Source organism: Acipenser ruthenus, chromosome 30 (genome assembly GCF_902713425.1).
Source record: "Acipenser ruthenus chromosome 30, fAciRut3.2 maternal haplotype, whole genome shotgun sequence".
NCBI lineage: Eukaryota > Metazoa > Chordata > Actinopteri > Acipenseriformes > Acipenseridae > Acipenser > Acipenser ruthenus.
In genome coordinates, this window is record NC_081218.1 from 1088432 (window position 1) to 1147549 (window position 59118).

Genomic DNA, 59118 nt, shown 5'->3' on the forward strand with positions numbered 1-59118 from the left:
ATCAAATATGAGTGATTCGTTTCTTTTGATGCTCACTATAGATCAGAGCTTCCCAAACCCAGTCCTCAGGCGATCAGTGTTTTCTGATTTTCATTCCAACTGAGCTCTCAATTACTTAACTAAACCCTCAACTGAACTAATAATTTGCTTACTTTAATTGTTCCCCACTCCTAAATAGTTGCAGATTTCAAGTTACTTATAAAATGTTACCGTTAGCTTGAAATCGCCAAGAGCTGAAAATAAATTTTAAAAAGTTTAATTACGCAAATTATTAGTTCAACTAAGGGCTCAGTTAAGTAATTCAAAGCTCAGTTGGAACGGAAACCAGAAGGACACTGGGGTCCCCAGGATCGGGTTCCTGAAGCCCCTCCTATAGATTCAATTCACTAGCGTTCTGCTGTAAAGTATCTGTACAGATACAGGCATATATCATTTTAAACAATTGTTTAGCTTATAATAAAAAATAAATAATACATAGGAAATAGCCACCTTTGCCCTACCCCAATTTTTTTTTTCTTTTCCAGGGATCAAAAAACAAACAAACAAACAAAAAAAAACACCACCACAGGAAAAAAAGGAACAGCCACTTTATGCATTGCCATTTTTGAAGATTTTTTCTTTCTTTTATTTATCATCTGCATGCAGCGGTAAGGTATATAAATAATTCTTATCGAAAGGAAAAAAAAAGTACAGAGCTCTGCACCTGTAGCCAGTACAAAACAACACAAAGCTGCATTTACACAGAAAAGAGGGTTCAGATTCCCCTTGTACACACTCTCACCTTGCCCACCCACTAGTGCTGTAAAGCAGGAGTACCTTTGCATTTGTCAAACCTTTGGAAAGCTGAAATAAAACCTGACCTGTCAAATGATGAAACTATGAAATAATGAATAAATAAAAGACGTTTCTTTAAAAATGAAAACAAAATAGGCAAACTTAACAACCATTTAAAAACAAAAGTCTACCATTTAAGCCTTTCAGTCCTCAATTATTTTTGTCAAGCCAAAGAACAGGACTTTTTTTTTTTTTTTTGAATAACATATATATATATACACACACAACCTCAGACTGGGACTTAGGAGTCTCGTGAGGTTCCAATGTGATCCCAACAGGATGGAAAGGGTTAAGGTACTTGCAAGACTCAATCCATATTCTTAAGTCTTAATTCTTAATTTTTACCAGCTATTTGTAAGTCTCACTCAAGCACACTATTAATATAACTTTAAAGATTGTTTTAAGGAATATCTTTTTTAAAGGATTGTTATTTTTTTAAAAGCCCATTTTGATTAAACAAATCAAACATGCAGTTCAGAACCTTAGAGAGGGTTTCACATTTTCAAAGCACTATTTAAGAAAGCCTCTTAAAAATATTCCTTAAAAACAATTGCTTTTCTAGCTGTTTGCATTTAATACAAGCTGAACACATACCTCGACTGCTAAGGAAAGGATATTTAGACAATTGTTACCTGCTTGTACCATTTTATAACAAAGCCATTTTAATGGTAGGATGCCACCCCAAATTAAAAAGGTACATTATTTGTATATTTGTAAATGCAGTTCCATAACGTCAGGTGTGCTTAAGTGTTTGACACAACAGATGCTCCATTGAGTTTGGTTTTAAGTTTTGTATTGTGTGTTTTCTCAAATCAAACTTAATCCCCAAATGAAGAACGCATTTCATTTTCACCTTTTACTCAGGTAAACTGCAGGTATTTGACTCAAATATTTTTTTTTTTACCCAAAAAAGATAAAGCCAATTTGTTTGACTTTTGAGTGTGATTAGTTTCATCCCACAATGAATAAATGCTATCTAGAATTCAGGTCAGCAGAACGTCAAAGGGTACAAAGCTTAGGAAACCAACAAACGGTTTCACAGACCTCGACTCATACTGACCTTGGGGTACCCAATTGTTACCTTAGTGCTAATTGGGGTCTGTGAAACGTATTGTCTGCGTGATTGAGTGGAAACACAAGTGCTAATTAAATAGCCATAGCGTAGTTTAAAAGCGATCGAACATGGGATGCCTTCACACAGAACTTTTGGCTGATTGTAAGAATTTAGTGGTGCAAAATTAAATAACAGGGAAACTATACTGCAAAAGAGAGAAAAAAAAAGTTTCGATCACTCCTGAAAATCAAGCACAGAGCAAGAGCTTAAAATTAAATGTTCTTCACTTTGCTTTCTTTATCTTTTTTATGGCGTCTAAGTTTATTCTGAGTAGTAGAAGTGCAATTTCTCAGATGCTGGTTGAGTTAGAGAGTGGCCAAAGTAGAGGGGTTCTGAAAAATCTAGCGTTCCACGTCCCCACATGTTGCTAAAACTGTTAAAATAACGCGCCTGTACATTTTCTTTTCATTAACATCCTGACCATTTTTTACACTTCTAACTTTAAAGTCTGTTTCAAAGCTCTTTTCAAAAATGTCCACTCTAGTGCACTGTTAGTGTCAGGGTTATCGCCCACATTGTCAAAGAGGTAACACAGTAATCATTTTGTCAGGATGTTAACAATAAAAAGAGAAATGACAGGTAGCTTATTTAAACAATTGTAGCAACACGCGGGGGCGTGTAACGCTATATTAATCAGAACCCCTCTACTTACTCCAAGTCTATGTTAAGGTGCTTTCAACTAAAATGAGGAGCTGTTAGTTGCCTAGATACATGTAACTTAGGCTAGGTCATCCAGCGTTTCTCTGAAAGACAGATTGACCTAGTCTATACTACTGATATCTATGGCAAGCAACTAGAACTGAAGAGCATCTCCTGAACTCAGTCAAAGCCCCTTAACATATTGAGACTATATATATATAATTAGTTATTGCAATAAAATCCATAAAATTATTGCAAACATTGTAAAACATCAAGGGGACTTTGTTTAGGATAAATAGTACAGCTTTTAAAAAGAATAAGAGTACTGTTCCTTTCCAGATTGGATTGTACAACAGCATACACCTTTCCATCTTGTTTGAACCAACTTAAGACTCTAGCATTTATTTTCAGTTGTCCATTTCAACGAATTCCAAAGGTTTTAAAAAAATAAAATAAAAAAGGAGATATCATTAGCAGACAAATACATTTACAGGAGAACTGATTTTTAATTCCCAAATACAAAGTCAAGCTCTCGTCTATAGGTACAAGATGCGTTAGTGTCAATGTAAAGGCAGCGAAAGGTTTCTCTCTCTCTCCCCATAGGTACAAACAACAACAAAATAAAATTACAAAATAAGCACAGCTTGTTTTTTAGTTTTTTTTTGCTTACTTGCCTTTACAAAGCAAAGCAATAATAAACCAAGCAACTATATAATATTTTTTCATAGTGTACTCATGGTTACCAGCCATAGCAAATAACACAAGTTATTCATAATAAAACGTATCTAAAATAACATCTGTTTTGTATGACTGCAGTCAAACAAGTTTGGTATACTTACAGCAACATACGGAGGAATCAAATCAGCTTGACCAAATATTTCTTTCCCTATCTTTTAATCTGAAATACTGGTGCAGGAAAAACTATTGAGAGTTCTATAAAACAATCTATTACTTTTCAAACTATTTAAAACTATCAAAGTCATCAACCAGAACCCAAATGAACAGCAAACGTTTTGTGAAGTGCCATTAATAACCTTTCTTCATTAGTTTTATTATTTTAAATGCAGTCTGAGTTTCATTTTAAGTGAAGTGCTGTATACCTGCTAGGTAACTGGCTAATGCAAAGCCTTGTGTATTATCTTAGTAGTAGAACATGTGCTGAAAATTTGATAGCTCACTTACACAAAGCGTTTCTCCACAGCAAGTTAGTACAATTAAAAAAAAAAGAAAAAAAAAAAAAGCCATTTAAAAGAAATCACTGTAAGATGCATAATATTTCAAATTTAACAACATTTTGTGGTTTTCCTTACAACATAAATGGTGCAATCTTTGCACTGGGGTTAATTATTACAGAATCACACCCACTAACAGTATGTGCAAAAATCTTACTAGGTGCCCATCCCAAAAGCTTTACAATTGACAAAATCACCAAGACGTCTTCAAATTATAGGATTTTAAGCTTGGGTTCCAGTCACAGCTAAGCTTCTGTAGGGTGCTTAAGTAGCCAGTTTAAAAAGTCACAGGGCAAACTACCAATCATATAGCTGAAAGAGCATCAGACCACAGTACCTGCCCATTGTCCAAGTACCGTTCCATTTACACGATTGGTCACCAGTTCACAATCAAAAAAGAATACAACTGCTACAAGTCAGACAGCATCTTGAGACTGAGAATTCTATAGCTTTAGTTGGACAGTGAATTTTGGTAGTGTTCGTATTTCAGTTTAGTGCTACCCATGGGCAATTAAGCCATAGTCTCTGTCTGGCAACCCATAGGAACTAGCATCTGCGGTTGCCAATTTACTGCACAATTAATTGTGTTGCCATGATTCGGCTTGGCCAAGTGACATGAGTATTTTTCGTAAGCGTGGCTTTGAGTATGGTAAGCATAGTATATTTGAAATGGTATAAAAATGGAGGATTGACAAGACTGGGGAGCAGGCTCTATTATGTGTTTCTACAGTTGGGTGAGGTATGGTTTTGGATACAACCCATTCATGTCCAATAAGGCCAGCAAGACAAAAAAAACCCATCCAAAAACATGCCTATTTATAACTGACTTTGCTTTCCAGGTTTCATGTAATCTACAAAGACCAGGCTTACAGCACGGAGACACATTTTCCAATATTCAAAAAAACACAGCTTGAAAATGAGACAACATAACTGTTTATATTCATTCCTATCGTTCAAAGAAAAAAATCTTATAAATATCAAGCAAACTAATTCATAAACAGGGTCTGGAATAAATCTTTCTGCTAAACAGAAGCGTGTTTCCCGCCTTTGTTTCACAGGGAATTTGATGGGGCTAGCAGGCTTGTTTCATAGGTAATTTGATGGGGCTAGCAGGCTTGTTTCATAGGTAATTTGATGGGGCTAGCAGGCTTGTTTCATAGGTAATTTGATGGGGCTAGCAGGCTTAAGAATTCTTCACTTTAATATGGTAGTAGCGATGTTAGTTTTCAGCTAATTCAAAACGAAAAAATAAAAACATTGACTGAATACGTCCCAGCACAATCAAATCCTGCCCGCCCCAGTATTGTTGCTCATTGGCGAATTGCTACTTGTAAGTGAAGTTTTAGCTGCACACAAAGCCAACGATAACCTACAAAATCCTCTCACTCTTCATTTCCCTCACTTAATACTCCGACAAACTCGATACACCCATTGCCCTAGCCCAGACAGTCAAACATTTAGGATGGCCACGGTACTACAGTACTGAAATATCCCCAACAGACTTTGAATAATAAAGGTTATACATTATATAAGCAACTACGTCATTTACCTTCAAACATGCATAACCAATGTGAATATACCTCCCACTTCTACACCGAGATTCATAGGGATTGCTTTAAATAGAATTTGAATTGCTTTTTTACATTTCACATACTACTTATTGAGAGTGGTCCTGTTGCTCCAATAGTGACTAATCATCATTCTAAAATCAGCCTTTACACCTGTTTTCAGCTTGTCCGGAGAATCCTAAATGCCAGGATGTTATTCCATTCACATGCGACAATGTAACCATCCGGAAAGCCCCACCTACTCTGTCTGTATAAATGAAGAGTAGGTGGGATTGGCAGAGTGAAGTTACCTGCTTTGAATGGAAGGAAGGAAGTCACTTCTTTGAAAAATCGAATGAAAGTAACCTGCCAGTAATCTGACCAGGCGGTGTTGTTGAGGACAAAACAAATCACAAATGAGACCCTTTCTTTGTTGGTGTATTTGGGGAATGGGACGTGGAACATCATTGTATCTTCTCCACTCGCTATTCACTCTCTTCGCTACTAACTAAATCTACTAACAGAAGAGCAGATACCGGTATTGGAATTTGAAAGAAGATCACATTATGAGTTATGTAAAGGGACATTCAATTCTACAAAAAAAAGTCACAACAAGCTACTACTAAAACTACATTCTTAAGAAAATCGAGAATTAACGAATAAGAGATCCACAAACCATTGCCTTTTTTAAAAGTCTGCAGTATGCTGTTTCCTTCACTACAGCAGCGATCAAAAAGCAGATAGAAAAAAGACGAGAATCTCCTTCTGGGGGAAAACTATGAGAAAGTGGCGTCTATTATAATGAGCAACTGCAGAATGCAACAGTGCCACTTCGGTAAATTGGTTAAACATTTGTTAAGAAAAAAAAAATATATAAAGTAGATCCCATACAACCTTTTATGTGGTTTTTATTTAGTGAGGTATTTTTTAATCCATGTTTCATAAAGAATTTAAGGTTTGGGATTTGAAAGACGCAAACCAAACATGGATCCACATTCCCGCATTCTGCCTCCATAGTCCCAGATTAGTATTCGCCTTAGACAACCTTGGTATGGGTTTAAAATATTAAACAAATGTGTTTCTATTCACTTTGTATATAGCTTTGTCTCAAAATAATGCCCTTTTTGTTGATTTTAATCACTTTGCATGTAAATTTCATAGGTTCTCAAATATTCTCCCCACCCATTAACTTCCCATTAGATGTAAGAAACACCACATTGTTCTATGTGGTATTTTATACTAATCTACTTCTTACACCCACTAGGGCTAGTGTTGCTGGCGATTACACTCTGGTGTGCAAGATGAACTTCCATATATGAGGAAGTCACAGGAAGTAACTCAAAACAGCAAGAATAATATAGTTCAGATCATTTATTAGAGCTTACTGAATTGGTGTCGACTCTTACTCTCCAACACTTAAAGACCATTCCCCATAGCTGAAACCTGCTCAACAAGTTAAATATCCTTCGACCCGTTTCCTATCTCCAAACCAAAAAAAAAAAAACACGATCTAGCCTGCCTATTAACAAGCCCTGTTACCATCCACAGTAGAATGTCAGTTTAGCTATTAAATATCTATTTAGAAATCGCACACAAAACGTGTGCTAAGCAAAGAGGTCAATTCTGTATTGTGCACGCAATTACGGTACAGATGTGTCAATAACTATGTTGTGTCGAACGAGTGCGTGTGTGTCGGGATGCTGTGTAAGCAATCTGTGATGTGAACTTGTGTGTCGAGGGACAATGCTAATCATAAGCGTAAAGGTTTTAAGTTATGGTTTACAGACTAACGTGAGATACTGTTGTTTCGGGAGACCTGTCAAGTCAAGCCAAGCAGCGGAGACAAAGGAATCTTAGTTCCTGTTGCTTCAAACCAATCCAAAGCAGTTTAGATGGGGAGAGAGAAGGCAAGGCTAAATAATATTTGGGTCGTTCTCACATTCTGCAATTATGTGCAAGGTCTTTGTTTAGGTGCTGTCTAAACTAGGCAAAAAAAAAATTCCAGAAAGCTTCCCCTGCTTAAAAAAAATAACCAGAAGCTGTTTCAGAAGCTTAGAGGATTGTATCTGAGAAAAGGTCAATATTTAAAAAGCCTGCACCGTGTTACACACTCACACTGTATATATTTCCTCCATACTAAAACTAACTGTTTGAGAGAACCGTTATGGAGGTAGAAAAGAAAGATGTGAACGAGTGGGAATCCAAACGAAGCTGCTGCCCTGGTGAACTTCTCACAATTGGCTCAAGATGTTGACTGCTGTCTGATAAAACACATTGAAAGCCAATTACGAACAAAACAGATGCAGTGCTTCACTACGCATTGATGGCTCATTTTCTGTATTGGATTTGAATCTCTTCATTGCTGGATATATAGGGGAAGTATCCAGATTTAAATTAAAGTAAATCTGACTTTAAATGCAGGGCTATGGTTACCCCTCTTGGATTATTTAAAAAAAAAAAAAAAAAAAAAAAGAAAAAACCACACCACACAAACAACCAAAACACATACTTCATGGCAAACGTGAATATCTTTTTTTTTTTTTTTTTAAATATAGTAATAACATGCACATTCTATAAAACTAGAGGAACCGTTTTTAAGCTTGTCCTGAAACAGGTACCATGTGTTTCTTTCATGACCCACTAGGGTTAGTATACGCAACAGAAGAAAAACTATTAGAACTTCATGGGGGGGGGGGACCAGCCTATTTAAGGGTGGGGGGTCTAAAGAGCTTCTTCAAGCCACAACTTGACCACATTTCAAAGTAAAAACTTTTGTTTTCCAAAATTAATGTAGTTCAGCCCACCCCCCCTTCCCCAACAAAAATCACATGACCAGCACAAACCAGCTACCCCCCCCCCCCATTTCCCTCCCCCTGTGGCAATTTTGCTTTACCTTGTTTCAGACTGGCGGAAGGAGACAGACATTTTGAATAAAGTGGATAACTATTGAATCAAAAGTATTCAAAACTCTTGCGATTACTTTGCCTTGTTTAAATGTTTTTTGTTTTTTTTATAATAATAAACCTTAGTTATGAAGAATAATAAAGTAGAAAAATATCACAACATATGCACACAGTTTTTTTTTTTTTGTAGTGACCATTTTGCTGTACTTTGTCGTTTACGAGTGACGTTTCATCCCACAGCTCCAGTATAAAAAGCCATCCAGGGTAGAACTGTTTTATATAAAGTGAAGTGGAGCCCGTTTTGTTTTTTGCTGTCGTTGTTTTCAGATCGTTGATGTTCTGTCCATGCCATCTGTAAAAAGGGGGGGGGGGGGGAAAAAGCAGACACTTAAAAAAGGGAGGCATCACTGGAGCTTTTGCAAGATGATTTATATCCGTCTGCAACTGCAAATAATATATCTGAACTGTATTGTGGCTATTGTTGCCATTAGTCTTATTTCTCTTCACTTGATTTAAAGTTAATTCCACATGCCAGAGAAAATGTTTTTGAATGTACATTGGACAGGCCCTTTTTTTTAAAATCAGCAGTATTCTGTTGCACATTAGTTAAATTGAAGCCCCTGTTTGTTAGTCAATTAAACTGGCTTCAAATGAAAGTGGCTGAAACACCAATTTCTTTGAAGGAATTGCAAATTGATTTGACTAGACCCTGACCATGCCTGCTAGATGTTTTCCTGTTCAACACTCACCTCCTAAGGCGTGTTCTGTCATACTGAGACACAGTGACTCCAGCGTGGGACTGATCTCCAGGTCAGTCCCAGGTACTTGGCACTCTGAGGGGAAAACATCACCGGTAAGATCCTCAGCTATATGCGTTCTGTTGCTCCAATATTTCTGTCTATATCAATGTACATTAGGTGGGGCTTGCAGAGTTAATTGCCTCAGGGTTTGAAGGGAGAGGCCGTTTACTCCTGGTACTTTTCCAAACAAGCTCAAAGCCAAGTAAAAACAGATTTTAAAAAAGGACAAAATAAACCCATGAATACTGGAGCAACTCAAGCCAGAAGCACTCATTATGATTGCTGCAAACACCAGAAAAAGTGACACGTGCAAAAGCAGTAATATAACAGTTGAGGCTACTAACTCACTAATAAATATATATAAAACCTTTAAAGTAATAGTAAAAGGTGCACAAAGTACTACATAACTACAAAATGCAATGCACACTATGCAGCTGACTATAGCATTTTAGCTGATGAAGGACTGTTATGTCCGAAACATCCTACATACTTTTGTATTTATGTAGTACTTTGTGTACCTTTACATATATAATCTAATATATAATCTCTCTCTCTTTCTATATATATATAGCCCCTTCAGTCACTGTGTGTATAATTGCACTGTTAAAGTTTCTTCTCTATTTTATAATGCATCTGTGTTTGTTTTTTAAGTTTTGGCAGGGCAAAATGTATTTGACATGGACATTTTTTTACAACGACTAAATCCAGATTATCATTATTTGTACACATTTTAACCAATGTACACCATTGGAGCCACCTACAGAGCTGTGTTCTGAGGCAGATCCAGGACCGCCTTGCTGAGACTCACCAGGCTGCTGGAACATGAGCATGGCTTGTGGGGAGGTGTGGACGGGCAGCGAGTGTGTCCTCTGGACTGAGCTGCGGCTCTGACTGGGCATGCTGTTACTGCCCCCGGGGTTAGCAAACCACAGGCTCTGCAGGGGGAAGCAGCAGGGTTAGTGCGCTGTTTCATGTTAAACTAAGGATGCTTCATACAAGGCAAAGTTTAAATTACTATTATTATTGTATTCAATGGTGGGATTCGTGAGCTCCGATCTTCAGTTTTTGGTATGTTGTTCAGGATTATGTGATCAGTATTGAAAGAGGATATGGTTTAAAGAGGGAGCACACGATAAAGAAAAGGGGTGCAAAGTATCAAATTTACCTTACGGCAGATGAAACAATTCAATAAAAATGTCATTTTTGGCCATCACTTGTAGGCATTCCCGTTTCATACACCCTTGTCCTTGAGGTCTGTAAAGGTTTGCTAATGCGACCCCCTTGATGGAATTACACCCTTATGTTGAGCCGGGCTGGACATTATTCCTCGAAATTCATTTCTGGATAACTGAATGCTTCACTGAGCTGCCTGCCCTGGCCCCCTAGTGCCGGGCTGGTGAGGGTGTGTCTAGGGGAGGCCCCGCTAATGCTCGCTGGACTTAGCAACACCATACGGCTGGGGGGCAGCCCTCGAGGGGGCATCTGGAACTGCCTCTGCCCCCGACGGCTAAGCCCGGCGCCCACAGAGCCCGCTGTGGGGAGGGAGTTTGACCCATAGGCCCAGCTGCAAAAAGAGATAGAGAGAGAGAGAGATTTAAAATACACATTGAGAAAGACGGATAGGTGCCTTCACAGATCCTAATAAAATGTTTGTCCTTCCCAATTAGATAAGCGGTCTCCGGTGCTAAAGAAACTTAGTAAAATGACAGAAACATTTATAAATTTATACAGGAAGCCTTCATCAATGTCTTCAAGGCAAAAGATCAGTTTACATATGCAACGGTGTAAAAGTGCCTAAACCAAGTGGCAACTATAGAATATTTATAATAAATAACCTGTTAAACTGCGGGAGAGCCAGAGCCAACGTGACTGTGGAATCCACAATGAAGATTGGCAACTGGGCACAGCCAGGATGCAAACCTGCCTCCCCTGACTGCATGACTCAACCAGCACACCAGACTTTTACCAGGTAAACCAACTCGGGGACCCAAGGAGTTTCAGTTTTTGTTTGGATGTTTCTCTAAATGCAGTTTGACACATTCTGGTTCAGAACCGATAGATGAACTAGTTTGAAATGCAAAGCCCTCCTCACCCTTTCTGTCGGTAGCCTGGCATGTCAAGCATGGTCTTCCTGGGAAACATTCTCAGCAGCTTTAGCACTTGCTGCTTCCAGGATACCAGCCTCTTTTTCTGGGTTTCTGTGAACGCCTGAGGGAGAAAAACAGTCATGAAACGCATTAGATGCAGCAATAACAAGCAAGCCAGCCAGCTGCATTAAACCTCCCAAATCTTGACACAAGACACTGCTTTCAGAAAAAGATCTAGCAGAAAATGCCCACTGTGATTATTTCTTTGGCTGTGGTAACTAGCAAGTTAATACATTAACACACCAACTTATGGCTCATTGTGCTCCACAATGGGTATTTTGATTTAGCACCTGTAAATAATACTGGTAATACCCACCTCATGCGTTAAACACTTTTCAATGAGCTGCAGGTAACAGCTGATGTTTTCTTCATCTGGTCTCGAAACTAGAAGCTGAGTGCAGACTGCAAAAACAATTACAAAAGAATAAAAAATCCCACTCATAACAGGCGGTGAAGAGATATCCGCAGGCAGCCACACAAAACGAGAACCCTTGTTATTTTGATGCCAGTACAATCAACTTCAATTCATTTTCGAGTAATCAAGGTACAGTCGCCAACACCACCACTTTTACTGTGTGTGTGTTCCATATAAAAGTCTCTACTGCTGTTTTTCCTTAGATCACAATTCAGCAAGCTTACTAACTATCCTAGTAAAAACATCCCTTTTCCCTTCTGAAATGAGGTGCTTTTTTAAATAACTGCTAGGGGTGTGCAGCTGTAATTTCTGCCCCCCCCCCCCCCTACAACTGTACGTAGTAAATGGAAAATCTGTTTTTAGTGGGGGCAGAAATCATGGTTGCACACACCTAGTGGTCATTTTTCAAACTACTGCAGAAATACAGCTTCCAGAAGATGTTGAAACACGTACTTGCTCGTAAATGTAAACAAGCAGAAACAACAGAAATGACGGGAGAACACACACAATATCGGATAGTAAACTGTTAAGCTGAAATAAAATGTAGACAATATAAAGCAATCACGCTCACTTGGGCTCTTTCAGTCCATTCCAAACTTTCCCAAACAGGTCCTTAATTACTAACACACAGGTTCCATTAAACACCTAGCTGCAACACAGCTCAGAACTGTGCAACTGAGTAGTGAAGGACTAGGTTGGAACAAGGTCCTGGACTGAATATTTGAGACAACAAGACAATACACCCAGACAATATAGCCCAGTGCTGTTGGTGGAGAATAGTTAACTAAACACAGGTTTGCTCACCTTTCCCCATGACTCTAGTAAACTGACCCGCAATGTCTCCCTCATGGATGGGCGCTGCTGACGGTTCTGCGTCACATGGAGAGGGATTTGGGGATTGGAAGCCCTCTGTGGCCTGGTCCTTGTCCTCCCCCTGCTTGCCTCCCTTGTCTGATGCTTGGGAGGCGGAGTCAGGCTCTCTCTGAGCCGCCTGTGGCGTGCTGTGCACTTTGATGGGCGTGATGATGATCTGCTGAAGCTCCTGCAAAGCGTTTCGCAGGTTCCCTCCCTCCAGAATGTCCTGTAGAGCACAAGGCAGTCAGAACAATCCCGTCGCTCATTGACCAATCACAAACACGCACTGGAAGGGAGTGGCTTCAATTGTACATTACAACAAATTGAAAAACCGGACTTCTTATTAACGTGTTTATAATAGTTATGCTGCCCTGGCATTTTTTAGCCTGCTCGTGACCTATTCTCTAGCTACCGCTTGCAGTATATTAACAATTGCCCATTGAGACGCCAGGAACCAACGAAGTATAAGCTTGATAACATGCAACCTCAAACTGTGCAGCAAAATTGCTCTGCATATTCCTTGCGCATTACATTTAAATATCATGCGCAATTCGTGTTTTTTTAATTCGTAAAACACCCAGTGCATAGCTTACCTGGAGCGCTGGTTAGCACGCTACTATCTTAATGAAGAGACGGGGGTACGAAATTTGTTAGTCATGTTGTTGATGCTGAATCACTTGGATCCTATAAGACCTATTTGACTTGCATAGCTGACAACACTTTTATATCAATCAGCTACCATATATTTGTAAATTACCTTATGTAATAACTTTGCCTGTGTAAAGTATTATCGATAATCATATTATTATTAATAAGTCTCCATCTAAATCAGGAGAGCAATGATATTTTAAAAAGCCAGGAAGGGAATAAACAAAGGGTTAACAATAGAAGGATGCAAAAAAAAATAGCAAAAGGCACTAACAATAGGTGGCTTATTTGGTAAAAGAATGATTAACACTACATACTAAAACACCTGCAGTTAAATCTTTAAGGTGTGTCATTTCAACAAATTTTATTCTCACCCTTTTAAAATGCAGTGTTAACCCATTTTGTGCAAAACCAGTTCAAACAATCATTTAAAAGCGGCAGGGCCAAACGTTTTAAAAATCACCTAGAATTTTAGGACCGAGGCATTATTTAAAACAAATAAATTACTGCATTACATAATTTGGATCTTTTATTTAACATCATGTAAATCAAAGAAACTACAAAATGATATCGCAAAAGGTCTACCGGAAGCCTGAACAGTCGTACAGTAATCCACGTTAGTTTTCGAAAAATCACACATTTTTTATTAAGTACATGGAAACTTATCAAGCGTTATGTAACTCAATATAACAACGTAACATTATTCTGCAGGCTTCATTCGACTACGAAGCAAAATCAGTTCATTCTATAGCGTGATGCAAAACTTTTGGCCATAGCTGTACTATCATTATTTTCAACATGGTTTCATGAAGTTAAGCAACGTTGGTGGAAATCCCTTGAAAAACAAGCTTTTAAAATGACACATGTACAAAATAAGAAGTCGAAGTTACCTTTTTGTTAATTTACACAGCTCTTTGTTTGCATGCACAATCTTAACACCTGTGGTTTATACATCATTACCACAAGTGGAGCACACACTTCCCCAGAGTTCCATTTGAGAATTCCTTCATTCTACCTTCTGTACACTCGGCTTGCTCACAAATTGTACAGCGTCTTCAAAGCAGGTTTATAGTTTAGGCAGCAAATACCGTGTGTTCAAACCTACTTGACACAACATGCTTAAGATTCATACTCCTACTTGCAGCATTTGAAGGTTAAAAGGGTAATCTGTTATAGGCAGAGGCTGTATAAATCTGCGGATAACGGAATTCCTCGGAAATCGTGGAATTTTCAGGCTCCCGCGGAATTCAGTATGCCACAGATCTGCCATAATCTGCAGTTACATCGTCATCATAATTATCATAAACAGCTTGCTAAAGTTCTAGTTTTGTTAAGTACGTAACTCATACATTGTTGGATAGTTAATGGTAGTATTGGTTAATACAAATACTAAACACATATGATGCTCCGCAGAACATTCCGCAGATATCTACTTAAAATTGCATTTTTTCCCACAGATTTGGGCAGCCTCTAATTGCAGCTCAGCTCGCCAGCAAATCCTGGGATTAACTTGTATTTTCATTTGACAATAGGGCAAGGTTTAAAAACTGGCAAACCATCAAGTTCATTTTGTTGTTACAATGTGGAATAATAACAATTTCCACTTTATTTCCAACCTTAAAAACAGTGACTAATTGCTCCAACTCTGCCACGTGTTTTCAACTGCTTGTGAAAAAAATATAGAAACATCTATTCTAACTGTATGGGGACACTACACCATTAAAAAGACCCTACAGCTATCGACTGATCGAATGCCTTACCTTCTCCAAAGACTTCAGGACACTCTGTCTCTCCCTCAGTTTCTGGATACTCAGGGCAATCTTGTGTCGAGCTCCCTTTGTAACATTCTATAAAAACATAAGGGTCAAGCAAATTTATTAACCCCGCTTCGAACAAGCATGTAACATGCATAACCTCTGTGATGCTGCAAATACAAATAGAGCCGTCTGTATCAGAAAGTACCATAACCTATACTCCCTGACCACTGCAATAGGACCTGTTGACCGGATTGGATTTGGCATCGCTCTGGTGTGGGGCATGTTCTCCCCTTGATTGCTCCAGAATGTCATAACTTACTGAAACATCGTTGCAAATCAAGTCCAACCGATACGCTGATAATGATGGCTTCTTTCAAAAGACAACAATCTGCTACAATTGTGTGCAAACGGTTTGGGGAGCATAGCAGAGACTTCAGGCATCTTCTGTAGTCATCATTGGATCTCAATCCAATACAGCATGTTTGGGATGAACGATCTCTCCTCTCTGCACCAGTTGTGTGAACTATTAATGACTGAACAGATCTCTTGAGACACCTTGTGGAGTCTATGCCATGTCAACGCTGTGATGAGTGCAAGCTGTGGCCCAAACCCACATTAAGTAACAAAGTGATCTGGCAGTCTACGTCCACTAAATCCACAACTGAAAACTTAAATAAAAACAAACCCATTACCTTTGACAGAATACTCTGAAACCTGATCAGGTCATTCTGCATGGGCCACTTTCCTCATGTCTCCACCACAAGCAAAACATTGTTACAACAATCATCTTCAGCAGAGGTGAAACCATTCATTGCATACTGGGGAATTCTTAAGCACACAATATTGATTGTGACATAGATAGAAACTACAGAGACACTTCAAAAGCAGTGGCTCTTATTTGCTGAATAAATGTGATTTTAGATGATTACACATCGGTTTTGTAGTTTCCGTTTAATTTCCTAAACTTTAAAACTGCAGTATAAAACACTACAGATCCAATTAACATTTTGGATCATCGCTTTGAATGTGTCGTTGCACCTCTAGACTTCAGATGGGACACAGATATAAGAAATAATCAAAATAAAAAGTAAAAAAGAAAAGATGCTTCCCCAAACCTGTGACTCCAGGTGATGCTCAGTAAGCGTCATCATTTCCTCGTAGGTCAGCTGTGAGAAAAGTGCTGCGTATTTATGTAGACGAAGGCTTTTAAGCCACGTAGGGACATCTGAAAAATAGATTGGTCAGTCATATTTCATAACAGAAAAAGTGCCTGAAACCTGCTTCCCCTTCTGCTAGAATTGTGTGTGAATGGTTTGAGGAGCATAGCAGAGACTTCAAGCATCTTCTGTAGCCATCCTTGGATCTCAGTCCACTACAGCATGTTTGGGATGAACGATCTCTCCTCTCTGCACCAATTGCATGAAATTTTAAATGGAAGCGTTTTAACATGCATCCAAAAAGTGAGTCTCTCCATGTTCAGGAAATGGAGGTTATTATTCTCCTCGATAGGCTTCCTTAACAACTAGGGAAGCAAAACACAAAATTAATTGTTTTAATCCTGTGCAGGTAGGGCACAATCAGTTCAATCAAAGTTAGAATAATCTATCTCAAGAACTAATAAAGGCAAAAACTAAAGCCGTGGCAACACAGAGCCACTTTTTCAGGAACAGTGGCTTGAAACCTGGTTCCAGGAGACCTAGTTTGAGGCAACTTTGCTGTATCAAACCCCAAGCCTCCCCTGGTGTGCCATGCAGTCTCCTGAAACCAAGTACCAAGCCACACAGGGGCGCCATGCTCCCTCAGCTTTCCTGTTCTCAGGAACTCCCTGGACTACCTCTCATCCCGCTGCCCTCCTCCTGGAAGGTGTTCCGTCCCATCCCCTGATCCTCAGTCTGCTCGCTGCCCGAGGACGCCACGCTGCTCTGGGGAGAGAGCGGAGCGTGGTCTGAGGACACGTAGGACCCCCGGATGCCCAGATCCTCCTGGCTGGTCCAATCACTGCCAGACACCTGCAGGCTTGCGGGCACCAGGGACATGGACCTCTTCAGGGGGCTGGGGTGGGTTTGGCTTGACAGAACTGCAAAGCAACCAGGACAAGTAAATGAAAAATATCATGAATATTGATTTTTAAATACGCAACCTTACACTGTACAGTTCCTATTGTACTTACACAAGCCAACGTCTATGTCAAATGCATATTTCTGGTAACCAAAATAAACCCTAAAAGATCAATACTCCGACTAATAAATAGTAAGAAAAGCACATTTGAAGAATTGGTCATCACTCATTTAAATCACATACAGCCCAAACTGAACCTAGAATATACCCATAATGTTAAATGACTACATCTGGGAAGGTAATGCTTTAGTTAGTATTAATGGCATCGGCAAGAGGTAATGACTGCACGGGCAGCTAAGCATACTGGTGCAAACTGGAGTGAAACGAGCAGCCCTACATTAGTTCTGGAGGCATGGGCATTATCAATCAAATTGCCATGCTTGGGGAGTTTAGCCAGAGAAGGCTTATTTTCAAAGACCCTGTCTACCCCTACAGAAGAAACGCGCTATGGCCAAAAAGTGTTGCATCAACCTATAGAATTAACATCAATTTTGCGCTGTTATAAAAAGTCAATGTTCCGCTTTGTGATGCTTCAGTGGATAAAAACATGAACTGTGTGTGGATAAATGAAAAAGATGAACGGTAAGCACTAAAAATGACAGGCAACCAGATTCTAAGATTACTACTAGGGTTCATAAAAGGACAGCTGTTGCCTACAGGTGTTACTGGATTAACTGGTTAATATGAGCACAGTTTGTCTTTTGAAGACTGAGCCTTTCCTCAAGGCAAAGGGCAGAACATAGCATTTTCACACGTGCAACAGCTATTGGATGATGCAATGCACCAGTTATTACAAGTGACTGCCGTGACATGTGTAAAGGCACTTAATGAAAAGACAAGGCCAAATATCCACAGGTAATGACCACTGCAGACGATGTTTTAGGTTTTGCATTACTTATTCATTTTTCATATTCCAATGGCCAGGCAGGAAGCAGTGTGATGCCACAATACGTCATTAAACCGATCATCTTCAGTACATGGTTAATTATGCGTGGGATAAACAGAAAACACAATAGTTCTCTTTTTTTTACGCTACCCAGTTATATATATTTTTCTGGACAAGGTCGTTTAGGCTGATTGAAATGGATGTCACTGTTTAAAACGAGTTTCAAAAGTCCTGTTGGCTATAGGGCGCACTTACGGACTGGAACCTGGCAGAGACGTTCAATAAGAAGTATAATCAATACCATCTTTTTATTTAAAAACTGGCGCTTGTGGTGGCTACCGCTAGACATTACCAGCAACAAGATTCAGCAACAAGAATGGAGAGAAACGCGTTTGCCTTACCTGTGTTGCTCCTGATACTGTTCATGGTGGATGGCACGGAAGTGGACACATGGAAGGGCATGTGCCCGTTCTGCCCAGTGTTGGCTGGTTTGTCCTGCCACACGTGGCCTGGGTCCACGATCTCGGACTGGCTGCCAGTCCACTCGTCAGAGCCCTGCCGGGGGTGGTAGCCAGAAGAGGAAGAGGAGGAGGAAGCCCTGCCCGAGTAGCCACTGGACAGGTGTTCCTCCAGGTGATTGAGCCACATGGCCAGGGAGGTGCGGTCCTCCAGGGTCGTGGCTGGATGGATCAGGGCGTAGGACAGCAGCTGCCGGCTCTCCTCCACAAACAGGTTGCTCTCGATGGTGTAGGTGAGCACTTTCTGAAGCAGCTTCATGTATTCGCACTTGGCCTCAGCATTGCGGGGCTGCAGCAGTGGCAGGTGGGAGAGCAATAGAGAGACCATCTTCTCCTTGGGCTCCTGGTACCACTGGCTGACGATTGCTGGGGGACAGGAGAAGATTGAGGAATCAATCAGGGTGAGGGTGATAACCAACCAATCTATTCTGTAGTTTGTTTTTGTGTGTGTTGATTAACACCTTGAAAAAATAAATATATTGGATTGTATTTGCTGATTGTATGGGCCCCAAGCTAAAGCTGTGACAATATAATAAATGTACTGCATCCGTGTCAAGGTCGGGACATTTCTGCAGTAGCCCAGAGCAAAGCAAGAGAAATGCGTATTTATTTCTTGACCACTGAATATGAAACAACATTTTCTCACCTAAAACCTTGGCTTCTATTTTCCCCACTGTTGTCAAACTGGCCATTTCATATCAAATGTAATGTGGGCAATTTGCCCACAACGGGAAAGAAAAAAAATGGGCCTTTCATCTCAGAAATATGTGCAAGGTGTATTGTTTTAACTGCTTTAGCAAAGGTTAGCGTTACCTTTGTCAACTCCTATAAAGATTTTAAAGACTTAAGTCCACCCCCTAATTCTTTTTTGTTTTAGGCTAACTAAATTTGGTGGTTTCAGTCTATTTCATAGCTCACATCCTCCATTCCCGATGCGTCAACGTGGCTTTTCTCAGTTTTTTTTCCTTGCAGTGAACTGCCCATTTTTTAAATGCATTACCGTAGCTTTAATAAATTCTATGCATAGAAAAAAAAAAGTTGGAAATTGAAACAGCCTTCCGAGTTAATGTATGTATGCATTACAAACACAAGGGTGATTGTACTTCTTGTAGACTTACACTTACAGCACCAGATCAGTCTGGATAGACCGAAGCACAATAATGCTGGTCGCTAGAGGCAGACAAAGCCAGCATACATTACTATCAATAAAGTATGCTTGAGCTAGTGTCTGTCTCTTTTCTAAAGCAGGAATTGTCATTTCTACAGTACAGTCCCACCGAGGTGCCAACTGATCGCAAAATTCACAAGGCACAACAGCCGCCAGATTTACAAATGTGCGTGAATGTAACCTAACTGCGGTAAACTACAGTGCTGTCGATTGCGACAAAATTGCAAACATGCGATGACTGCTGGACACTACGCTCCCCTCTTGATGTAGTCAGGCTGCACAGACTAAAAGAAAATGGATTCTCAAAGTTATAGTCTTTCAGTCTAGTAGGGACACAATTTGTGCTTCACTTCACTTCCAAATACATTTCACCTCATGTTATTAGCGGAAAGCCTGCTGGTTCAAGGGCGAGCAGGAAGTGCAAAACTGCTTAACCCTTTAAGGTACAAGGGACATGTGTGCCACAAAAAATTATGCTAACCTTCTTATTTTTGCAATGAGGAGGTGCACGGAACACTGTTTTAGATTGGATCTGGTTATCCAAATTGTCAGTTTCCTCCTCATGATACTTGAGACGCACCCAAAAGGTTTTTATTTTATTTTTATTTTTTTTACGAAGAAACTATTTGAACAAAGCGCTCCTTGTGTACCTTCAGGGCTTAAAAGCATGGCTTGTCAACAGAGATGTATTTCACCAAATGTAGAACTAGATATAAAATGCAAACATACATTTAAGCTGCACGTCTGAGACCGATATAGTGAATGGAAGTGTATATGAGATGGGATACTTTACGCTGTTGCAGTCTGACTGAGAGGTATTTTCATTCACTATGTTGTTATGAGCGGATTGTCCCTCCAGCAGAATGTTAAACAGTACCTCCCCCTCCCTTCCCTTTTCCTCAGCTGGCTGAGCTGATCTGTTTGGAGGGGAGGTTGCTCTTCAAAACAGTGCTCCTGGCCGTCCTCAACCAGCACACAATATTTCCAAGGAGGCAGTACTTCAACTTCTTTAGAAAATCGCTATGGAAACCAGTTTAAGTCAGAGACGTTTGTAAAGTACTTGCAAACAGAAAACGTGTGACGTGGTTCTCTAAGTTTGCCAGTTGAGGGACTATTACCTAATTTCCATGCACCACTCAACCCAGGTTGAAAACCCTGCTGCCCCTGATACTGCGTTTTCATGTCAATTTAGTTGCCCCCAATTCTTTTCTGATCCTTTCCCAAAGCGGGATGGGTGGAAGTGAATCACAACACTGACCAATCAAGTGATGAGTGGGCGTAAACATTTCATCCACATCCGGAGTGAGCAGTGCTTTCTCATTCTTGTATGTTTTTTTTTTTTTTAGTAACATAAAGCTCCAGAGAATTGTTAGGGTTATCTGAAGCAAAGCAATGCTATATTGGTCTCACAGGTCCAGTTCTGAAAGAAACACGTATTTACATTTTAAAACCGTTCTCAGCCTCCTTTTTTCCCCCCTGCGTTTTACTTCCTAGGTCATTTCACCTCAGTAGTGCTTGTGAGTTAAAGCATGTTACCGTATGCAAAGCATGTCAGTCAATAAGGGAAACAGCTGGTTGATGACAGCTGTTGAAGGGACCAGGTAAAACAATGGAGGAAGTGCTACACAATCTGAAAGTAAGGCTTGCAAACAGAGCCTTCTTTAAAAAAAGGAACAGATATTACATTTTAAACATGTGTTTCTTTAAATGTCAGTCCTACAGCTGACAGAAGTGCTCAGCTTATATTTATATTGTGGCTCTTCAATGTAAGCCTGTGTAAAATTCACAATAACCAAAACTGTATTTTAAAACATAAATAAAACACCTGTATTAGATGCATAGAGTATTAGGTAGCCTCTCTGTACCTGTGCTTTGAAATATTAACGACTAAATGGATTCTATGCCACATTCGATCAAGTCTGTGATCTGGGCAAACCTTGACATTACCTATAGGTGCCAACACAAAAATAAAACATATTGGGATGTTTTTTTCTGTAGCTACTGTACAGGGCCAGGCAGCACATTAATAAAATGTAGGTTAAAAGTATACTTCAACACTTTCAATTATATTTCAGAAATTACCAGCTTATAACAGACAAGTATTTACTAAAATCTCAGCATGACTATTTAAATGGTACCTTTCGTATAATGCATCGGCAGTATGAGCTTCTGTATTTACCTGCTAATACTTGTTTGATGAAACAAGGTGGGGAGGCCTAAATAATGCAGGGTTAAAGAAAGTCTCACAAAGTAAGCTGGCATTTCTGACAGTACAGTAATATAGCCCTGGGCAGCTTTAAACTGCAACCATCTGTATTCTTTTTCCAAGAAAAAGAAAAAAAAAAATAAACAAGTGTGAGCTTCTTTTACCACAAAAACAAAGACGTATCCAGTCTAATAACTTGCTCAGCATCATTTAGTGTGGAGAATAATTTAAAACATGTGAAAAAAAACTAACTCTGTAGTTATTTCAGCTTTAAAGTCACTGGTCATAACCTGCTAGGCTGGCCGCAGCTACAGTTAGGTGTCCTGAGCCAAAAACACACGGTCGAAAATCAATCACCGCTGCAGAGGATATTAATGAGATTATAAACCGAAAACCTGTTTAGGTTATATTTTGGGGATGGAAATAAGACTCCCATTGCATAGCAGTTTGAGCTACTTCTGGTTTTACTGTGAATTTCATAGAACTCATCTGAACTTGTTACCTATACACAGAAGATAACCAAGTTCATAGTAAAACCTGGAATATCTGAAAATGTCCTGCAATAAGAGTCCTGGGACTGGCACTTGACGACCCCCTCCTCTTCACACACATGTACAAATACCAGTAAAAACAAATCCAATATTCCACTGGCTTCTCTGTATGTCACTGCTGTTATTTTTTTTCCCCCATGATAGGGTGATGCAAAACGTTTATCCATAGCTGTACATAGGTTATGATGTGTGCAGTAATTAATAAATAAATAAATAAATAAATAAATAAATAAATAAATCACTGGTGTAGTGCACAAAAGGGTTAAGATCAGTAAGCAGGGAGTCTTCCCTCTACTTCAGGATTCCTCCACTGGCTGTGGAATGTGCGAGACAGAAAAACATAGCAGTAACGTGTGCTCTGAATACTAAGTAAATGAAGGAGCAAGACTAAAGAAGCACGCCTTCAATCCAGAGAACTGAACTGCTGTTTCAGAAGAACAGCGCTGTAGGATTTCAGTTAGGGTGCTGGCAAAGCGCTGGAGAGGAAACTGGGAACAACATTGCTCAGCTTTATACTCCAGCCACTATATACCCCTAAACAAAATCAGTGAGAATAAGCATTTATTTTAAAGCTGGCAATGTATACAAATAACGAAAATATTTCATTATTTTTTTATAATGGGCTCTTTTATGAAGACCTTGATTGTCGTTGCAGCAGGGCCCTGCACTTGACAATTTTTGTGCTTCGTATATTTTTCGTTAGGGCGTTTTTATTATTAGTCGGAAGAGGGATTTGTTTATTTTAAATCCCACGAGTACAGAGGTGTGTCAGTGGGACCACCTTGAACGACAGAGTTGCTTTTTCCAGTGTTCTGTTTTTCTTGTAGATTTTGTTTATTCAACTCACTGGAATATCCTACAGGTAATAAATCAACAACAAATCAACGCTTTCAGAAGGTATTAAAAAGGAAGAAGCGGTTCACATGAGCCTTCAAATCCAACTGCAAACATGCATGTGCGCATTTTTATACACACTAATGCTTGCTCATACAAAAAGGTTCAAAGGGATTCATGTAATAGATTTAGAAGCCTTCATTCTGTAATACCATTCGTTTGCCTTGACACTACCAGTCTGTTAGCATACCGATAAACTGGGCTGGAATATTCTCCCCATTCACTTGCAGCACGCCACACCCAAATCATACGCAGTTGCTTTATCGTAGAAGATAATCTTTCTACTCTAATGCAGATATGTTGTTGAAATCTACAGGGATATTTGAAAGTCTGTTCCTGTCTGTGGGGTGTTTTATCTTGCACAATAGTATACAGTACACTATCCCATCCACAAGCTACTGTTTGCTTTTACAAACCGCATCAAGTTACAGACCAATACATACACCATTGCAAAACCGAAACTGAAAAACAAACAGCACCAAAACAAAGCCTGCCTGTTATCCTGAGATAGTGCATGTTTTCTTTTACACACTCAGCACACAGTACATAATGGGAACAAAATTCTGCAAATATCAGAACTGATCACACTTACCATCGTATGAATAAGTTAAATCTGTAGGTTTACTATTAGGAGTTGTTTATGCAGCTATGAGGGAGTAACATTATTTAACAGGGGTGTTCTGCCTCTTGATCGTTTCAATATTATAATATATATATATATACATATATATATATACACACACACACACACACACACACACACAGTATATATAACAACCATTCAATTCCCAGTGTATCTAAAGGAGTTAATAGGTGGTAGATCTGAAACCCAGGATTGGGTTTCTAACCTCATTTAGTATCATCAAAATATCACACACCTCTCGAAAAAGACAAAACGACTACGTGTTACTTTAGATTTTAAAAAAAAAATCAAATAACAGGAAATGTGGAATCTTACGTACTGTGACAACTTATTTTACTGGCCTACTAAAATAATACCAAAACTATAAAGTGGTTCACTTTCTCCAAACTGGTTTGGATAAACTTTCACCAAAGCTAGTCTTCCTTATGCAACAGGACAAGGTTTTTTTTTTTTTGGGGGGGGGGGGGGGGGGGGGGGGCAACCACCAGAAATGGGTCGGTGGTCACAGAAACATTCAAATGGAACCATGAAGAGTTTTTAGGGTTAAGGGCGAGGTTGAATGGATTGCGAAGAATGCAGAGGAAAGGAAAGGAATGTCACTGTCTGTGAGTGGAAACAGTGTTGCGCTGAGACCAGTGTGCAGATGGAGTTGGGCAGGAAACACCAGAGTGATTATATCATTGTTACCAGTAACTGACCTTCCCTATTGGAAACAGCTGTCAGAATGCAATTGGCACACTTCAAGATTATCTGATCATATCCCATGCCGTTTGGATCAGCTTAATTGCAATTGTTAAGACTGAGACTTAAAAATTAAAATTTTCCATAAGGTAGCTAGTTTGTAATGCAAGCTGTTTTTTAAAAAAAAAAATGAAAGACCAAAGGCTGTCCGTGCAATAGGGTGTGTGCTGGACTAACGTCTTGCTGCTTGGCAAGGAGAATAGTGCAGTGAATAAGATACAAGCCTTGCATTCAGTCATGGGTTATGTAACTTGTTTAGGCAAATGTGCTCTGATCTGATCTATATATCACTGCATGTATAAGTCACACCTGTCTGTAGATATAAAAATAGGAGTTGTTCCTGCTGCTATAATTGAGGAAGACATGTTTTAACATCAAACTCCTGGCTCTTGATCTTTTAAACAGTTTTGGAAACCAGGACTGGGTGCTGGGCAAGTGTGAGTTCCATGCCATGCAGTGGGGTACAGTTATGATTTTAGTATCTCAGATATGAATCTTATAGCCTGGCAGTTGAGTGAATATAGATGCTAATTAACGGCTGTCTTTCTTGTTTTTATTCACACAGAAAGGAAAACAATTTTTCAAGTATGAACTTGACCTAAATAAAAACAAGGCAGCACTCAAAGACACTCATGCCTGACTCTCCCTGCTTAATCTGCCTTGCACACAGGATGCCCTCAGGGCCTTCCCAAGCATTGGTTACACCGAGACTCACTGAATTTCCTATTTACTCAAGACAGTCTAAACTCCTGAACATACACATTCCACCCCCCCCACCACACACATTCCACCCCCCACCCCCCCACACACACATACAATCCCAAAGGAAAGCTCTTCAAACCCATGACTCATGAGTTGTATATGTTTCAGAGTACAGCTGGCCACAGTCACCATAATAAAAGCTATTGTTTGGAGATGCAAACGAGGTGGCAGGGATGTGAATGGATGACACGGGATGTCCCAGGGAGATCTAGGGCCTAAAAGCTGACGCAACCAGAACTTCCGTTTATCGGGACACATTTCATAGCGACTGGTTTCTGTTGCTTTAAAAACGCCAGAATTGGCTCATTGTTTTCTCTAGTATGCTCCTCTTAAGATAAACAATTTTTTAAAATAACTAATAAGACGTCATTAACTGGCAAAGTCAGACTACTGTTTACAAGCCTACCAGAAAAAAATAATTAAATAAAAACAGGCTTCTTAAATTGTATTGGGCTGTAAAAATTATGCTGTTTGCTAGTAAGCTTTATACTATATTCATTTCAATACAGCTTGAATCAAGAGAAAAAAATTACCAAAACAGCTTGCATTAAAAAAAAACATGGTTCAACAAGTCAGTACCTGCAATTTATTTTGAATACTCAAAATATTATAATGCTGTACAAGTAGTTACACCTTCTGTAGCCTACATTTCTGATCCCTTGGCTGGCCTCATAATGAGGTCTCACTGTCTATAAATCTGAATTTTGACAGTTTCCAAAAGGGCCACCCAGGGAAGTATAGCAACATGTTTTTAAATGACCGGATGCTCTGTATCACTTTCACTTCCAGTTCTGTTTGTCTGCTCGAGGGGGCTGCCTTGGAATGTGACACACCTCTGGGTTACATGCATAAAACAGGTTTGACTGTCCTACCAATACCTGATTCTTAAATAAGTGGCAAATTGTTTGAATAAAAAACAAAAAAACAATTTCACTTAAAAGTATATCCCCTTCAGTCATTGTGTGCAGAATTGTACCATGTTAAAGTTTCCTATATGTGTATAATGCACAGATGTTAAAAAGTTATGGCAAGGCAACGTCTTGAACTCCATAGAGTTGACACAAGCCATTTTAACATTTCTAAAAATGGAATTAAATTCATGACCGAAAGAGATATACAACAGTCCCAGGAAATGTTACCAAATGTGTATTGCCATTCACATAAGGTCTTTCCTATATGAAACATGTATGGTAAAGGTGAATATGTAATGGTAATTTATTTGAAACTATTAGTAGGGCAGTATTTCACAGTAAAAAACTACGTATTTCTTTAAAAAAAAAAAAAGGTATGCCTAGATATTTAACAATTAAACATAATATTGTTTAAAGCAGTTTGTTAGCTTGATAAATAATCTGCATGCCCTGTTTGAAATAAATGCTGCAACAACAAAATGATTCTATTCAGGTTTTCTTGAACAGATGGTCAGTTTAGTCCCACATAACAGTATGTGCTTGCATGAAGTTTTGTTATCTATGGGAGGGACAGACTGAATCCTCCACAGTTGGGTGCCGGTCAATAATAGGCGTTTGGAGAACTTTGTCCATTGAGAAGCCCACAGAAATTATAACCCAGCACACTAAACTCTGAGAAAAAGAATATTATTGCAATATCAAAGATGTCCGACGAGTCCACAGTAAATGCATTTTAAATGTACCACTAAGGGTGTCAAGATTGACTTTAGTCAAGGCCCAAAATGTTTTAATCAAAACCACATGTACTGTACGGCAGCCTCTGGGACTGACTGGAAAGCAATTTTAAATTTATAAATTGGCGTGCTGGTCATGAAGGTGGCAAAATGACTGTACCAACAAATTTATCCAGACAAAAATGAGGCAGATTTCGAAGCCAGCATGGGGAACTTTAGAAGGAACATTTTAGTTTTAAACAAAGCACAAGTTGTTCCCTACCCCTACCTCCCCACCCCCACTCCCACCCCCCCAAAAAAAGAAAAAAAAAAACGAAGCTGAATGACTGAGCAAGCTGCATGAACAGATTTTGTTTGAAATAAAATAAAAACAAGAACTTTGTAACCCAGGATTTCCAGGAGGTTTAAATCTGTGTTTTTGTGTTTCAATGGTAACTTCAATGTCGCCTTTTTCCATGTATTAGTACAGTTTTAAAAACTTTAGAACCATAGCAATGAGTATTTCATTACTGTCCTGTATCCTTGTATTGTTTGGCAGATTCGGGCTGTAGATAGCAGGTGTACACACTTATTAAAACCATTGGAAACTCATTTTCAGAGTCACTGACATTTCAGACTTATGAACAACCTCTATTCCCAAGGCGTTCATAACTCTGAGGTTCTGCTGTAGTACATATTACTGGCAGCATGGACTAAGAGTGAATTACCCAAATAAAGTGAATTGTAAAAATATTCAGAGAGTGACATTTCTAGATATGGAGGTTTTGTAATTGAACAGGGCAAGTACACTCACCAGCATTGTTTGCCTCGGCTTCTAGGATGTGGATCTCTGTGCAGTCGGACAGCGAGTGTTCCAGGCAGATCTGGAGAAAGCGAGCCTGAGTCCGAGTCACCCTCTTGAGCAGTGACAAGAGAGCCACCGTCTGCTCACACGCATTCCAGCCTTTGAACCAATCAGTCAGGATCCCCACCTGGTCTCGGAACATCATTGTATCCCTGTGCGTCTCTCTCACACACACACACACACACACAAACGCAACAGCAGTCCCAATTCAGTTACGATGCTCCAATCCCAGCTGACGCAAGCCAAAGGCCCTCACATGGTTTCGGGGGTGTTGGGTTCCCTCCAATATCTTCACCGTGGAAGAAATCCTCAATAGAACATTCTCCACAGGTCAGTCCCCTTTGGAAGATACTTCTTGGATTTCTTTCACCTGGGTTTTCTAGATTTCCTGCGCGTCGGTTATTCGGTTCGCTTTGGGGAGGAAATAAAAAGAAATAATAAGTGTGACATTTTAGGCACAATTTCTTTAGAAGCTGCCTTTCATCTGCGTTTGTCTCTTTGATAGTTCCACAATAATAACCAATTAAGTAACAAATCATTTTTTCTTTGTAAAATAAAAAAAATAAAAATAAAAAATCAGAACACAAGTTGTATTTATGTAGTTTGATACATTACATTGAGATTTTTGTAGTGAACCAAATTAGAGTAAGTTATCATAACAATATAGTTAAAGAGAAACTTAATAACAGATCGATGCCAGTTAAAAATGCTCCACAAAATTACAAAGTAGCCTGTCCTCAAATGAGGACAATGACATTTAATGGGGTAGAGCATAGGTGGCCAACACTGGTCCTGGAGAGCCACAATCCAGCAGGTTTTATAGGTAACCCTGAAATCAATTTCTGAAGAATGTAAGTGGTTGATCAATTTAGCAAAGTTCATTTGTTCAATTACATCAGGAGTGGTCAGCTCTGGTCCAGGAGACCTGCAGGTGATTCAGACTTTTGTTCCAAAAGTGATCTCTAAATTACTTAATTGAACAAATGACTACTTACATTGGGAAAAAATAAAAAAACCTGCTTCACTAGTCAAAATGTAATTTTTCCAAGTCTTTAGTGATGATTAAGGGTTACCTATAAAACCTGCTGGATTGTGGCTCTCCAGGACCAGGGTTAGAAGATGCAGACTTATCAAAGGTGACATTGGAATTGACATATAACATTTTTTTAAAAGAATACTTGAACATATTTTCTAAATAATATCTTACTGATCAATATTATATTTTATGTGTGATTCTGTATTGTAGTTTATTATTTCCCATGCTTGCTACAGCAGTTCAGCAAAAAAGCAGGTGTTTAGTAGTTTAGCCACAAGAAAAACAAAACAAAAAAACACACACACAGTCATAAGATAACAGTGCAGCTTGCATAGATTAAATTTAAAGCTTGTAATATTTTCTAAGCTTTAGTTTATAGTGCTGGGACAAACACTGATTTTCCTGTTTGAATGTTAAACAAATATCCTTTGATTCTGAATTAGCTGGAAAATAAAACTTATATCCTATTATAGTAAAAACAAATGTCTCGGGTGTAAAATAAATTAGATGCCGCATAAAAAAAAGTATCTACAATAAGGACAGAAACACTTCTGTACAGTAGAATGTGTGTTAATTACTTCACACATTATTTATCCAATGAGCCCAACCAGTTTATACACATTTTTAACCTGGAAGAATAAAACATAAAACAATAAACCACAAAATATGAAACATATGAATATTGCAGTTTTACTTTCTACAATCCCAGAGTGATTGAAAAAAAAAAAAAAAGGGGGGGGGGGGGGGTTTGTGTGTTTGTGCGTGCGTTCAGCACAATGTATGAATTAGGCTGCACTGCACCAGTAGGCCGCATCCTTTTATGAGCCTCGCCATGGCAACAAGTGTTGCTATGTCAGAATGCTGGTAACCACCCCCTTCCCAGGCAGCATGAGGCACCCCTGAATCATAGAGAAAAGCGACTAAGCCGAGATCTACTTGCAATCATAATTACACCAAACAGCAGAAGCTAACAGCCAGATCCCTTCCCAATGATCAGCACCGCCTCCAAATACGAATGAGTAACAACTAAGAGAGATGAATCTGCAGCTTAACAGCAACTCTCCCTTACCTTTTAAAGTAAGCATTTAGCGAGTCTCCACCCTTTAGCTGACACTGCGTTAACCCACTGCTGTAAAATGTATTCCTCTTACTTCATTAACCACTGATGCCACCTTTTATTAAGATGAAAATGGGTATCCAAGATTTGAAAGTATTTCAAATACAACAAAGCTATGGATAATCTGCCACGTCCGCATCCTGAAGGACACTTGGTGGTCTATTTCAATGATTTAGCGCCCTTTAAAAAGGTACAAAGGGCGTAGGTGTCCCACAACTAAAAATGATGCTAACTTTCTCATTTTTGCAATGAGGTGCAAGAATCCTACAATAAGGCTAGGGCAGCAGTAATGCACCATGCAGTTGCTTAGACCCTTACAATAGACTCTGATTGAGGCTAGATGACCAATGGAGTGAGTCTGAACTACGACCCATGGAAGCAAGGACTTTTTCTGGTTAAGATAAGATTGAGATAAGTGTTGCTGGACCACATACAAGATAGAAGTTTTCTTTGTTGATGTTACTAGGACAAATATGTATCCTAAAGGTAAAGAACAAGTTCCTCTTACACATCTGTTTCCTCTTCTCACCTAAAGAATAGACTGTTTTATATGCACTGTGACATACTGATGCACTTCATCCCTGTGGGACAGAATTATGAATAGCTCATGCTATTGAGTTGCGCTTCCCTGTACCTACTCAAATGCAATAGTCTTTTGCAATGAGGGGACCAAAACTGGACAGAGTATTCTAGGAGGGGTCTAACTAACTAAATAGTTGACTGAATAGCAGCAAAGAGAAATGGAAAGCTTCAACCAGACTGCACAGTTTCTAAATGTTTGTGCTCAATAAACACAGGTCAAACCCAGTAAGAGCCCTGAATGGGACATTCCTATGCCCTGAACTAGAGCATTCAAATCTTAAAGTTACAATGTCAGTTATCTGTTATTGCAAAAGGCCAACGGTAGACATGCACCGCTTACAAAAAAAAAAAAGATTAGGATGCAATACAACTCAGCCCAGATTGACAGAGGGTTGAGGATCTCTGTTTGCACAGACTGCCTCTAAGACAGCAGCTCAATCCTTGGCATTTTAGAAACCTACTCAGCAAAAACAACCGGGCGAGAGAGAGTGAGCAAGAGAGAGAGCGAGAGCGAGAGAGAGAGAGACAGTGTCATTAAAAGCAGGCAGCAGTTTTCTGGCACTTGGAGAATGGGGGGCTGGGGGTCACCAGTGTTGGAAGAACGCTGACTGAGTGTTACCTCACACGCCCCCTCTGAAGGGACTTGACTCAGCAGATCATCTGGTGACGTGGGGTGTTGACGGAGGGTCATTATTTGGTTTTGCCCCATTGACAGAAATGCTACTACAGGTTCAAAAATATTACACCGTGTTAACAGTAATACTAGTCCAGATGATTGACTGATTTGTAAAGAGAGTCCCATGATCTTTTTTTTTCGTTTAATTTACAGTGCCCAATTATTTTACCCCTAATTTTCTCACCACAGCAATTACAGACACAGCTCAGGGGAAGGTTCAATGGGGGTCCTCTGATCCCACGACCGAACCTCTTCTACACCCAGAAACTCGAGAGCAGGAGTCAGCGAGATACAGGTGTCCGCCCGAGTTCACTGGGCACCTGTCCGGTAGGATCCGCTGTAGCGCAATTGGGAGAAACAGTCGCTGCCGGTTTTGCCTCCCTAACCCACTGCAGAGCAAGAGGCAATGCGATGCTGCTTCTGGAATCCACAACTTTGTTCAATTTTATACTGATATATAATCTTAGTCTATGTATAACACATCGATTCACTGCTTTCAAGCCCTCTGTTTACGTTGTTCACTGTCTAGCATGGTAGTTTGCATGCTTCCACTATTGCATCTTGCTTGTCACTTTCTTCATCCAGACCCAAACAGAGATGGTACCAAAAATCTCAAGTGAATAAATACACCTATTTAATTTGCTATGTAGGCCATACAGTTTGTAGTAAACATAGCAAAGCAAGTATTTTAATTTCAAAACTTATCTGGCATCCATACTACAGTAGATTAAAGAAATTCACCAGTTTGCATGCTGCCATTCCAAATTTGCAATTCACACTATTCTGCTAATGAGCTTCTCACAGTGGCAACACATTAGTTAAATTCAAGTCACTGGTTGTTAGTCAATTACAATTGGCTTCAAATGAAAGCAGCTGAACCATCACAACAATTACTTAGGTCTCCAAAATATCAATTCCTTCGAAGGAACTGGAAATTCACTTAAAAAAAAGGAATTCAAAATTGAAAATCAGAAATTGACCCCTGCATTACAGCAGGTCTTCACTGTTTAATTTAACTTAGTTTAGAAAATAAAGTAGGATACACACAATACTAAACAAAACAGAACAGTATTGTTAGCTGACGAATCAAATATACTGTATTGCTACAGTCTATTTACAACAGCAGTACTATGAGCATGTTACTGTACACCATACAAGCACTGTATTTCGGTAATGCCTCAAAAGGTCCCGGGCCCTGAAGACCATTTTAATATTTGCTTTAATATCGCGGTTTTCTGTTTGTTTGGGTTTTTTTTTTAGCTTTGTGACAACTTTAGTGAACACACATGTATTTTACATTAACGTGTGTAGTTAGGGACAACGAAACAAGCCACTGTCTGACACCTGCAAAATTAAATGCCAGGACAATAATCAATAACATGGAGCGGTACGTGGCTGTCTGTGTATCCTAGTTATTGTTATAATGTATTCCACCATTTTACTCTAAAAATAAACCGCTCAGACTGTGCAACAGCCAACACAACAAAACACACAGCCAACATGATGCAAGTTGCCATTTGAATGACAGGGAGCTAAGCCATTTTAATTGTTGCATGTGTGAGCAATGAAAAAAAAAAGTGCTGTCTTTATCGAACGCTGTGCAGAAGGGAAACCTTGCGCTTCTCGTTCTAAAATATTCCTCGTTGATTACCCGTCTCTCGTTTCTAAATACTGTATGCAATGCTGCAGAATAGGGACAGGAGCAGAGATATCCAACAGGACATGCATGGATCGGCACAGACGTCAGGACCTATTATTACATTTAAAAAAAAAAAAAAAAAAAAAAATTCACCGCGACCACATACAATGGCCATGCATTATTTATTTATTTTTCCTTTTGCAATTTTCTTCTACGACTCCCTACATGTTCGTCTGCATTTATTTCCCTCAGATGCTTGTTAACCAAGCCCTGACGTAATTATGTACATTAACTTTGCAGCCTGCATTATTTTGAAGCCCATACCGTACATCAATAAACACAGTTGTTGTTCTGTAAAGATCGCTGACTGTGTTTTTAATGTCTGTATTACCGCTGGTCCTGTACTGCACAGATTGGTACTTCTGCCTCCCATTAAATTCCTTAAACCAAGCCAACCCCAATTCCTTTCGTTTTAACTTTGAAACTGAACGTTATAGTAACCACCGTGCCCCCCCACCCCCCTCTCAAAATATAAAGCACACAGTCTGTTCTTTTTGCTATACGCGTCGTTGGAATACCAACTCACACTAACGTAAAAACGATAGGAGAATAAAAATTGCACAAACCTTGAGCTGTTGCTTGCTGTCCCGAGAGTAGTGCTGTACAACTACGGTGGATGTGGGGAGCCTGGCCTTAAAAGTCAAGTCTTGCTTGCAGCCAGGCAGTTTGCGAGGTTTTGACTGGGGGGCTACTTGATCGCTTGGTGGATGTGGGATCTGACCTCCCTGGTGGTTGATTATAATTTTTTTTCGCTCACCGCGGTTCAGACTTCTATCAGCATTTTTTTTTTTTTTTTTTTTTTTTTTTTTGTATATATGTGTTTTTAATTTTTTGGATGCCATTTATCTGTATGCATTGTGATCTGTTGCTTATCGGACATCTTTTTTTTTTTTTTAATTATTATTATTTTTAAATAGTTTTTTTTGTGTGTGTGTGTGTGGCCGTCCCGTTGTTTTATTCCACCGCAGGAAGACAGAAGAAAAAAAAAATCCGCAATGAACACAAGAATTATTCAAACACAACACAACACACACACACACAACTGGGAGAAATCTTTAAAAAAAAAAAAAAACATGAACTCCACTCTGAAAACCTGACGCAGCGAACGTAAACAGTGCGGCATTGCGTACTGACGTCAGGAAAACAGACAATAACGAGTCTGAGGAAGTTGGACGGTGTATCTGAAAGCAAAGTTGGGATTGGTCAATATATTATAAATTGACTGGAATAAGATCCAATCACAAGCAAGAACGGGGATGTTTGATTGACATGCAGGCTTGAAGGGGTGGGGTGTGGGAACAACGATTGTTATTTTTTTGTTAATGAACGGCAAAGCGAGTACAAAAGAAATGGGATATCGAACAGGTTGGTGATTGGCTGGTAGGCATCCAATCGTGGCACAGGGGAAGTGATGGCTTATATTTACAGCCGGATTCGATTTGATTGATTGGAGAGTGATCAACAAAACGCAAACTACGAACTAAACGCAAATTATTATTAATAATAATAATAATAATAATAATAATAATAATAATAATAATAATAGGATCGTATAAAGCATGTATGTACTGTGTCCCAAAAAATGCTATGCCTACATAACTATAATTTATGATGAAGGTACATGAAAATAAATACATAAATATATATTTAAAACTGTTTTGGAACACTTAAAAAAAACCAAAAACACGATATTTCAATGCCAAAAGCCACCACAGTAACGTCAGTAATTAATACACACATGCCAAACATTATATCATATTTTTCCACCAGTTGTCAATTTACAGAAATTCTCTCTGGACTTTACTGACACCTACTGTTTTAATGTCGTATTAAACATCTTAACACACGAATGACACAGAGGTAGAATTACAATGGGTGCATCATGTGTATTTGTCCGTAATGCTCTTTCTAATTTTCAAACTCAAGGCAAATTGACTTCCTGTGCAGTAGGTATCAAGACCACATGCTGAGCCTCAAACTCGCAGTCTGAAACGCTTTATGGTGTGGCGGCAGGTTAAGTTCACATTACCTGAGTTGAAATAAACACTATATGGCTGCCTGTTGTTACTGATGTTATGTTCTTAAGATGTCAAAAAAGCTTATTAAGTTGCAACTGAAATCAGTTTGGTGTCATTGGATAGCAGTCACAATGAAAAACCTTAGGTTTGAGTTTTTCTACTACAGCAATAAGATGCGTGCGTGTGTGTGTCTATTTTTAACTTTGTTTTTTAAATACCAAGGTCAGATCCTAAGGAAGGGACCAGCGTTTTGAACTGTTTCTCAAGGAAACCTCTTCACTGGCAGTGTCTGATAATGATCTACGCACTTCACAGTTCCTTTAGTACCGGTAATGTTTCCTAGTCGCGCTCACAAAACTTAACCAAAGAACGTACTGTGCTTAACCATGGATTACAATACTTTTCATCATGTTTCTTCTCTAACTACTTTCCAAGTGCTTTATTATACAGCTGGCATGGAATATTCAAACAGTAAAGTGACAAAGTTTACCACAGTCATTTTGCAGTTTTTATATTTATACATATTTATACTATACATTTACCATCGTCTATCCTGGTTTGACATGCTTTTTGTTTTTCATTTTTAAATGTAATTTTTTTAACAAACTGTACCAATCCTCTCTGGGCTTTTCTGTGCTTACCTATGCCGTACCATACTTAGTGTTGATTAGTAATGTTAATTACACATTGCTATGATTTTACTATGATAAACCTGACTAAAGCATTTTACATTTCAGTTTTTTTAAAATTAGTGGTATATTTCTTGATTTCTTCTTGAAATAATGAAAGAAACTTAGCTTTGTGTAAATGTTTTCTTTCCCTAAGATAATTAAAATTTCTATATTGTAATGTAGAATTCCAATATGGGACAATGGCAGGTTTCAACTTGTATATGAACCAGTACACACTACTGGTAATCTGTTTTACTATCAGGGCCATACTGGGACATATTAAGAGCCCAGTTCAATAACGTTTTAGCTGGGCATTTAAAAAAAAAAAAAATTTGGTTTGTACCAAAGGGTTCTACAAAGAACCATTGAATCGCATGCATTCAATTTAGTAACCAATGTGTCCGTTTTTGAATTTGTGAAGATTTCCTGCTCACAAACCAGCCTCTCACTTCTGAGTAAGACAAAACAGGAATTGGCTCGCTACATCCTGTCACAAGGGTCTGTGGGGAGCAGGCAGGCAGGCAAAACTCACGTGAAACACTTCACTTTTCAACAGAAAAGAGGAAACACACATCTGTTAAAACATGGTAAGAAAACCTACTGCTTTACCTCAGATAATGTTTTATTTTTCAAATTCAAGCCATGATATTTTGCACTTGCTCTTTTGAAGAGCTCATCTTAAACCTGCTAGAAAAGCACAGTGCCTGAACTGGTGTGTTAGACAGGGCTGCTTTTAACTTTTAATCCTTTTCTGATATAATTGTGTACTTATATATATTATGCAAAACGTTTTACACATTAAGTACATTGCAAGTATGCATAGTAACATTGTAATTATGTGTGCCTGCAGGGATCAGAACTCAAGTGTTTGTTGTAACCACTGCAGTGTTCTGTAACTGCTCCTTTGTGTTTGTTGGTTCCTTGAGTGCGCTCCACATTTCTTGTGTATAGTTATAAATACAACCACTCAGATGGAAGAGTTTCCCATCCCCTCTGCTTCATCTTCTCCAGCCCTGTCGGTGAGTCCTGTCTGAATCGAGCAGTTCACTGCCATTCAGAAACAGCATATTTATATCAATATAAGAATCTCAGCACACTGGCTTGCTGTGCTGTGCCTCGAAGACTCAAATCTGTAATATGGACTAATGTCCACAAGGGGCACCAAAACCCCCCTTTATGCTGGTGGTTTATGCACAGTACAACTGTGACCAAAAGTTTTGCATCACCCTCTAGAATTTACTAATTCTGCTTCATAAAGCCTGCTGAATGATGTTATGTTAACATATTGAATTACATACCTCTTTGCAGTTTTCTATATACTTAACGAAAAACGGATAACAATTGAAAAATGTGACATTTTGAAATCTAACATGAACTACTGTACTACTATTATGGCTTCCAGTAGACTTTTGTAATATCCTTAAATTCTAGATGATGCAAAACCTTTGACCCCAGCTGTACCCGTGAAACATTTTGACCTGATTATTTCATATTACAGTGAGGTGGGTTACTTCTTTGAAAAGGTTTACATGAGGGAGATTATTACCCCTGTTGCTTCTTGGCACAGACTCTTTCTATTCCTGGTAGGTTGCAAGCCTGAACAGCAGATGATGTACGCTGTCAGCAAAGACAGATTAAAAATACCCAGGAAATGCAAGACATGGCTTGCAATTAGAGATTTCTTATTTCCATCCCTGAATAAGTACAACTCATAGAAAGGTAAGGAACAATGTGGTTCACAAGTAGCCAGGCATTCAATCAGTTCGACACTGCAGCCTTAAATAAAATGAACAGTATTTATTGTATTTGATTTCTCTTTTTCTCAGGTGTTTGAGATCAGGAACACAGATGACTTGACGGAAGACTGGCTGAAAGAAAAACTGTCCTTTTTCGGCTAATCAGAACAATCATATTTTCACAACAGCATCATCTGGGTGGATGGCTTTATTTTTAAAACAAATTCGATTAACTAAGAAAAATGGTACTGAGTTTTAAATGTAATCTTTAATTACCTTCTGCTTCCTCTGTTGGCCCCACCTACTCGATAACCCTAAAATCTATGATACGATACATTCTCTTTACTATGCCTGTTTGTAAAAACAAAAAACGAGCAAATGATGGATTCAAAATATATAATGAAACACCAGTTTTTAGATTGTATATATTATAGAGATCAGGTAACTTTAAAACCAAAAAGAATGTAACTCACACCTATTCTTTTGTGGTGGACCAAAATAAAAGGCATGTGAAGGCATTCTTAAATCCCTCTTTCAGAAAAATACATAAATAACAGGTACTAAATATTAGTTTTTTAGGTGTAGGCACACAATCTCCTGGTAAAGTAGCTACTATAGATAGATAGATAGATAGATGTTTATTTCTGTCTGTGTAAAAATATTAAAAACATAATGTTAATGATGTTTTGAGTTTAACGTTTAGATCAACTGAATTGACCCCGCCATTTAAAATTAAATTATAAAGTAAATTAATGAAATGATCTACTAAAGAAGTGCTGAACATATTGCTGTTTTTCTCTAGAGCAGGACTTTCTAACCCTGGTCCTGTGTTTTTTGGTTTGCGTTCAAACTGAGCTCTCAATTGCTTAACTAAACCCTTAATTGAACTAATAATTTACTTAATTAGACCTTTTTAATTGTTTTCAGCTCTTAAACAGTTGTAGATTTTAAGTTAGCAATAACATTTTATATGTAACTTGAACTCTGCAACTTTATAGGAGCTGAGCACAATTAAAAAGGTCTAATTAAGCAATTTATTAGTTCAATGAAGGGTCTAGTTAAGCAGTTGAGAGCTCAGCTGGAATGGAAACCAGCAGACACGGGGTCCCCAGGACTGGGGTTGGGGAGCTCTGTTCTAGAGGGCACATCAAAACTAATTAAAATCCTAATTTTAAAAATAATATATATATATATATATATATATATATATATATATATATATATATATATAATTCTGACTGATATACCTGAACCAGTGTGAAAGAAATCCTTTCTCTTAATAAACTAATAATAAGACCTTTATGTTTCAAGGATGCATTAGCAATGGGCAATAATAATGGAGTATAGAAAGCATGCAGAAGAAAGGTAACAGATTGAAAAGACCTTGTTTCTTTTTGTTTTGTGAATAATAACTATTAGGGTCGCTGATTAGTTCGTCTTGTAAAGACATGACTGTGTGGTGTGCAGAGAGAGCCGTGCAGCTCAAAGCAGACTCTTGCAGGGCTAGACTTTGTCCTCCATGGAGCTGTAGCTCGCCGACATCCTCTGTAGAGCTCCAGGATACTAAACAAAAAAAAAAAAAAAAAAAACACAAAATAATCAGGGACGCTAAGAACAGTTTATCATGAATACTGCACCAATAGCAAATGTCTTAAGTCTTTGTTAGCTCTAAAGCAGCATATTCTATGCTGCAAACTGTCATGAAGTATGAATAAGATGCAAGCTGGAATGAAATGAGGTCACGCGCTCATTGTGTCTGCCATTCAGCCAACTGATTCTAATTTATTTTGCAGCTAGACTGGGTATATGTTTGATTCTAGTTTCTCCATAGCTGTATTTTAAATTCGCACTGACTCGAAGAATGACAAGCCCCAGCTAAATGGACCTGGGTATTTTCTTACACCCCGGAGCCAGCTATTAAAACTGCTTCCTTGCTTAAAAAAAAAAAAAACTACAGTGACTGGAAATGAATTCCTGTACGCATTGTTAGAGCTGCCAGATAGCGGTATCCAGTACATGTAAGTATTTTAAAACTGGTTTAATTAAATAAATATCAAAAACAGCTAGAGATTTTAAGAAAACCGTTTAATTCTCGCATGAAAGACAAACAGGTACCGAATCCGGGATCCGGGGCGATCCGGCACAAATTAACCCTTGCGTATTGCGTATGCACTGTTCCCTTTCAAGTCGAAAATAACCATCAAGGTATGGGATATTGCCGTCAGGCAGTAGCGATTGGCTGAGCTTTTATAGCAAAGCTGCCGATAGGCCTCTGCGCGAGCTGCCACGTAAGCCCGCCCCCTTGGGAGCTTACTATACGCAGCGCGCAGAGACTCACTTCCTCTTTTGTCTTCAGCATTGGTAGCGGTAGGTATTAGAGCCTGTAGCTGACTGTACTCAAAAAGCTTAAAGCTTGAGAAGCTGGTTTTTGCCCCTTCTCCGAGTTTATTTCAGTTACACTCTTCGGAGTCGTTATTATTATTATTTAAGGATTTTATATATTGTGTATATTTTTATATATTTTATATATTTCCTTCACGCTTTGCTTGCATCGCGTTTCTCGTGGTCTCCCGTCTTTCCTTTATTAATTAATTTTGATTATTGTGTTGTGTTTTGGGTTGTATTAAAATATATATTTTTCTGTGTGTATTGTATATATTTGTGACGCACGTTGCGTTGGCCTTGGCCGCGCGCGTGTCTGCAGCCCCGGTCTTGCCTTGGCTAGACCGCGTGTGTGTGGAGCCTGCTCTGCTGTCTCCCACGTACTGCCTGCGGTAAAAAAAAAAAAAAAAAACCGCGTGGTAGTTGTACTGTGCCCACATATACTGTGTCCCAGTCACACAATCACCACCAGCAGTACTGCTGCAGCGAAAAAAAAAAAAAAAAAAATCCCATTCACTACACAGAGGAAGACGACCACTAAGCCTCTATCCCCAGCACCAGCAGGTAAGTAGTGCACAGCATAAGACACTGTACCAGCACATAGCGTCTCCGCTCTGCGGGTCAGCTGACGCTTAGGCGTCTGTGCTAGCGTTCTACGCTCGGTACTCACGCTCCGGCGTGCTGCGCTTAGGCGCTTGGTGTCGGCACTTTGCCACTTGGTGCAGCGCTTCGGCGCTTTGTGCAGCGCATCAGCGCTTGGTGCTAGCGCGTCTGCGCTTGGGGACTTCGGCGCATCGACGCTCGGTGCACGCACCTCGACGCTCGACGCTTCGGCGCTCGACGCTCGGTGCACGCACCTCGACGCTCGACGCTTCGGCGCGTCGACGCCTCGACGCTCGGTGCACGCACCTCGACGCTCGACGCTTCGGCGCTCGACGCTCGGCGCGTCGACGCCTCGACGCTCGGTGCACGCACCTCGACGCTTCGACGCTCGGTGCACGCACCTCGACGCTCGACGCTTCGGCGCTCGACGCTCGGCGCGTCGGCGCCTCGACGCTCGGTGCACGCACCTCGACGCTCGGTGCACGCACCTCGACGCTCGACGCACGCACCTCGACGCTCGACGCTCGGTGCACGCACCTCGACGCTCGACGCTTCGGCGCATCGACGCCTTGACGCTCGGTGCACGCACCTCGACGCTCGACGCTCGGTGCACGCACCTCGACGCTCGACGCTCGGTGCACGCACCTCGACGCTCGGCGCTTCGACGCCTTGACGCTCGGTGCACGCACCTCGACGCTCGGTGCACGCACTTCGGCGCTCGCTCGGTGCACGCACCTCGACGCTCGGCGCTTCGACGCCTTGACGCTCGGTGCACGCACCTCAACGCTCGACGCTTCGGCGCTCGACGCTTGGCGCATCGACGCCTTTACGACCAGGGCACGTCCACGCTTCGGCAACCATGTCCGGGTTCCACCGTTGCGTCACCTGCCAGGCAAAATTGCCAGCGAGCGATCCCCATGAGGACTGTGTGGCGTGTCTGGGGCCAGAGCACGCCGCATCCGCGTTGGCGGATAGGGCTTTTTGCCATCTTTGTGCTGGTTTCCAGACACGCACCCTCCGCCAAAGGGCGAAGAAAGCAGTGGGTGGGCGCTCTCCTTCCACTGGATCGTCCCACACCATTTCTGCCCCGCCGTCATCTACGGCGACGCCGCCAGGGCGGCTGCAGCTCTCCAGGAGCCCGTCCTCCCAGCTAACGGCTGGTCAGAGGTCCCCCACCAGACGCGCTCGGGAGCGCAGCCCCTCCCCTCGTAGGGTACGCCCCCGTCGGGAGTCTAGGTCGCACTCCAGATCGCCTCGACGGAGAGCACGCTCTCGTTCCCCTCGTCGGGACAGGCGATACAGAGACAGGTCGGGGGTGGCAGAGCTAACCTCCAAAATGTCCCAATTCATGGAGGTTATGATGGGGCAGCAGTCCATCCTCATGTCCTTAGCAAATGTGGTGCCTCCAGTCCCAGGACAACCGACTGGGCCCATTGCTAGTCAGCCAGTGGCCCCTCCACAACCTGCACCGGTCGTCGCTCCTCCAGTGCAGTCTCAAGGGGAGTGGGATATCGATGCGCTGTCTAGAGACGCATCTGACATCCTAGAGGGGGACAGTACAGAGGCTGAGGTAGCCTCCCAGCACTCTGAGGACGAGCTCCACGTGCTGGACACCAATGACCCTACGTGGTCTGTGGTGGACAGAGCAACCCGCCACTTGGGCGTCGAGTGGCCGATGGCGGAGCCGCCTCGGCGCTCCTTGTTTGAGTCGCCTTCATCCCAGTCCAGTCAGTCCAGGATGCTTCCGGCATTCCCGGACTTTATTAAGGAGGTACAGTCCACCTGGGGGGCTCCGGCCTCTGCCCCGGCGACTTCTCGCAAGGCCTCGGCCTTTAACATGCAAGGGGCAAGTGAGGCTGGGTTGGCGTCCTTCCCACCTGTGGACGCTGCGTTCGCCGCGTTGGTGAAGACGCCAACACTATCGGGGCTGACGAAAGATCCTGCATGCCCCAATAAGCAGTGCAGGACCACTGAGGTACACCTCAAGAAGGGGTACGCTGCGGCCACAGAGGCGGTCAAGCTCTCTAATGTGGCCAGCTTGCTGACGGTCTACCAAGCGGCATTAATTAAAGACCTGCCTGAGTGCCCTTCGGCGGCCCTCAGAAGCGAGTTGGGGACCGTCAGTCAACTGCTGGTGAAGCTGGCCCAGCTCAACGCGCGGGCTCAGGGCAGGAGCATCGCGTCTCTGGTGGTGGCCAGAAGGCAGCTCTGGCTCTCGCAGGCGAGAGTGCAGGAACCTGATAAGGCCCCGTTGCTGGATGCCCCAATTACACCGGGACACACATTTGGTCCAGCGGTGGAGGAGATGCTGCAACGCTCCGCCAAGGCGCGGGAGGCGTCACAGCAGATGGCGAAAATGTGGCCAAAACCGTCGTTCCAGCCGAAGCGGCCTCAGGAACATCAGTGGCGCAGGGCACCACCACAGCACCAGCCACGGCCAGGGGGGACTAAGACCTCTCCCTCAAGCACAGCAGCGCGCGGTCAACCTCCTTTTTCAAGACCGCAGCGCGGAGGGTGGCGCCCTAGAGGTGGTGCCAAGCCACGCCCTCGGGGCTCTGGCCAGGCCCCTCGCGAACGAGCCCAGCCCAAACAGCCCTGAGAACACCAGGCAGCTGTTAACCCTCCCCTACACTCTCCCAGCTCCAGTTCTGGCAACAATGCACCAACGACATCTGGGTGCACAAAACTATATCCACCGGGTACACCCTTCAGTTCCAGTTAAAACCTCCCCCCTTTCGGGGGGTGGTCGTAACTGCAGTGAAGGACTCGGTTCAGTCCTCAGCTCTGAATGTGGAAATACAAGCATTGCTCAGCAAGCGTGCCATTCAACAAGTAGACCCTGCTCTGATCGACCAGGGGTTCTATTCCAAATACTTCCTGGTGCCCAAGAAGGACGGCGGGCTCCGTCCTATTTTAGATCTGCGAGTACTGAACAAATACCTGCGGGTGTTATCGTTCAGGATGCTTACGCACAGGCACATCATCCAGTCAGTCCGACACGGCGACTGGTTCACCACCGTGGACCTGACAGATGCGTACTTTCACGTTCCCATCTGCCCGGGTCACAGGAAGTATCTGCGTTTCGCATTCCAGAGCAGGGTATACGAGTTTTGTGTCCTTCCGTTCGGCCTGTCACTAGCTCCTCGAACCTTTTCGAAATGTATGGATGCCATTCTAGCTCCCTTGCGGGCTCAAGGTGTCCGACTGCTGAATTATCTGGACGACTGGCTCGTCTGCGCGCAGTCAAAGGAGCAGGTGGCACAGCACACAGTGATGGTTACAGACCATCTTCGGCGGCTAGGTCTGAAGATCAATTCAGAAAAGAGCCGCCTAGTGCCGAGCCAACAGACCGAGTTCTTGGGTCTGCATCTGGACTCAGTGTCCATGGAAGCGACCCTGTCGACACAAAGAGTTGCCTCAATAGAGCGGTGTCTTTCCCTATTCAGGTTGAGACAAACAGTCAGCATGGAGCTGTGTCAGCGCATGCTGGGGTTGATGGCTGCCGCCTCACAAGCCCTTCCTTTGGGCTTACTACACCAGAGACCTCTGCAGGCCTGGTTCAATGCCTTCGCGTTGCATCCGCGGAGAGACAAACACCGCAGGCTAAGGGTATCCCGAGCCTGCTGGGAAGCGCTACGCTGGTGGAGAGTTCCGTCAAACCTCCGCCAAGGCGTACGCTTGGGTCCCATTTTCAGAAGGCAGGTCATCACGACCGACGCTTCCAACCACGGTTGGGGAGCAGTCTGGAACGGGACAGGGACCCGTGGAGTGTGGTCAGGACCCTGGAGGTCAGCCCACATCAACGCTCTGGAGCTCAGAGCGGTGGACCTCGCCCTCCGGCACTTCTTGCCAGTGCTTCTAGACAAGCACGTGTTAGTGCGGTCAGACAACACCACAGTAGTGGCGTATATCAATCGCCAGGGCGGATTGCGGTCCCCCAGTCTTCACCAGATGGTAACGCGGCTGTTGCTCTGGGCTCAACCGCGTTTAGCCTCTCTGCGTGCAGTTCATCTGCCGGGCAGAGTCAATTACGCAGCGGATCTCCTGTCCAGAGGAGGTCCTCTTGCGGGCGAATGGCGTCTCCACCCTCAAGTGGTGGAGCGCATCTGGGAATGGTTCGGCACAGCGCAGGTCGATCTCTTCGCTTCGCGAGAGACCACGCACTGTCCTCTATGGTTCTCGGTGAAGGACCTCGACAGCCCCCTGGGGGTGGATGCACTGGCTCACGAATGGCCGCCAGGGCTCCTGTATGCCTTTCCACCGATTCCGATGCTCCCCGCCTTCTTGGAGAAGGTCAGGGTAGAGCGAGCGACAGTGATTCTGATCGCTCCTCGGTGGCCTCGGAGAATATGGTTCCCGAGTCTAGTGCAGTTACTGCACGGTCGCCCGAGGGAACTCCCTTTGCGAGCGGACTTGTTGTCCCAAGCTCAAGGACAGCTTTGGCATCCGAACCCCAAACTCATGCAGTTGTGGGCTTGGCCCCTGAGCGGGAGCGCCTGTCAGCCTTAGGGCTTTCGACTGCAGTTATATCGACCATCCAGAGTGCGAGAGCGCCCTCTACTAGGTCGCAGTATGCGTATAAGTGGCAGCTGTTTCAGAGTTGGTGTCTGGCTGAGAGCCACGACCCAGTCTCCTGTCCTATGGCAGTAATATTGCAGTTTCTACAGAAACTGCTGGATGAAGGGAAATCTCCTTCTACACTTAAAGTGTATTTAGCCGCCATTTCGGTTTGTCATGTACGCATTGACGGGTTATCACCTGGTTGCCATTTTTTGGCATCTCAGTTTCTGAAAGGTGCAAGACGCTTGCGGCCTCCAAGAACGACCAGTTTACCGTCGTGGAGCCTTGATGTGGTGCTAGAAGCCCTTACCAAGGCACCGTTTGAGCCTCTCCACAGCGTGGATATGAAGCTCATATCTATTAAGACAGCTTTTTTGCTGGCTGTGGTATCAGCAAAACGCGTGAGCGAGTTACATGCACTTTCAGTGCATCCTTCTTGTACTCGTTTTGCAGGAGACGGTTCTAAGGTCTCCATGCGCCCTAATCCGGCCTTTTTACCAAAGGTTATATCCCCGTTCCACATGAACCAGTCAGTCGAGTTGATGGCGTTCCATCCTCCTCCTTTTTCTTCCCCAGAGGAAGAGCGGTTACACATGCTCTGCCCCGTGAGGGCATTGAGGTGTTATATGGACCGTACAAAGACTGTGAGGCAGACAGAACAGTTGTTCATATGCCATGGTTCTAGATCTTTGGGTCAGCCGCTGTCTAAACAGCGCCTTTCCCACTGGATAGTGGATGCTATTAAATTAGCGTATGAATCTGCAGGCCTTCCACCACCAGGGCAGTTGAAGGCGCATTCTACCAGGGGTATGGCGACATCCTGGGCCCTCTTTCGAGGGGTGCCGGTGTCTGATATTTGCGCGGCAGCCAGTTGGGCTACGCCGCATACTTTCATGAGGTTTTACAGGTTAAATGTACTGGATTCCTCTGCTCCACTGTTTGGAGCATCTGTTTTACACTCTACGACGCCTCAGGATGCGGACGTATAGAGTGGTTGATAGCATGGTGTTGACTGTTCCACCTTTAAGACAGGTGTCATTACGAGCATAGACGCTGAGGCGCAGCTCCGCATATGCCTAGATGTTCTGCCTACGCAGTTGCGTTATGACGTAAGTCTGTCCTACTGCCGAGAATCCTCCCTCGCGACGGCTTGGGTACACTGTTCCCATACCTTGATGGTTATTTTCGACTTGAAAGGGAACGATAGGTTGCGGATGCAACCCCGGTTCCCTGAAAGAGAAAATAACCATCAAGCCGCGTGGTCGCTTCAGAAGCCTTCACGGCCTGAAGAGCAAAAGAGGAAGTGAGTCTCTGCGCGCTGCGTATAGTAAGCTCCCAAGGGGGCGGGCTTACGTGGCAGCTCGCGCAGAGGCCTATCGGCAGCTTTGCTATAAAAGCTCAGCCAATCGCTACTGCCTGACGGCAATATCCCATACCTTGATGGTTATTTTCTCTTTCAGGGAACCGGGGTTGCATCCGCAACCTATCGTTTTTACGTGCCCCGGTGTTTTTTTTTTGACGTTTGGAATCATCATCATTGCAATTAATCACATATTGTGTTTATTTTTTTATTTTGTATTAAGTCTGTTTGAAGTCAATTTGACTTGAATTCAGGAGCTGCTATTTAGTTCTAGTTGTGGTTAGAAAACTTATTAGAAAAATAGTGGTCATATACAGTAAAAAAAAAATGGCATTTTAATTCGCTTTCAAAAGAGCATACTTAGGTATGAAAAAGAAGCATGGCCTATTGTAATGCACATTCATTTTAGCAGTCGCTTTCAGAGCTGTGGGATCATAAGAAGAAAATGACAATAGCAGACACTCATTCAAGAAGTAATTGGAAATTGCTTTTCCCTGTCAAAACGACAGACTGCAGAATGTCAATCTATTAAATTACAAGACCGTAAAAAAACACACAAAGAGAATTTTCTAGGCTAATTGATGCATGCAGATAGTATTCATATAGATGGATTGCTATTGTCAAAAAAAAAAAGAAAAATTACTGTTACAGTATGTGATATATTAGTCTCTCAACTTTCAGCAGAACTGGGTAAGGCGTTGACACCGAATGTGCTTCACATTGTCACAGTAGGGGGCGCTGTTTTCTTCCCATTTCATATGATCTCCAGTTTGATTGTGTACTTGATGTCCCTAAAAAATACGATTTAAAAACAGGAAACTGATCTATATGTCTAATCTGAATCTTTATGCAAACAGAACAACCAGAAGATAATATCAATTTAAAGACATACACTGTCACTGTTTAAATAATTAAAGTTATGGAAATCAAATATTCCTTCCATTTTACCAGTGGTTAATGAGCCTTTTCCTTTTAATACGGCTTAACATTACTCACTGTGCTTTGCTGCGGTTTCAGTATGTTTAATTGTACTTTGATTTGCTTTTACTGTGGCAAAGTTTTGTAAGGAACCCATCAATATTAGCCTCAGGTAGATGGTACTAAGCTTTTTTCTATTACATTTTTTAAGTCTGTATTAGACGCAGAGTCCTATTGTGGGAACTGATGACTGTTCTACTGCAAACATAAAAAAACTTATTCTGATGATTATTTAAATAATTTAGGTCAGTTATTAGAAGTATATTTACTGCCTTATTAGTAAGCAAAGGAACAAGCATGCATAATTTCCAGGTTTATTAACTGTATTTTTTTTTCTTGTAATATAAAAGCAAGTTCCCATCGGAAATGTTTTCATCCATCTGTGCAGTCACATAAGCTACAAAACAAGAGAAATGTGAAGAAGAATGGGAAGGTCTTAGTAATTCTCTCTGAATTGCGAGATTTGCGTATAAAACACATTTGCTGGTTATTTTTCAGAGATGTTTTTAGGTATTCCTGTAGAACAATGTTTGAACCCCCTCCCCCCTCCCCCCAAAAGGATAAACTTGCAGAAACATTCGCTGGCCACAGCATTACCAGCAATGGCAACACAATCTAGAAGATGGAAATATAGCACAGTAATTCTGATTAAACACTGGGAACATTAAAAAGCAATTAGAGACTGTCCTATTAAATTAGTGGCGTAAACAGTGTGCAAAGAAGGGATCAGCCTCGATGGACAGAACGGCTTCTTCTCATTCCTGAACTTTTCTTGTGTTGCTCTTACTGATGCAGTGCCATGGTACTGCATTGTGATACCGTTGGGTCATCCAATTATGGTGTTATGTAATTGGTGCTGCCCTAGTGTTGCCATTGCCCCTGAGTATAGAATCACTGATTATATGCATTAATTTGATTCTTAGAGAATACATAGCATAGCTTTGGATTTTTTAATGTACATTCCCCTTGCTATTATAACAGGCAGTGTTGTGTAATACACTGCCGTTACGGATTCTGTCCTGCCCTGTCCCCTGCGAGATGAGAGGAGGTTAAAAGCTCTATAACCACGAATGTAGATGAGCCCGGCTCTTTTGCATGGTGGTTAAGTCGCTCGCTTGCGGGGTGTGGGGTAGCCGGTTCATGCCCAGCCTCTGCCCTGTTAAACAATTTAATGAAGAAGTCAATAATTCTGTGTGAATCTGTTGCTCCTATATTGAGTTTGATCATTTTGCCCTATCTGTTTAGGCTGGCTTTGAGCTTGTCTGGAGACTCCTAAGCGCCAGGACTGAACAGGCTTCCTCAGTCCATTCAAGTGAAGTGATAATATGACCTTTCAACTCTACTAGCCCCACCTACTCTACATATATTGTGATAGAAAATAGGGAGTGGCAGGGAAGAAAGGTCATATTTTCACATGATTTAAAACAAGGAAGGTTGTTCCGTGCTGGCAGTTAGGATTCCCCAGACAAGTTCAAAGCCAGGTGAAGACAGAGAAAACACAACACAGGAGCGACAGATCAGAACCTCTCACAAAACAGTAAGTAAAAAAAACAACAACAAAAAAAACAATTCAAATTACATTTGAAGCTGCAAATTATTGAAGTGAATCATAGTGGTCACTTCAATATTGGGACCTGCTTAGTGGTACGATGTCTCAAAACAGCTCCCAGGTTCTCTCCCAGTTTCTTACAAGCCATCTTTGGCACACGATAATGAACAAGTTAATATATATATATATATATCCCGCGGTAATTTTAAATCAGTAGGTGACGATACACAGTGGTGTGCGATGTGAGTTGAAAAGCCTGAACTGTCCCAGTGTACATGGAGTCATATGGTAACTCTATCAAGGGGTTCCATCCAACTCAAAGATTTCCATCACAATGAACAGCAGTGATAGGATTCCTCAAAAGCAAGAAAGAAATGGGATTTTAAAGCCTTGGTTATCACTCTAAAAAAAAACCTTCCTCCTATTAAGACAGATGTCTCAGTAGAACCTGTGTAAATTATTTGAACAGTAAATAAATAAAGAATTCTTAAATAAGCTCAGTGTAAACAACCTAATGCTTACATTACCCCAGGCAACACAAACGAGGAAAGCATTGATGGTGCTAGCAGGGCCAGTGACAAATAATACAGTTTTTAAAATGCATTCCATTTTCCTTCTAACCAAGGTATAGACAGAAGAGACTGCACATATTCCCAAGTGCATATCATTGAGGTAATGAAATAATTCTACCTCTCATTCACTGTCACATATACTCTTATCCTTGTGTGGTTGAACTTTTCATTTTTTTAATATTATATTTTCTGTTTCCTGTAACTTTGAAAAGTTTGATTTAGTAAAACATTATTTACCATTTGGCCACACATAGACGTCATTAGTAGCCACACCTTACCAAAAGCAGCACACTGAAATATGTCTGTAAAACTGTAATATTGTAATACAGATGTCATCCACTAGGGGTCCCTGTGGCTCTGCATAATACTGACTGCGCCTTTCACAGTCCCAGTGCTATCAGTGTAATTGGCACTGCCTCTTTGGTAAAAGTTATCCAGCAGCTTCAGAGCTCATTACTGTGACAACAGCAGATCTATAAAGCTGACTGGTGACTGATATCCATTTTGCATTGTAACCCTGTACTGCCCTGTAACACCTGTAAATTGCCAAATAAATAAATAAATACATGAATAAATAAATAAATAATAATGTAAAAATTCACAAAGTCATATTGAGATTGATTGATAAATGCAAAAGAATGGACAGATATTTCTGCAAATTTGACTGTCAGGACAGGTACCACATTGAATGCATATTTCCATTTGGTAATGATAATTTAACAAAATTGCTTAGATTCTGCAATCATAATTTTATAATAGCAAGTCACTCTGGGACTCCTGGAAACATTTTTAAAAGTACTTGGTGTACTACACCTTTAATAAACCGAGTTTAGCAATAGAAACGTGCAATGTGAAACCAGGCAAAGGCACATCCATCTGGGGTGTGCTGTAATAGTCTAGTCGCTGATGAGGGTCCATTTGATCAATAGCAAAGGGCAGCTCATTACTGGGTGATTAACCTAACATGTGTGAGGGTTATGATGGAACAGTTAGCTTCGGATCACGCAGACACCTTTACCTGAGATGCACAGATGGTGCTGCCACAGCCTCAGGTGACCTGCCTTTGTTCTGATTGGGTCCCAGAGAAATGACTTAGCATCAAATGAAAATTGCTTTTCACAATTGTATCCTCAGCAAATTTAACAATCTTGCAGGTGTATGCCATTTTATCATAACTGAAAAACAAGCGTACTGTGCTATGTCAAATTAAACTATCTCATGTGAATCTCTCTGAACAACACTTGTGATGTTTCAAACTATCAGCTTTTCATGTGTACTACAGCCGCACAAAGCCATTTTGTCTAATTGCCATTGAAAGCTCAAGTAAGTCTTGGATTTAAAACTAATTTAGCTTTTGTCTCCAAAGTATGAAATATTGCCTGCCAGCAGGGATCTCATTTGTACATAAATTACATTTAATTAAGCAGAAGCTCTTTGGAGCACCTCCCAGATATAATAATAATAATAATAATAATAATAATAATAATAATAATAATAATAATAATAATAATAATAATAATAATAATAACCTATGTATAAAGTAAAGTTTGTATTTTGTGTTGTTCGTTTTTTAAAAATACATTAACCCAGGCTAGATCACTATACTCTCACTATTAATACATATCCTTATTGGCAAAGGTAAACATGGAGAGCCCACAGACTGATACACCGATGGTCCAGATGATCCTGGGGGTATTCTCTGTCTGTGCATGACTTTAAATGTCTGGTATTTATAATATAGTAGACTCAGGACATATGTGACCAAAGTCCGTTTTTGTTATCTTGTGTGGTAAAGTGGGAGAAGGAAGATAAGTTAGCCTGAGGGTATCTAAAGCTCTGATGCTGGGGTAAACTAACCTGCTGCAGTACAAGCAGACTGGAGTGGAGTGACAGAGACAGTGAAATGGGCAATAAGAAAATATAAACTTAAAGAATTACAGGGAAATGGCTTAGCTGCCCTGTGGTAGGTAGGGACATAATCAAAAAGTGCATTTCGTTCTCCAAAAGGAGATAGTTTGGGTTTTTGTTTGTTTTTTATTCTGTGTTGTAAATAAAACTTGGTGAAATATACACAACGTATCAGAGAATATTGTGTTTTCAAGACTCTGCACCACAGTCACGCTGCCACACTTAATTATCAATAGAACGAAGCCCTTTAGCTGTTGCTCCATTCCAGTGTAACCGACCACTAACCATCTCTTTTACGGTAGCCGTGGTTACTTGTTTACCATATTTCATTCTGTACATTTCTGCACATGCCTTATCTCTTGAATTATTTTAAACCTAAGTTACCTGTACAACGTTGCTTATGCCAAAGTTACATAAGCAAACTGGTTTAGCATTACATTCTCACGACACAATGGTAGCACAATAGTAGCATTTGCACTTTTGGAAAAAAAAAACTCTCTTTTGCTCTCATATGATTCCAAATACATGTTCATCCAACAGCAGCTGGTAGAAGTTGAAGAGGGAATATTTCATAACCTCTTTATCGATGCGTGACTGCTCTCAATTCTTCCAAGGAATCAGGTGCAGTACCTTGAATTTCTCTTTGCTTTAATTATCTTTGATTTCAAGTGAGTTGAAAAAACACCAAGGCGACTGTCTTTTGTATCATATCTCCATAGAAACCACTCCTATGCCCTCTTGTTAATGAAGAATCCTGTAGTGGGCTTAGCTTTAGCTTGGTTTAAACAAGACTTTATTAGGAAAGGTTAGCTCATAATGAAAACTATATCAAAGAAATATCAATTATACAGAGCCTGTGAGGGGACATGAGAGAAAAAACCATTTTTTTTTCTCTCATGTCTCCTCACGGGCTCCGTACAATCATGTATAAATTGTGTGTGTGTGTGTGTGTGTTTTTTGTCTGGGTCATTTTCACAGTTCACCTGTGAGGGACACCTTCCTCAAAACCGGGAAGGTCCAGGGAAAAAAGGGACAGTGGCAACCCTGAGTGGTGGCTGCAGGGGGCAGTAGCTCATCAACATCTAGAACTTCTAGACACAGCATCCTGCATGGAAACCACTTTATCCAATATAACTTTCTGTTTGCCTTTTGTATTTGCCTGTCCATATCGATGAGATAAAGCTGGAGTGGAGTCCACTAGGACTTATTTTAAAAAGCCCATCTGCAGTATTTTAATCCCATTCATTTAATCTCTTAAAATATTGTTTCCAGTATGGAAAATGCTTGTTAATATTACATTTCTTTTGTCGAGATTCTGCCAAGTTAGGGAAGAGATCTGTGGCCACACCCTTGGTTTTGTGTCCTCAGTCACAAGCTTGCAGTTGTATCTCGATACCAGTGGGGAAATCTTACCTCTGCCGGGAGTCTACATTAGTGCCTACCCCCACCAATTAAGGAAGCTGTGTGGTCCAGTGGTTAAAGAAAAGGGCTTGTAACCACGAGGTCCCCAGTTCGAATCCCACCTCAGCCACTGACTCATTGTGTGACCCTGAGCAAGTCACTTAACCTCCTTGTGCTCCGTCTTTCAAGTGAGACGTTGTTGTAAGTGACTCTGCAGCTGATGCATAGTTCACACACCCTAGTCTCTGTAAGTCGCCTTGGATAAAGGCGCCTGCTAAATAAATAAATAATTACACCGGGAGCACAACAGGCTAATAGATGAGAAACAGGCCTTTTCGAACTTTCATTAAGAAATAATTAGGACAGGGACGTTTCTTGTTTTACTTTGCATTTCTCCCAGTCTGAGAGCTAATGAAATCAGACCGAGGAGCTATGTGCACTGTTTATCACAGTAATACAAATCAGCCCCTGCATTCTTCTTTACAGTTACACAAATGGCTTATTGATCAAATCTATTTGATCAATATGCACATATCTATAAGTAAGCCTGTGTCAGCTGTATCCACCTCCTCCGTATTCATCCGAATGAATGACTCAGTGATTAAAACTGGGGCAGGTTAGATTAGATCAGGAGTAATGTAGAATTTATTTATTTAATGAATTTCGATGCGTTCAACAGGAGTTGGAGAAGAACGGTAGTCTCTGCTTGAGAGAGGCCCAGGACTGAGTGGCAGGCAGTGGGTTGTTCAGGCTGGGATTGAGGGGGGCTCTCTCGTTGTCTTTCATGGTGCCAGTCTGCCTGACTGACTACAGTCTCTTTGTAGATTAAAGTCACATTCGCATCTGCACCATTAAACCAGTCAGTAAACCTCAATCTCATCCCATTCCCAGTATCAAACTGGGGCTTCAGGTGCTTCCATCTGCAGTCTTTAATCCAATCTGCAACCAGGCTTTGTACAAAAGTTTTACAGATCACCTGTAATATGATTTTGTATAATTGCTATGAATTCCCTTATATACCTTTACCTTGGTATTTTTGCACAGTATTTTTTGCAGTAGACCCATGTTTTTCCCATGGTTTATACTATGCATTTACCATTGTTTACCATGATTTGCCATGTTTTTTTTTAAAAATATGCTTTACCTTGCTGGTCTTCACAATGCTTATCAATGCTTTACCATTGTTTTACTGGCTGGTAATTTGAAATAAACCAAATACTTAAGGAAAAGTTATTTGCACAGACGTGCTTCTGCCAATAGAAGCTACGACATATCCAACTGAATTATTATTATTTATTTGTTAGCAGGCGCCCTTATCCAGGGCGACTTACAATTGTTACACGATATCACATTATTTTTACATACAATTACCCATTTATACAGTTGGGTTTTTACTGGAGCAATCTAGGTAAAGTACCTTGCTCAAGGGTATAGCAGCAGTGTCCCCCACCTGGGATTGACCCCACGACCCTCCGGTCAAGAGTCCAGAGCCCTAACCGCTACTCCACACTGCTGCCTGAACATAACAGGACACAAACTGGTGACATGTGCACCTCAAGTGAGCATCTTAACCGTACTGCAAAAGAGCCGGGTCATCTGCATTCGTGGTTTTAGAGCTTTTAAACTCATCTCATCTCACCGACAGGGGACAGAATCCATAACAGTGCATCACACAACACTGCCTGTTACATGACATAACAAAAACGTTATCTCCAATCTACATATTTGAAAACCTGCCACTCTCTAGTGTCCTTCGCATTGGACGTTCACCTGGTAACAACCACCGCCAGTGTGGAGAGGTTGAGTTCTGCCAGCCTGCAATCCTAACTGGGACTTTGCTGCTGATGGAAATGTGTCTGCTAGAAATGTGGCATTATTAACACCAAATCTGAAGTGACGAAACAAAAGACAAACCTACAGCTCCAGTTCCTTGCAATCTCATATTCTCCTTTAACAAGCCTGTCCATTTGTCTGATTTATTGTAGTTTTACTGCTGCCTGTGCTCGTTCAATCATTTTTTTTTACGTGATCTTTACTGCTATCAGAATTCAATTTCAAGCCTTGTCTGAGACTATAATCACTAACCAGCTATGCATTTCTTTATCACCCACCTGCCCCTGTCTCTATATCGATCTACGGGAAAGAGGAGAGAGGAAAGTGACCTGCCCTTTGACAGACACACAACTAGTGAAAGGCTGCTTATTACATTTTTTTGCTTATTGCACATATATGGGTACCTCCCAAGTGCAGCCTGCTTTAAAAAGAGGCTCCTTGCTTAATGATGTTTTGAATGACTCGGGTAACCTAAATTATTATTATTATTTATTTCTGAGCAGACGCCCTTATCCAGGGCGACTTACAATCGTAAGCAAATACATTTCAAGTGTTACAATACAAGTAATACAATAACTATTGTAAATGACAACTTGTCTTCACAGTGCAGGCATGCAGTTATTCAAATAGAGTTAAAACAAAGCTTTCCTGTCGCAGGCCACAGGACCTATATATATAACAACCATATATATATATATATGCAGTTACCATGAAATATACGCACGCCTGGGTGGTGATTAGGCCCACGGCGAAGGTAAGGGCCTTTAACTACCAAGCAAACTGCTTTCAGATCAATGTTTGCTCACAGACATTATTTCCCTTGATGCCAGCCCGGCTTCATAAAGTAGGTGCACCGCTGTACTTCTCAAGCAGCGTTGCATGAGACTGGCTTTGTTGTTTAGTTTAGATATCATTTCACCAAGGACATTTATTCCCATCAGTTCATGGGAGTACCAGTCAGGTCTAGTGTGCAGGATTTGCCGAGGAGCTGAGAGTGGGTGCAGGTAAAATGCTGTTACATTGGGAGGGTATTTTGACCCATATTTTTTAAAGCTCTGCACCAGACAACTGGGAACTCAGTGTTAAAAAAACTGGATCTTCTTGCACTGGCATAAAATTCCCTCAGAATATTGTCAGGGTTTTCTGGGTTTATATTCCTGAAAATTAATGTCCATATTTTTTTTTCTTTAAGCCAGTCTTTAAATACATTAACATCCCATGTTATATTCTTTTTAGTATTTCATCTTTGTTTTCTTTTATTTCATTTTGCTGTGTCTCTTGTAATCTTATGTGTCTACTGTTGACAGTTTCTGTAGCACTTACTTTTTTTCATGTGGATTTCTGTCTTCACTAGGAAAGTTGGTGCTGAACCAGTTTCATCCCCAAATATATTAAAGAAAATGGGTGGAATGTCACTCATTTTGTGGCAGTGGTTTTATAGCTAATACATAAAATGGCAGTTTGTCATGGAATTTTGTCATAGAATTTGTATAATGTTGTGCGTATTGATTTACATATACATTTATTAAAACACCTCAATATTTGTCACTGTGGCAATGTGCCCCGCCCCTGTGTGCATATTATGTGTTGTATGTTGCGTGTGTTAATGTTGGTGTATAGTCATTGGTACACGGGATATAAACGGGTCTGTGTTTCACGTGTATTTATTAATGTAGATTTGTATTTAGGCACGAGGAGGGCACAAATCACTTCAAGTGCTGGTTAAATGTAATATGTGAGCACGGGGTTGCACAGAATTAATTCACGTGCTGGGATTCAAGTGAATAATTAATTAGTAATTGAATCCCAGCACAACAGTATATATAGATGCACATTTCTTTCACTCGGTGTTGGGTGTTCGGTGAGTGGAGAACGGGAGAGAGAAGGAGGAGAAATAAAGTAAAATAACGTAACGTAAAAATAGTGTTTTCACTCACCATGTTTGTTTGTTTGTCTGTGCATCCACCGTTTGTGTGTTAGTACGTTTTGTTTGTCCTTTTATTTTGGCCTCAAGTGCCGTGTCCTGTTTTTTGTTTCAAACCTTTTATTTTCTGTGCTGTTTATTAAATGCTGAGCGAAAGCATTCGCTCAGCTTCACCAAACCACACCTCTCTGTCTGTTTATTTCATGCTTCTGGTCTGACGCCACCCACTCCGGCCGTCTTTGTGACAGTCACTTATATCCTTGACTGAATATACCTACCTTTTGGCCAGTAATCAGTGCTATAGAAACAATAGGCACTAATATGTACAGATAATTACAACCCTAACCCTTTTCTGATACAATTGGGTACTTACATATATCGTTCAAAAAGATGTGCACATTAAGTACATTGCAAATATGCATAAAAACATTGTAACATTAATTAGAGACACTTAATGTAAAGCGTTACCTAAAACTGAACAAGATTTATGGGAAATGGCGGCTTCCAGCCCTGAAAAGCAGACTTTAAAGGGTTAAATGTAAAAGTAGTTTTGCATTTTCATTTCCTGTCTTGCTTAGTTACTCAGCCACATCGGTAACAACAGAAGGCTGTAGAACATTTTGAAATTCCCCGTCGTAATTAAGCAGTCGTTAAAAGGAACTAATTACAAATGGTCATCTGGAAAGCTCTTTGGGGATTCACACTTTCTTTGTACTTTATCAGCACTGCGGTTCACTGTTTGGATTCGCTTGTAGGAGCCAAGAAAGATCTAATACTCTCGCTAGCAGCTGAATGCCTGCAGGAAAGATTGAGAATACTTAAAAAAAAAAAAAACCCTCTGCAACTGTGCAATTCAGCTTGAAACATGACAACATCATACAAAACAGAGATTTTGGTTTAAATATCTCTGAATATTTTTTTTTTTTGTAATTTTGTCAACAACAAAAATGTGTTGTTATCTTTTTAGGGCTTCATCATTATACTGTCACACTCCTTAGGGAGGGTAGTGCTAATATTCATGAATTTCATATTTAAAAGTGAGGTCCTTAGGATAGTTGGAATCATGCTAAATAATTGAGGCACACTGGGTCTGCCTGCCAAAACATATTTTTTGAATTCAGTAACCCTGGAATGTTGTATGGGTTTTGATGTTAATGAATAAACAGCTTCATTTTTTTAAGATGTGTAAATCTTTTTGCATAATATAACCAGGCTTGCTACTATTAGTTTTTTTTTTTTGCCAAATCAATGATTAATATCAACGTTTAGTTTTAAAAGAATGTACCTGTTTTTTTTCAATCTTTATTTTTCAACTCAAGCAGAGAATGGGTGAAATCGAATTTATGCTTTATATAAAAAAAACAAAACAAAAAAACAAAAGAAAACAAACAAATTTGCCATTGAGAAACGTCTCATTTAGCGAAGTCCCCTTATCATATTCAACATGCAACAAAACCATGGTTACCAACATCCTAATTGAAATAACACTTGGTCACAGCTGAGCTATACCTTGCAATGATAAAGATCCTACACACATTTTAAAAAATGGATCAAATAAAGTATAGAAAACACAGCATATACAAGTGTATTACACAGACTTTTATAGCATACATTTATGAGTAAAAATAATATGCACAGAACAAAACATTACAGAACAGAACTAACTTGCCCTTATTCTTCGGCACATCTGGAGTTACTGGAAGGTAAGGCAGATGGGCTGCTTCATCCTGCCGTGGAGACGTCGGTCATGGGATTGTGCACAAAAGTGTTTTCCTCTTGTGCCCCATTTTCAAATCAAACTAGTAACTGTCACTGTATACCTAGCAAAAGCCTACCTACACCTTAACCTGCTAATTTCAAAAGTAGGCGCTTTGAATGACAGGCACTTGAACTGGCAAATGAAAGAGCACAGTCAGTACAGGTCTTGATGATTGACAACCATTTAAACAAATGAGAACATTCTGGCGCTGTTTCAGTCAACGAGATCTGTCGTAACTGGGTGACAGTGACAGTTAAACTATACTGAGATGATTGACAGCGACCCCCAGACATTCAGAGTGGAACGGAGATGGGACAAACAGTAAGTATAAAAACTACACAAAGTAGCAAGCCTAGATATAACCCTAACCCTATCCTTAACCCTAACTTTAAACCAAACTCTACCCCAAACCCTTATTGTGATACAATTGTATGTTTACATATATCATGCAAAACACATTAAACACATTGTAACTATGCATAATAACATTGTAATTGTGTAAGTACACATGCATTTATCAAGTAACTGCTGTGTACATACACAGTAATTAGAGACACTTAATGTAAAGTTTTACCCCGTTTAGTAAGGGAGAGTGAAATACTGCGTCCGATTTGGGGTTGTCTACAAAATCTGCGTAATCAGTAAAATAAATACATTAATCAATTAACAAATGTGGTTCCATTAATTGAAAAAACAATTTCACCTCCGGTAGAGATGGGTCGGCTGGAAGGTTAAAGTTGCTGAAACAGGCTCTTTGTGGAAGTCATAGGAGGCAGGTCTGGGCTCATGTTTTATTCATTAATGTCCATCTGCCCGTTGTTGTTCCTTCAATTACATGTCATTTAGCGTTGATGGGATTGTGTGGTTTGACTGGCAAGCCCACTGAC

At 40.8% G+C, this 59118-nt stretch overlaps 1 protein-coding gene and 1 long non-coding RNA gene across 3 annotated transcripts; one reads left to right on the forward strand and one right to left on the reverse strand.

Annotated features, from left to right (window-relative positions):
• Window positions 1–599: 599 nt before the first annotated feature.
• On the reverse strand, window positions 600–34109 carry LOC117395014 (protein Smaug homolog 2-like). 2 transcript variants are annotated; one of them, XM_033993853.3, is made up of 13 exons: window positions 33544–34109; window positions 27817–28278; window positions 18297–18779; window positions 16726–16968; window positions 16007–16116; window positions 14895–14981; window positions 12436–12712; window positions 11533–11618; window positions 11162–11277; window positions 10435–10633; window positions 9878–10004; window positions 9019–9102; window positions 600–8621 (listed from the first exon to the last, which is right to left on the reverse strand). In XM_033993853.3, exons 2-13 carry the CDS (start codon window positions 28010–28012, stop codon window positions 8593–8595), a joined length of 2037 nt encoding a protein of 678 aa, XP_033849744.3. In that variant the 5' UTR covers window positions 28013–28278; window positions 33544–34109; the 3' UTR covers window positions 600–8592. The 2 variants fall into 2 exon arrangements, with proteins under 2 accessions (XP_033849744.3, XP_058861129.1); XM_059005146.1 differs by having other exon boundaries at window positions 16001–16116.
• Window positions 34110–36106: 1997 nt separating this feature from the next.
• LOC117435013 (uncharacterized) lies at window positions 36107–37920 on the forward strand. Its single transcript, XR_004549108.3, has 4 exons — window positions 36107–36253; window positions 36517–36685; window positions 37254–37385; window positions 37493–37920. It is a non-coding gene; the product is annotated as an uncharacterized LOC117435013 (long non-coding RNA).
• Window positions 37921–59118: the final 21198 nt, after the last annotated feature.

What these genes read in the sequence shown, in the direction of transcription:
- LOC117395014 (XM_059005146.1), bottom strand. Translation starts at nt 28,012, where the DNA reads ATGATGTTCCGAGACCAGGTGGGGATCCTGACTGATTGGTTCAAAGGC. An exon ending in TACTAGAGTCATGGGGAAAG is followed by an intron (nt 11,619 to 12,435) that starts GTGAGCAAACCT and finishes TTGTTTTTGCAG; the next exon opens with TCTGCACTCAGCTTCTAGTT. An exon ending in GACAGAACACGCCTTAGGAG is followed by an intron (nt 8,622 to 9,018) that starts GTGAGTGTTGAA and finishes CCCTTTTTACAG; the next exon opens with ATGGCATGGACAGAACATCA.